This window comes from Papaver somniferum, chromosome 1, assembly GCF_003573695.1.
Source record: "Papaver somniferum cultivar HN1 chromosome 1, ASM357369v1, whole genome shotgun sequence".
In the NCBI taxonomy this organism is placed as follows: domain Eukaryota; kingdom Viridiplantae; phylum Streptophyta; class Magnoliopsida; order Ranunculales; family Papaveraceae; genus Papaver; species Papaver somniferum.
In genome coordinates, this window is record NC_039358.1 from 246,946,907 (window position 1) to 247,007,854 (window position 60,948).

The window sequence follows — 60,948 nt, forward strand, 5'->3', positions numbered from 1 at the left end:
TATGAATCCTGCTTCCAGCAGCTTGCGCAACTCTGTCTCGACGGCTTTGTGGTACTCAGTTGCTACTTTCCGCACTTTTTGCCTTACAGGTGGGGTGCCTGGTTTTATACGAATCTCAAGATGGATAGTCTTCGGAACTATTTCGGGCATGTCAGTTATTTTCCACGCGAAGACGTCTGCGTACTCCTTGAGAAGCTTTATCAAAGATGCTTCCCTTTCTTTGTATATCAGAGTTCTTATATTGATCATCTTTGGATTTCTTCAGTCCCTGTGTTAACTTCTTTTACTGCTTCCAAAGGCGTGAACATGGACTTTGGTTCCCCTAAGTGAGGAACGTTCTTTAATTGTTATTTGGTAGGTTCGCCCCCTTCTTTTGTAGTCGAGGTACTAGCTTCCGCATTTCCAACTGTGTTCTATTTTGAAAGGCTTCTTCCAGAGATTTTCTCCAAGTAGTCGTCAATCACTTTCTCTTTAGATGCTGCCTTGTTTCGAGATCTCCGGGATCTTCTTTGTTCGTCTTGCTCGTTGTTGAGATGGTTCTGCAGATCTTGGCATTCTCGCGCAGTAACTTGGTCTCCTTTTATTTCCATCACCCCTTGGGGGGTTGGAAATCTTAGGTATTGGTGGTAGGTAGCATCCACTCTTTTGAGCTTATGTACCCATGTGCATCCAATTATGGCATTATATAGTGACGGTGCATCCACCACGCTAAAAAGGGTATCAACCTTCATTGGTCTTGCGTCTACTTTCAAGACGATGTCTCCCAATAGCTTCATGGCTGCTCCATTGAAGCCATAGATTGTGTAGTACGAAGTCAGGAGCTGCTCATCGTTTGGCTCCATCCGTTTGAATGTATCGTAGAACAAAACATTGACTGAGCTTCCCCCATTGATGAGGATTTTCCTAATGTTGCACCCTGCCACAGGTAAAGTAAGGACCAACGGGTCGTTATGGTCCTCCGTATCTTCTTCGACATATTTAGCATCGAAGACCATGGGTGTGTCCATCCACTGCTCATGTTCGTCCACTTCTTTCACATCGATTTTGTATAGCTCACAATAATCTTCGAATTGTTTTCTCAACCTCTTCCCTATTTGAGCAGTGAGAGATGGCTCCATGGTCTCGGAGCACGATATGGTGTTAATAGTATGGTTTGCTTCGGGTAGCTTAACTTGCTTTCTTCGTTTGGCTTTGTCTACGGTTTCAGCTCTTTCCACGTACTGCTTAAGATCTTCTGCATCAATCAATTTTTGAATCATTATCTTGAGATTTTTGCACTTTATCGTCTGGTGGCCATTGAAGCAGTGATACTCGCAGTATTCTTTGGATTTTTATGATCTAGGGGGTTGTTCCCCTTGGACCAGAGCCAGTCAATATTTTCTCCATCCTTGCTTTCTTTCAAGATGCGCGAATAGCTAGTATTTAGATTCATGTAGACCTGGTCTTCGAATTTCCGATCATCCTTCCTCCGATCATCCCTTTTTTCTCTTCTATCTCCGTTGGGTCGTTCCGGTGAGTTCCTTTTTTTAGATCCGCTGGTTTTTTCTGCGGAATTGGTCAGCGGAGGTCGCTGAGCATGGGATCTGGGGTTTTCACGATAGATTTCTTCCAGTATTGCATACTCCTCTATGATTATCCGGAGGTATCCTTCTGTGGCTGGGATGGAACCGTGGATCTCTACGAATAAAGAAATCATCTTGTCTAGTCCCCACTTGTAACAATTGATGCTAACCACTGGATCCACATTCCCTATGGCTTGACAAATCTTGTGCCATATGTCAGTGTATTCTCTAATGGTCTCCTTGTACTTGATTGCGAGTGAAAAAAGCTTGCCCATCCCTGTATTGACAACATTGTTGTACATGTAAGTGGCCATGAACTTTTTGGTGAGCTGGTCATAAGAGTCAATAAAATTAGGCTTTAGATTGTCGAACCAGGACAATGCGGACCCTTTCAGGCTTGAAGGGAGATATCTGCAGGGTATGGCTTCGTCATAATTCCATCGTGCCATCATTCGGTTATAATACCGCAGATGTGTTACGGGGTCACTGGATCCGTCGTAACATTCAAAGGATGAGACATAACATTTTTGTGGAATGACATCCTTGGCTAGATGATGCGTCAACGGAGTAATATTTGCTTCCTTCACAACTTGTTCTAATCTTCCGCCCCCTTGTCGGGCTTTGAGCTAATTGATTTCTACCAACATTTCAGCACGAAGACTCTCCATTTCTAGGAAGTGTTCATCCTGAATGGAGGGTTGTTCTAGCTTCGACCGCTGGGGTATTGAAGTGTCCTCATCGAAATAGTCTGACGTGTCACGGTTATAGTATGGGTCGGATATTCGACTCCCCCGCACACCTCTTCGATTGGGTGGTGTTTGATGAGTGCCAAATATTGTATATATTTTATCCCTTTTTGTTGGCATTTACTCATCTTTTGTGCATTAATTCTACATTTTATCCCATATTCTGTATTTTCATTGTTTTCAAGAATAAATATTTTTCTTACTTAATTTTGCATTTTTAGGTAATAAATAAAGTCTGGATGACTTGCATAGCGGAAAAGAGCTGAAGAGTGGTGAAAAGCCGGAAGAAATTACGCAAGGAAGCCGCAAAGAATGGTGCGCACAAGTCCAAAAAGCTAGGAATGGGCTCAAGAAGGAAGAATTGTTCTTAAAGAAGATATGGGCTTGGCATACCCAAGGTCCAAAACCCTTACCCAAACCCATCTTCTATATCCATACCCGCCTCCATTCTCAGCCGTTAGATTGGATCCATCTCAACATCCAATGGTCGCTTCTTTATCGTGCATCAAAATCTGAAGTCCCTACCAAACACCATAGTGCCTAAATTCCAAGCCTTCAGATTAGATCACATTTAGATCCTACGGTCGCTTATTTTCCTGCTCATCAAATCCCGATACTTCCGCTTAACACTACAACACCTAACCCCATCTAGAGCCGTTAACTTCGTTGTATCAAAAAAATCTGACGGTCGCTACCAGCCTCTTCAGGAGGAACCATCCGATCCACCTACCAGCTTCACATCCCACGGCCCATCTCACGAAACATCACCTCTTGATGGACCCGCCTCACACCAGAACATCCCATACCCTAAAACTATCGAACCAACCTCATTCTTCCTCTTCCCTTCTCTTTCTTTTCCTTCTCCTTCACCCGACAGTTGCAGAGCTCTGCAACTCTAGCTCCTGCCTCTCTTCCTTGTCGCAACAGCCACCACACCACACCGTACATCACCACCCCATCCCAAGTTTCTCCCTTGTCTCATTTTTAACATCAAACTAGGTGCTACAAGCTAGAACAGTGAGAAGCTAGGGTTACACAATCGAAAGAGGGGACAAAACTTGAAGAGACAGGAGCAGAAGAAGAAGATAAAGCGTGGGTTAGACGCAAATCAACAGAAATCAGTGAGTAATTTTGGGAATTTGAGAAAACCCTAATTTCAATTTAGGGTTTCGAAAATTTAGGGTTTGTTGTAAACTATAAATATGGATGTTGTTGCTACTGTTAGGGGTGTTCTTGGACTAGCCAAGTTACCAATTAGGTTTAATTTCTTTTTTTTTGGTTCCAATTTTAATTGCACTGTTAATTTTTAGGGTTCTTGTTTGGAAATTTTAATTCTCTGTTTAGTAGTTCAAATGTTTGTTATGTTCTTGTTAATTTCATGTTTTAATTTCATGTTTAATGTGTTCCTGTTTAATTTTAATTTGTCATGTTAGTTCACTGTTGTTGCTCACTGTTAGTTAAATGTTCATTTGTTGTTTCAATTCGCTGTCATGTAATGTTAGTTTGATGGAATGCTAGGCTAGAAGCCTTTGAAGCACTGTTTTGATTGAGCAGTGGGGAGAAATTAGTGCTCATAGCAAGCTAATTTTCTTCCCACTCCATGTATTTGCTTAACTCTATTGCATTGTTGTGATTGAGCAATGGGAGGAATTAGTGCTCATAGCAAGCTAATTCTCCTCCCATTCCATTGGTATGCCTAGAGCCACTGCTACTACTTGCATTGTTATCACTGTTAGTTTCACCATCTTCCCTGCCTTAGGCGAATTGCCTTTGTGTCACTTTCACTTTGTTCCATTTTGTTCACTGTTTTGTTACTCATTACCTTGTTTACACTGTTTTCTTCCTTGCTTGTGCTATTGCTGCTACTTCTTTTCTTGTTACTTCCCTTGGCTTGCTGCAACTCTGTTGCTGCTGTTGTTTCCTTGGCCTTGCTGTGCACTTGCCTCTGCCTTGTTGTTCCCACTGCTACTACTTGCATTGCCTTGTGCTGCAGCTGCCTTTTCCTCCCTTGCAGCTGCCCTGCTACTGCTGTTGTTGCTGCTTCCTCCCCAAGCCCACAGTTCACTAAGCCCAGCCACAGTTCACTAAGCCACAGATCCTCAAATCCAGCCACAGTCCACTTTTAGCTCAATCCCATTGAGCCCAAAAGCCCAGAGCACAACTTGAGCTCACCAGAAGACCAAAACAAAAGCCCATTGTAAATTGTTGAAAGACCACAGGCCCAGCTCAAACCAAAACCCAAACCATTCAAATGTGGGCTTAACCCAAAATCCTAACTCAAAAGACTAAGGCCAGTTCATTCTTAGGAATAAGGCGAAAGCCAACTTCAATCACAAGCCCATTTACACTTCAAAGAGCAACTGATCCCAAGCTCAGTTCAACCCATTTCAAAAATATTCAAAGCCCAACAGCAATTTAGGAACCCAATTAGCTAGAAACTACAAAACACACCCGATCTCTGTGGATCGACCCGTACTTGCACGAGCTACAACCGAAGACCGTGCACTTGCGGTATTACTGTAGGCCCGCGTTTTTATTGCGCTTAATTTTATACATATCTCCGGACCCACCAAGTTTTTGGCCGGGGATAATTTTTAGGACCTTTTAGAAGCCTACCAAGTTTTTGGCGCCGCTGCCGGGGATTGGTGCTGTGTTTTTCTTGTTGTTTTATTAGCTAATTTTGCATTTCACTGCATAGCATTTGCATCTGCATCTGCTTCATTTCATTTGTTGTTGGACCTGCTGTTCTGAACCTGTTTTTTTTTCTCTGCTGGGACGCCACCAAGGAAAAGAACCAAAACCCAACTGGGTTTTTGCAACAATATCAGAGCAGCTGGGCTGTGCTAAAAAGGTAAGCCTAAACCCATTCCATTGAGAGAACCCAACCTGTGGGCTTCCAAATTTCTTTAATTGTGGGCTTGTAATAATTAACCCAATTTTTTGGGCTTTTTATTTTTTTTATTTTGGGTTTGTAATTAATTATTTTTGGGCTTGTTGTTTAATTTGTGGGCTTGTATTTATTTTGTGTGGGCTTGTTTAAATTCTTCCATTGGACTTGTATTTTGTATTCTGGGTTTAAACCCAGCTGAGCTTGTAACCGATCACGCTAGTTGAACTCGTTAGTGGGCCGAGTACCCAAATTCTAGGCCGAGATTTTGGACTCAGTTCCACCAAAAGTTTTCAACCAAGCGGAGCCAAAGCAAACGCAAAACAAACAGTGGGCTTGCTCCCATTCAAAAACCAAATTTTATTTTCTTTTTTTTCTAAAAAAAAAAAAAAAAATTAACTTTACTTTTTCCTTTTTAAAAAAAAAAAAAAAAAAAAAAAAAAAAAAAAAAAAAAAAAAAAAAAAAAAAAAAAAAAAAAAAAAAAAAAAAACCAAATTTTCTTTTGCTCCCAATTTTAAACCAAATTTCTTTTATTCACCAAAACCAAATTTTTCCCAAAAATCCAAACCCATAAAAACCAAATTTTTGAAAACCCATTAAAACCAAATAGTGGGCTTTGTGTCTTTTCAAAATGGGCCAACCTCATGCTCTCCATGAATACATGTATCCGTCAATAAAAATTCCATTATCATGTATTGTATTACCTCAAACCAATAACCCTTTTAAAATAAATGCAAGCATGATACAAATACTTCCTATATTTCGAGGGTTCGATTCTGAGAACCCCTATACTCATGTAAGAGAGTTTGAACAAATTTGTCGGACTATGCAACCTGATCATATGTCCGAAGACTCTCTGAAATTGCGTTTGTTTACATTTTCTTTAAAGGAAAGGGCCAAAACATGGTTTTACGGTTTGAGACCACAATCAATCACACTTGGGACCAACTCACAGATCTTTTTCAAAAATTCTTTCCACATCATAGGACCATCGCTATTCGTCAAAGTATCAATTGTTTTGTCCAATTGGATGAGGAAACTGTTTTTCACTATTTTGAACGTTTTAATGATTTGTTGAGTGAATGTCCGCACCATGGAATTGAGAAGTGGAGACTTGTCGTCATCCTCTATGAGGGACTAGACTTTAAATCTCGAACCATGGTTGAGTCTATGTGTAATGGTGAGTTTATTGATAAATCTGTGGATGATGCATGGAATTTTTTAGCCGAGATTGCAGAGAAAACCCATCAATGGGAATCCGTTAGGGAAACAGGAACAACACCACATGATATGAGTCACCCCCATGAATTAGAGTTTTATTCTTGTAATAGCTCCGACCTTAGGATTGAAAATTATCCTAGATTGCAAAATCCTATCATGATGATGATGATGATTATGATGTTATGTTAGAAGAACATGTCTATACTGAAAATGTTATGGAACCTTTGGGTTCAAATACATTAGGCTTCTCTGCCCCGACCTTAATGCATGATATTTCTTCTAGTATTCCATGTGATGTTTCCCCTGATGTGCCGATACGAATAAATCTGTTGATGATGTTGATAATTCTGATTGTGATCTTGCCAATTTGATTGATGATTGTGAGCATGATGTGACATGTGTAGATGAGTTAGGAGATTTTGATTTGATTGATAATGATATGCCTATTCTTCTACCTAAGTCACAATCTGATGGCCTTCCACCCAACCTAGATTTGGTTTGTACCATATTGTAAACCAATTTTTCTGAAAATTCCTAATCTAGGATTGGAACTGTGTGCTTCCCAAGTCCTCTTGGACTATTTTGCTTCAAAATATAACACTTTTAAAGAGCCACAGTTGGAATGCATTTCTTTGCCCATCCCGAAAACAGTCCATTATGAGTTAGACCTTTTGAATCCTGAACCCCTAAAATTAGATTTTGTGCTTAAAAGTAAACCTGTTGAAATTTGGTTTAGGGGTGATTCATTCGGTTTTTCACTCTCACTCCCATTTAAGTCCAATTTTAGTGTTTTGAAACTTTCTATGTCTCTACACTTTTTCTTTTGGGTTGATCCTCAACTCTTTAGATTGTTAGTGTATGGTGAATTTTTTGTATATAATCCAGTAGATAAAATTTCTTAAAAACCCTTTTGTTCCTTTTGTATTATTTTGCTAATCCAATATGATCTCGGCTGAAATATGTTGGATTTTTGCCTTGAATAACGGAGTTTTAATTCTGCTTTCGCCGAAATCGGGTATTCTCTCTCCTTTTACTCTACTCAGCATGTCCCTTTCCATATGTTGCATTTTAATTCTTTCCATATTTTGAAACATTGAGGACAATGTTTAGTTTAGGTTTGGGGGTATAGAGTAGATACCATGATAATATGCCATAATTGAAAACGAACTCCTTCTTCTTTTTGAAAAAATTGAAAAATTCCAAAAAAATTAAAAAATCAAAATTAAAAAAATTAAAAAAATCATAAAAAAAAATGGAGCTCATTTACCTTGAAATGTTGACTCTTGTGCAAATATGTATTTTTATTAGGAGTCTTAGTCTAGATATTTAGGCACCCTGATTCTAGCACAATTCACATAGTGATAAGAAATTTGCACGCGCACGATCTACCAATACATGTATGGCCTCGATCTTCAAGGTGTTTGATAGGAAGTTACGATTGCCAATCACTTTAGAATACTGAACGAAACTTGACTAGCTTGTTCTTTGGTTGGTTGGGATAGAAGGTGGAGGTTACATTAAGAAAGACAACCATCGAATTTAACTGGGTGCATCAAAAAGGGCTACCTCTTGCAAAGTGTCATGTAATCTTTTGTTTCCTTTTGTATATGTATCAAAAGTGTTTCCTTCAAAAAAAAAAAAAAAAAAAAAAAAAAAACGATGTATATTCAAAAAAAAAAAAAAAAAAAAAAAAAAAAATATCAGAAAATACAAAAAAAAATCAAGTATTTATCAATTCCATCATCTCTTGTTCCAAAAATAAAAAGAGAGTAGTCAATGTAAATAAGAGTCATGTAAATAGTCATCTTTTGTTGTTTCATTGTAATAAGCAAGGAGGGTGTATGCCATTGATGTACAACGCGAGCAATTGTGAAATACCTCCAACTCATTCACAATTCTCGTAAAGTCCGGACAGCTAGCTAGATTTCGACCTTGGTTCTTAGCCTGAGAAACTATCTCTTGGTCATTAGTAGTCATAACTTCAGATCTTTCTTTACACATGTGTAGATACACTTTACACTCTTATCACATGTCTTTATTTGTTATCAGTGCTAGGATTGTGCCTTTGATAGCTAGATTGACATCTCCATTTTGCTGTGAGCTTAAACTGTTTTGCACATGTCACATTTGATGGAATCTGAGCTCATATTTTGTCCTTAGGTTTTGTAGGCACACCTCTGGTAAACCTTCACGAGACTTCAACTCGTCCACTAGGGACACTTAGTGGTTTAAAAGGCTTAGTGCATACGCTAAATGCATTCGAGAGACCAGCGACAGTGGTATAGGTAGGATTTCCTTAGTTTTGTTTTACTTGAGGACAAGTAAAATTCAGGTTTGGGGGTATTTGATGAGTACCAAATATTGTATATATTTTATCCCTTTTTGTTGGCATTTACTCATCTTTTGTGCATTAATTCTACATTTTATCCCATATTCTGTATTTTCATTGTTTTCAAGAATAAATATTTTTCTTACTTAATTTTGCATTTTTAGGTAATAAATAAAGTCTGGATGACTTGCGGAGCGGAAAAGAGCTGAAGAGTGGTGAAAAGCCGGAAGAAATTACGCAAGGAAGCCGCAAAGAATGGTGCGCACAAGTCCAAAAACCTAGGAATGGGCTCAAGAAGGAAGAATTGTTCTTAAAGAAGATATGGGCTTGGCATACCCTAGGTCCAAAACCCTTACCCAAACCCATTTTCTATATCCATACCCGCCTCCATTCTCAGCCGTTAGATTGGATCCATCTCAACATCCAATGGTCGCTTCTTTATCGTGCATCAAAATCTGAAGTCCCTACCAAACACCATAGTGCCTAAATTCCAAGCCTTCAGATTAGATCACATTTAGATCCTACGGTCGCTTATTTTCCTGCTCATCAAATCCCGATACTTCCGCTTAACACTACAACACCTAACCCCATCTAGAGCCGTTAACTTCGTTGTATCAAAAAAATCTGACGGTCGCTACCAGCCTCTTCAGGAGGAACCATCCGATCCACCTACCAGCTTCACATCCCACGGCCCATCTCACGAAACATCACCTCTTGATGGACCCGCCTCACACCAGAACATCCCATACCCTAAAACTATCGAACCAACCTCATTCTTCCTCTTCCCTTCTCTTTCTTTTCCTTCTCCTTCACCCGACAGTTGCAGAGCTCTGCAACTCTAGCTCCTGCCTCTCTTCCTTGTCGCAACAGCCACCACACCACACCGTACATCACCACCCCATCCCAAGTTTCTCCCTTGTCTCGTTTTTAGCATCAAACTAGGTGCTACAAGCTAGAACAGTGAGAAGCTAGGGTTACACAATCGAAAGAGGGGACAAAACTTGAAGAGACAGGAGCAGAAGAAGAAGATAAAGCGTGGGTTAGACGCAAATCAACAGAAATCAGTGAGTAATTTTGGGAATTTGAGAAAACCCTAATTTCAATTTAGGGTTTCGAAAATTTAGGGTTTGTTGTAAACTATAAATATGGATGTTGTTGCTACTGTTAGGGGTGTTCTTGGACTAGCCAAGTTACCAATTAGGTTTAATTTCTTTTTTTTGGTTCCAATTTTAATTGCACTGTTAATTTTTAGGGTTCTTGTTTGGCAATTTTAATTCTCTGTTTAGTAGTTCAAATGTTTGTTATGTTCTTGTTAATTTCATGTTTTAATTTCCTGTTTAATGTGTTCCTGTTTAATTTTAATTTGTCATGTTAGTTCACTGTTGTTGCTCACTGTTAGTTAAATGTTCATTTGTTGTTTCAATTCACTGTCATGTAATGTTAGTTTGATGGAATGCTAGGCTAGAAGCCTTTGAAGCACTGTTTTGATTGAGCAGTGGGGAGAAATTAGTGCTCATAGCAAGCTAATTTTCTTCCCACTCCATGTATTTGCTTAACTCTATTGCATTGTTGTGATTGAGCAATGAGAGGAATTAGTGCTCATAGCAAGCTAATTCTCCTCCCATTCCATTGGTATGCCTAGAGCCACTGCTACTACTTGCATTATTATCACTGTTAGTTTCACCATCTTCCCTGCCTTAGGCGAATTGCCTTTGTGTCACTTTCACTTTGTTCCATTTTGTTCACTGTTTTGTTACTCATTACCTTGTTTACACTGTTTTCTTCCTTGCTTGTGCTATTGCTGCTACTTCTTTTCTTGTTACTTCCCTTGGCTTGCTGCAACTCTGTTGCTGCTGTTGTTTCCTTGGCCTTGCTGTGCACTTGCCTCTGCCTTGTTGTTCCCACTGCTACTACTTGCATTGCCTTGTGCTGCAGCTGCCTTTTCCTCCCTTGCAGCTGCCCTGCTACTGCTGCTGTTGCTGCTTCCTCCCCAAGCCCACAGTTCACTAAGCCCAGCCACAGTTCACTAAGCCACAGATCCTCAAATCCAGCCACAGTCCACTTTTAGCTCAATCCCATTGAGCCCAAAAGCCCAGAGCACAACTTGAGCTCACCAGAAGACCAAAACAAAAGCCCATTGTAAATTGTTGAAAGACCACAGGCCCAGCTCAAACCAAAACCCAAACCATTCAACTGTGGGCTTAACCCAAAAGCCTAACTCAAAAGACTAAGGCCAGTTCATTCTTAGGAATAAGGCCAAAGCCAACTTCAATCACAAGCCCATTTACACTTCAAAGAGCAACTGAGCCCAAGCTCAGTTCAACCCATTTCAAAAATATTCAAAGCCCAACAGCAATTTAGGAACCCAATTAGCTAGAAACTACAAAACACACCCGATCTCTGTGGATCGACCCGTACTTGCACGAGCTACAACCGACGACCGTGCACTTGCGGTATTACTGTAGGCCCGCGTTTTTATTGCGCTTAATTTTATACATATCTCCGGACCCACCAAGTTTTTGGCCGGGGATAATTTTTAGGACCTTTTAGAAGCCTACCAGTGTTGAGCTGTCAGCAACTATCATCCTTCGATCCCGGTTCTGCACTGGTGCCCTAGAATTGGCTTCGCTGTGTTGGTTTTAGACCTCTACGCTATGGATGATCTTCTCTTTGATTTGTTGGTTCTATTGAGATAACAGAGCTATGACATCTGCGTATGTCTTTTGGTTCTTTCTAAACTCTTCGAGTTCCTCCATCATCCGAGCAGAAAGGTTTGATCCTTGATTTGGAGGCCCCACTCGCATTTGTCCAACAGGTGCTTTCGTAAGGTCTTCGTCGATAACTTGTATCACTGGTTCTGACGGGTTTGGAAGTTCTACCTGTTGTTGCGCGGGTATACTTACTACTACAAGTGGTTGTTCAACTTGTAGGGGAACGTTCTTTTCATTGGTGAGTGGCATCCCGTAGGGAGTCTGCTCTATCACTGACTCTGTCATCCCTTCACGCTTTTCGTGCGGTCGGGTGGAAGCGGTCACTTTGGAAGCTATTACTTTATATGCCGCTGTCTTTGATGCTCCGGCCTTGGCAGCTGCTGCATTTAGTGCTTCCGCTGCAATAGCGCTGGCGTCTAAAGGCATCGTGCTTTCAGCTTTGTTCCGTGTCTTGTCACCTGTCACAAGTTTTTCACCCTTCTGTTTGATCCTCGTCATAACCGGTGTTGTCCTCGGTGTCTCTTTTGATGAGGCCTTCGTTTTTTTCTATATTTTTGTTCTTTTCCATTGCCGATGTATTTTGCAGAATATAGAGGACAAACTAAAATGATAGATCCACGGGGGATTCATTAGCATGGTTATATAAATTCGATCCCAAAGGCGAAAAAGGTGTTATTCTTCCTCGTAAGGTTTTCAAAAAGAGGTTGTGAGAAAATTCGAAGATTTAAATCTGCCGAAGACACTGCAATCTAAAGTTATTTTCGACAATACAGATCTAATAAGTGTATGAGCCAGTAAAAGTGCTCTAAAGATAATTTCGGAGATGCAAATCCACTGAGAAAGTCACAGATCTGTTCATAGATCTTATTTTTATTTTATTTTTGAAGGAAAAAACTTGAAAACGCTTATAAAAGCACAGATCTGTCGAGAAATGCATGGATCTGTTCATAGATTTTATTTTCTCAAAGGAAAAAACTTGAAAACGCTTATAAAAGCACAGATATGCCAGGAAGTCATCGGGTAAAGAGTTAAAAATGGAAAAAGGTACCCGAAGAATTGCTATTTTCAAAGAATGATGCTTGGAACCAAGGACATGTGTTTAAATCACAGGATAAGATAAATCTTTTACCGGGACAAAGTCCCTGTTTCTAGCGCAAGATTGTGAAAACGGAAATCACGATGGCATCTTCGTGTCCACAAACGATGTTCTCATATAATTTTTATATACGATGTAAGTAGAAAATGCAATAGATGTGGTTGTATTGATTCATTGACTCAAAGCCTCCGGGCTTATCATTGCCTAATCATAACTACCACAGATAAGACTCATTTATCCTTAGAACATGTAAATATCGAAGTTCATAAGAAGAACATGTAACACATATATCGAATATAAAGTGATGAAAGAAAAGAGACGAAGATTTACGTGGTTCAGCACTAAGGCCTACATCTAAGGGGTTGGTGTTTCACTATGTATTAATGAATTACATGAATAGTCGAGTGGCTTTAAGGTTTACACAAAGTCTGCGGGATCAGGCTCTTAGTTACTCTTCATAACTTTGTCTTTCTTATTCTTTTCTAGTCCTCCTCAATTGGTCGACCCCCTATCTCTTAGTGGAGAGGGGTATTTATAGGTTTATAACATGGGGTCCATCAGTTAAGGCCGTTGGGATCTTATCGTCTTGTGCTTTGTGCCAATAACGCAGATATCCTCATCTTCTACGATGCTCCTGCGTTTTGTGCGATATGCCGAAGGGTGATCCTCGTGTCTTCTACAGGATGAGAGACACTTATGCTGCTCAGAACATTTAATGCGGGTGGTTGGGATGTCCACACGCGCCAGACAAGCGTCCTCTATTCCTGTTACATCCGCGTCAGTTAGATCGACCCTGGCCGTTGATCTTGGATCTTCCTTGAGATGGGTAATGTACTCCTTGGGTGTTCTTTAGTACTTCGCGGGGGTTTGGTATCTCGATACTCCTGGATCCTTAGCCATTGGATCTGTCTGATGATAATCTCATCTTGATGACGGATGCCTCTTGATTGTCCATGCGTGACATCGTTCTTTGATGCCTCAGATTACATGTCTTCCACGTGTATCTTTTGGACATGTGGCGAGAGATGAAACATGTACTTACATTACCCCGAAGCTGTCTAAATCTCCATACACCATTCGCTTCTACCTGCCTGATACATGTACAAATTGGGTTATGCTTGAGCATGTTCGAATATATGATGATGGGATTCAAACAATATGGTTTTAAAATAAGGGGAATTTTAACTCAAGGAAAAATGATTAACAAGATATCTGAAGAGTACAGGAGAACATAATTGAGAAAATGATAGTGATAGAGAAGATGCTAACCTTGTCTCAAGATTGACCTTTCTTTATTTTACCATCCAATACAATTTTATAAATGAGGATAGCTACCATGTAACCACTGTACAAATAACCAAACGATAAAACTATTTAATCTCTAACGAAGATGGGAAAGCACTTTAGCCGCAGATATTACAAGGAATTCAAAAATAAAATTTAAAATCTAGAAGGGGAAATTAGGCTCAGGCCCAACCCATGGATAACCCATAATATGAGGCCCTTAATTAAAAGAAGTTTAAATCTAGGCCCCTAGTTATTAAAAGACCTTGACACTCTTATGCGTCTTGTCAAGCCCATAATTAAATAAAAAATAAATTTAGGCCCAGCAGTATTAAAATAAGCACCTCCGACTACCACAGGCAGCGCCAACCACCTCCGACCACCACCGCCACCAACCACCTCCGACCATAACCACCACCTTCAAACCACCACTGACCACCTCCGACCATAACCACCACTGACCACTACCACCATAACCACCACCTTCTTAGACATGAAGTGGACCTTTTTTATTTCAGGTCATGATTAAACATCATAATGTACTAAGAGACTTCCTCATCAACGCTCTATCCTTCATCAAGTAATTTTTCCCATTCATGTGCAGACCCGGACGAAGAACTTATGTTCGAGTTATTCTCCATGGTAACAGATGTTTGATTCATAATTGAATGACCCTAAACTGGTATTGTGTTTTCAGAGACAGTACTCTTGTCCATAGAGTCAGATCGTTATAAACACTGACAGATAAGGTCTTTAACGTGTTTGCATGCTCTGATACCAATTGAAAAAGCGGGGTCTAACAACACCACCCAACAATTCACTTAGAAATATGTATGGACAAACTTGGATGAACCTTTAAGAGAGTCAACAAGACTCAATCAATTAAAAGTAAATCAACAAGTTAATATCTCAATCCCTCAACTTGATTGTTACTCAAGAAAATGTAAATCTGCGAGTCAAATCAAGGATATATAACTTGGACGGTATCAAAAACCAATATCCAAGTTTTAATCAATGATATCAACAATAACAAGATTAGATCTCTAATTGATTAAGCTTCAACGAACAACCTGTATTATTTCAATTATATAAACAAATATAATGCGGAAAAGAAATAACACAGATACAAGAAATTTTGTTAACGCGGAAACCGCAAATGCAGAAAAACCCCGGGACCTCGTCCAGATTAGATACACACTGTATTAAGCCTCTACAGACACTAGCCTACTACCAATTAACTTCAGACTTATCTATAATTGAACCCGTACCAGTCTCCCACTGATACAAGGTATAGTTGCACCTCTACGCCTCTGATCCCAGTAGGATACTACGTACTCGATTCCCTTTGCTGATCTGACCCACAACAAAGAGTTTCTACGTCCCAAAAACGCAAGCTTGATAATAAACAAATCTGTCTCACACAGAAAAGTCTATCAAAGGATAAATCTTCCTCCCACAGATAAACCCTAGGTTTTGTTTCGTTTTTTGATATAATCAAGGTAGCACAGGAACCAATCAATTTATCCGGTCTTATATTCCCGAAGAACAACCTAGATAAATCGATCACCTCGCAATACTTAATTCCTGAATACACAAGAAGAATACCGAGGATTCACGAACAGTGAGACGAATATGTTCGCGAATACTTTATCTTACCTATCAGAGAAACTAGTTCTCGAACCAATCAAAAACGATTTTATTCTTAACAATAGAAAAGTAAGATCTGATCACACAACTACGACAAAAGTAGTATCGGTTTGGCTTCACAATCCAAATGAAGTCTTTTAGTAGTTAACCCGAATTTGAAGAAGAAACTCAAGGGTTAATGGAGATCGACTTTAACTTAGAGAAAACTAGTATCACACAAGAAAGGCGTGTGGGGATTAGTTTTTCTCTTCACAGACGTCTCCTATTTATAGCCTTCAAATCAGGATTTTTACTTAAAAATTAAGTAAACATTATCCATCGCCCATTTAGATCCAAGCCAATATCTCTCAACCGTTAGATCGGACAATGCTTGTCAAACACACTTATAAACGTTTTCCAGGTTCGTGAAAAACGGCCCAAACGTTCACATACATGTTGGTTCAATATAACAACCAAAAGGAAACCATATGAGCTCCTCATATTAACCAGTTTCCTCATTCATCATAACTAGTTCACTTGACTCAAACGAACTAGTTAGAGAGTCATTCAATTGCTATGAGATCTTATGTAACTACACAAGACAAAATTGAACTCTAGATGATATCGATTCTATTGAATCAGATCAATGAACATTATAGCTACGGTTTGCATTATGCATTCCTTAGTAATTTAATGTTTATGTCCAGAGCTCATAATCTTTGATTACAACCACTTAAGTTCACAAACAAGTTCGCGGACTTAAGCTTTCGGTTTGAGTTTTCCAAAACTCAGCAGAAATTCTCGGGTCGAGAACTTCCGCCAGTTCGCGGACTTGCGCCACACCAATGATCTTCGGAAATCCCAGCAGAAATTATCGGGTTTGAAAACTTCCGGCAGTTCGCGGACTTGGAAAGCAAATTCCCTAATCCTACCAAATACACTTGCTATACAAAGTTCAAATAACTTCGGATCAAGGGTTATGTAATCTACTCTCATTTCAATCATTGAGGATTTTTCTTAGAACGCTATCCCAACCGTTATTCACAGATTGTCTTCATGTCGGAGAAATTTTCAATTACGCGATTGAAAGATAAATATAAACTTGGTTAAAGCGAAAAGCTTTACCAACATACGTATTTCGAGAAATATATAAGCATTGAATAGTCAGCTCAAAATATTAGTGTGTTTGATCTAGTCTATAAAGCATACGACTTTGTCTCATAAGAAGTAGGAGATATAATAGATAGACTTTTTAGTGACAGATAAGTTCAAGTCTTCACATACCTTTTTGTTGATGAAGTTCCACGGTTCCTTGGTGTAGATCTTCTTCGTTGTCGTTGAATTCCCATGAAGTCCTTGAGCTCACCTCCACTTTTCCTATCCTAGTCCGAGACTTGCTAATAGGCTAGATATCGAGATTATATAGTTTTGATCTCTAACATTGAAAAACATGCTTGATATAGCAACGCATGTGAGTTCGACCGAGATATGCTCTAACAGATATTATAACTGAAAGATCAACCTCCTGCTATGGTCTCCAATTGTTTATGGTTGAGAATCGTTTCTGCTATTATGGTAATTTCGGTGAGTGAGTGAGAAACAAATGTAAACCCTAAAAAAATGTACTGCACGGGTGTACTTTAGATTTGAGATATGAATCTATACAAATCTGGCCTAAACTAAGAAATAACAATTCCTGATTTGCTTCGGTCACAAAAAGGAGGAGAATGGCTGTATAAGACCTATTTATACAAGTCTAAGTGAAACTTACTCTGGCCTCGTAAGAAAATAAACGGATGAGTTAAATGGGAAGAGGTGGTAAAGCCTGGTATCGATGGAATTTGATGGAATTGATGTTCCATAATGAAAGAGTGTTTCACCATTACTTCCTGCGTTTACTAACCGTTTTATTCTTAATGCACTGTATTGAAATGGGAATTTGTGTATGTCGCACGCTGTAAACCGCCAAACTAAAACCCTAAAAAGCATCCCCCAGTTTGTGACATGTGTTGATGTCTCGAGTTTTTTCGTGTAAAACGTGTAACAGGTCGCTGGTGTTTAATAAGTCGAGCTTGAGAGACTTGCCGGCTCAGTGGCGGCCTTCGTCGGTCGAGATTTTGCATAATAGGAATCGTGTCCTTTGATGTAGGCGTTGCATGCCAAATTTCAAGCTTTGAATGGCATGTTCCAATGAATCGTGTGACGGCTTTGGCCTTAGGTTGCACGGGTTGGTATGCCAAGTTGCAAGTGTTGCATGGCATGTGCCAATTGAGCGATGTGGCGTCTTTGGCCTTAGGTTGCATGGCTTGGTATTCCAAGTTGCAAGCGTTGCATGACATGTGCCAATGGCGCATATGGCGGCTTTGACACTAGGTTTCACGACTTGGTATGCCAAGTTGCCAGCGTTGCATGCATGTGCCAATGATGCGTGTGGCAGCGTTGGCTCTAGGTTGCACGACTTGGTATGCTAAGTTGCAAGCGTTGCATGCAAATGGCGCGTATGACGGCTTTGTTTTTAGGTTTCACTACTTGGTATTCCAAGTTATAAGCGTTGCATGGCATTTTCCAATGGCGCGTGTGGTGGCTTTGGTCCTAGGTTGCACGACTTGGTATGAAAAGTTGCAAGCGTTGAATGGCATGTACCAATGGCGCGTTTGGCGGCTTTGGACCTAGGTTGCACAGATTGGTATGCTAAGTTGCAAGCGTTGCATGGCATGTGCCAATGGCGCGTGTGGCGGCTTTAGCTCTAGGTTGCACGGCTTGGTATGCCAAGTTGCAAGCATTGCATGGCATGTGCCAATGGAGCGTGTGGAGGCTTTGGCCCTAGGATGTACGGCTTGGTATTCCAAGTTGCAAGTGTTGCATGGCATGTGCCAATGGCGCGTGTGCCGGCTTTGGACCTAGGTTGCGCGGCTTGGTATGCCAAGTTACAATCGTTGCATGGCATGTGCCAATGGCGTGTGTGGCGGCTTTTCCCCTAGGTTGCACGACTTGGTATGCCAAGTTGCAAGCGTTGCATGGCATGTGCCAATGGCGCGTGTGCCGGCTTTGGACCTAGGTTGCACGGCTTGGTATGCCAAGTTGCAAGTGTTGCATGGCATGTGCCAACAACGCGTGTGGAGGCTTGGCCCTAGGTTTGCACGGTTTGGCATGCTAGATTGCAAGCGTCACTTGGCATGTGTCAATGGAGCGTGTGGCGGCTTGGCCCTAAGTTTGCACGGTTTGGCATGCTAGGTAGCAAGCGTTACTTGGCATGTGCAATTGGCGCGTGTGGCGGACTGTCCCTAGGTTTGCACGGCTTGGCATGCTAGGTTGCAAGCGTCACTTGGCATGTGCCAACGGTGCGCGTGGAGGCTTGGCCCTAAGTTTGCACGGTTTGTCAGGCTCGGTTGCAAGCGTCACTTGGCATGTGCCAATGGCGCGTATGGAGACATTGTCCCTAGATTACATGGTTTGGTATGCCAAGTTGCAAATGTTGCATTGCATGCACAAATGACGCGCGTGGTGGCTTGGCCCTAGGTTTGCACGTATTGGCATGCTAGGTTGCAAGCGTCACTTGGAATGTACCAATGGCGCGTGTGGTGGCTTGGCCCTAGGTTTCCATGGTTTGGCATGCTAGGTTGCAAGGGTCACTTGGCATGTGCCTATGGCGCGTGTGGCGGCTTTGGCTCTAGGTTGCACGACTTGGTATGCCAAGTTGAAAGCGTTGCATGGCATGTTTCAGCGACACGTGTGGCGGCTTGGCCTAGGTTTGCACAGTTTGGCATGCTAGGTTGCAAGAGTCACTTGTCATGTACCAATGGCGCGTGTGGCAGCTTGGCCCTAGGTTTGCACGGTTTAACACGCTAGGTTGTAAGCGTCACTTGGCATGTGCCAACGGAGCGTGTGGCGGCTTGGCTCTAGGTTTGCACGGCTTGGCATGCTAGGTTGCAAGCCTCACTTGGCATGTGCGAACGACGCGTGTGGCGGCTTGTCCCTAGGTTTGCACGGTTTGGCATGCTAGGTTGCAAGCGTCACTTGGCATGTGCCAACGGCGCGTGTGGCCGCTTGTCCCTAGGTTTGCATGGTTTTGCACGCTAGGTTGCAAGCGTCACTTGGCATGTTCCAATGGCACGTGTGGCGGCTTGGCCCTAGGTTTGCACGGTTTGACATGCTAGGTTGCAAGCGTCACTTGGCATGTGCCGATGGCACGTGTGGCGGTTTGGCTCTAGGTTTACACGGCTTGTCATATTAGGTTGCAAGCGTCACTTGGCATGTGCCAACGACGCGTGTGGGGGCTTGGCCCTAGGTTTGCATGGTTTGGCATGCTAAGTTGCAAGCGTCACTTGGCATGTGCCCATGGCGCGTGTTGCGGCTTTGGACCTAGGTTTCATGGCTTGATATGCCAAGTTGCAAGCGTTGCATGACATGTGCCAACGGCGCGTGTGGCGTCTTGGCCCTAGGTTTGCACGGTTTGGCATGCTAGGTTGAAATCTTCACTTTGCATGTGGAAATGGCGCGTGTGGTGGCTTGGGCCTAGGTTTGCACGGTTTGGCATGCTAGGTTGAAAGCGTCACTTGGCATGTGCCAATGACGCGTGTGGCTGCTTCGCCCTAGGTTTGCACGGATTAGCATGCTAGGTTGCAAGCGTCACTTGACATGTGCCAACGGCGCGTGTGGCGGCTTGGCCCTAGGTTTGCACGATTTTGCATGCTAGGTTGCAAGGGTCACTTAGCATGTGCCAATGGCGCGTGTGGCGGCTTGGCCCTTGGTTTTCACGGTTTGGCATGGTAGGTTGCAAGCGTCACTTGGCATGGTTGCCATGATGCGCAATGGTTGTGCGACTTGGTTTTGGCATGGTTGCCATGGTGCTAAACGGTTGTGCGGCTTGGTTTTGGCATGGTTTCCATGATGCACAATGGTTGTTCGACTTGAATAGACGCAAGGTTTTAGCTGTCGAAACCCTAATTAGCATTTGAAAAAGGATACCCTGGTAATTTTTACATAATTGCACTAAATTTTCTAATAAATGTGTTTAGTTTCACCGGTGACGTCACGCTATACGTAAGGTTTTACGGTTTTACCCCTTGTCTAAAAAACACCATCAACAACGACAAAAATCGATCCCCATGCCCTATCCGACGCGAAATAGACAATTTCAATATCAAAATTGATATTATCTAACATCCCATTTCAATAGACAACTTTGTTAACTTCTTCGAACTTTTTTGTGACATCGTCGACCGCAGGTAACTCTTGATTAACTTCAACTTATAAAAACTTCATTCAGCTGCGGAAACTGTTACTTTAATTGTCAATAAAATTCAGTATGATATGAACGCATTGGGATAGCAGCCTTATATATCTTTTAAGAGATTCGACACTTCAGTTGTTTTGGGGGTTTCAATAGTATATAAATTTTTTTATAAGTCCTTCCCGTTAATATAGGAACCTATACCATGCTTAAGAATTAGTATAACTTTTAAGGTTGATACAGAAGTCGGTAGAATATCATCATTAAAAGAGGGCAACTGATCAATATCATATAAGAATCAAAAATTTTATGTGAACTCTTAAAATTGTTTAAATTTACAAGTGACTGAAGATATAGCTTGAACAACTTGAAAGGAACAGGCATTTGGCAATACATGAAATCAATTGTTCCCCAAAATTGCAACATATATAATGAGCGCTCTCTATATGCAACAACTAACGAATTGTTAAATCAAAATTTTAGAAGCAGAAAAATTGATCGACGGAAGGAAACCCAATCTTATAAAAGAGAAGTTAAAATGATGAATCAAAATTCAATTTTTTGTTTTAATGTACAGTTAAAAGAAAAGAACTTTTATTAAATTTTCGATGGATTTCGTAATCACTGCTAGCTCACATGTTTTTTCAATGTACCATACAATAACAGAATACACAATTTGGGCCCCATTAATTGGGGGTCCGAGGCCGTTGCCTAGCTGGCATATAGCCAGCGACGACCTTGCTTAAGTGTATGGTCTAGGCTATGGCCACACAAAGTTGATTTTTTTCTATGGTTGGTGTTTCACAAAAGGCTAATTACTATGGATATTCTGTACCAGAGGCGTAAGATTCTCGTTAACGGCTGTCTCTTGTGTTGTTTCGTGGGAGAATCGGTCTCGCATATTCTCTTTCACAGTGAGATTTCTAGCCAAGCTTGGAATCATTTTCTGGGAGGAGTTGGTCTTCTTTTGGTTTTACCGGACTGCATAGACTCGATAATTAAAAGTTGAAGATGTAGAATAATACCATCGGAAAGAAGCTTTATCCTTTTTAACCTGCTGCCATTTGCTGGACCATTAGGAAGTTCAAGAATGTTTTAGTTTTCGAAAACATTAACTTTAATGTGACTTAGGTCATTAAGCAGGTGAAGATTCTAACTTACTGTTTGGTCCGAAATGATGAAGTTATGAAAGGGTATTAATCTTGATTCAATCATCACCAATTGGTTCTTAATATAGCTGTTGTGCCTGTGTTTTTCGGGGGTTTTGGGTTTTGTCGGGAGCTTGTTCCTCTTGCCATTGTTGGGTTGTCAATTTGTAGCTCTTGAACTTGTTTTCCTACTCCTTGTAGGTCTTTAATTTATTCTTAACCTTTACCGACAAAAAAAAAAAATAGAAAAAAAATAACGATTACCATGATATTTGAATATGTTCCTTCATCACCATATATCATCATTATTTCTATCATGAATAACAAGAACACTTGTTCTTTCTTTTCCCTCTAACTCATTTTTCTAATAGGTGATAAACTCAAACCTCCCTGTATATCTAGGTTTTGTAGCTCTACTAATTTCTCCTTTACAAAACCATCTTACCGTTATCATCTTATTCTCCTTCTCATTTTATCTCTAAGTTCTATCTTTAATTCTAGTTCGTCTTATTTCATGTCCTAACAACTCATATTCTTATAATCTCTTTCTCTTGCACGCACCAAGTCTCTCTGTTCTGTTACTTAACCAACACCTCCTGCTCCTAGGTGAAACTGGTTAGAAAAATGAAGAGATAACTCTTCATCCAAATAAGTATCGAATTTAAATTCTAAGTAGGTATTTATAATTTAATACCTACAATACTGCTAAGGGCAACCTTTTTACTGACCATAAGTTCCAATTAAATTTAAAGATCTGGTCAACTGCCAAGTGTTGTAAAGTCAATGGTAAATACATAGTCAACTCGAGTCATTGGTCATTGCAAGGTCAAAAGTCGAGTCTAGTTTGATTAAAGATGATTTTATCTTCGGAGTCTCATATCTTATTTGTGTGATGTCCGATTGACGCCTTCTAATAATCCATTTTACATAACATTTCGATATCTATCTAGTGATACTAATTCCATCATAAAACTATTTTTATTAATTATTATAATTTTTTTTGATCGGTATTAATTATAATAAAAGCGTTAAAATTTTACTAATTGAGTCATTTAAATTGTCTCTTGACCGGTATAATTGTGTTGACGTGCTTGCAGGTGTTTACAACTGGTATGCATGCTTTCATATATCCAGATTAATGATATTTCTATATCTCTCTAATAATTCATTTGAAACATTCCCGAATAACATCAACAACACATAAACTATTCCATGTTATTTTCAAATAATTTAATTTTGAATCATAATATAGGTTGTAAAAAATAAATCTTTCTAAACCGAATTCATCTAGTATGAACAAATGATCCTAAGCTTAGTCATATTTTTAGAACTTAATTCAAGAAATATTTGACTCGAAACTTCTGTTATGCATGTACTGTCTAATTTATTGATGCGACAATGCCTCAAACATAGAAAGGTGAAAATTTGATAAATATGTGGCTCAGATGCGAGGATGTTGCATCTACGACTCTGGATACCTAACGGAGCAGGCAGAAGTGGAAAGTCTGCTGCAAGCTATACGATGGGCAGAGGGACTCAAACTTCAACAAGTCTGTTTTGAGATTGATGCAAAAAAATAAAAATAAAAATAAAAGACTTTAAAAAAAGTCAGATGGGAATCACAAGATCTAATTCTTGATGTTACTGGTTTTTTAAGCAAGCATCCATTATGGACTTGTAATTTTATTAGTAGGAAATTAAATAAACCAGTAGATAAGCTGGCTAAACAATCTATCAATTTCATATCAGTAGAAACTGGATACAATATCCACCAAAATTTATTGTCTAAGCATTTCATGCTGACATACATTTTGTAACAAGTTCTAATATCCAATTAATTCTTTTCTTGCATCCAATAAAAAAAAAAGGTGATTCAGTCTTCACTTATCTTTTTTGTTGAAGTTTTCCAAAGCGTTGATCTTCGCCTTCAAATGCTAGAATACAGTGATATCTGATAATCAACTAAACACTTCTATCCTAGTCCGAGACTTGACTAAACGTAGAGTAGAAATCACAATATAGTTTTGATAACTAAGTTTGACAATCAACTTGAAATAGAAACACTTGTAAGTTCGACCGAGCAATGCTCTAATATGCACATCCTCGTTGCTCGACACTCGTAACCCATCCTTTTTTGGTGAAATAGAAGGAATTAAAGGTATGCCATCGATTTTCTGCTTCAATAATATTCCATTCAAGTGTTCTTCATTGTTTTTACTTTCAATTGTTGAGTGGTTCTTTGTTTTTAATCGTCGGGAAAAAGAATACCCAACCAGGTCTTGAATTGAAAAATGGTTTGGTTTTGTGTGGGAATGCGATGGAGACTTGAAATCTCTGATTCAAGACGCATCCCAGCATCATGATATTTTCTCCCAACACATTAGGGGGTTGCAGTAGGTAGGTTTTATTAGCTGGACTACGTGTACCCTCACTCCAAATTTGTTTAATTAGATACCGGGCGGGTGTTATTTTACAAAACATAATGAAAGCCATTTCAGTTGTTATTACTCTATTTAAATAGTGGTAATTGAATTTTTGTCTCTATTTTTGATGGTCTATACAAATATCATTATCACATAATAATTTTGTCCATCTTTATCTATAAGCCCATCAGGGGCCCATCAAAAAATTAGGGACTTCCAAATTTACCCCAACCTTTATACCTTATTGAAAGTAGAGACTTCTTCTTATCTTTTTTATTTCTCATCCAGAGAAAAACTAACGAGCTCACCACCATTTTCATCTCCGTCGCCACCATCATCTTCATCTTCGTCGCCACCATAACGAACGCAACCAACACCAGCAACATCTCCATTGTCACCATCTTCGTTTCAAAAAAATACGATAGATCAAAGCTAAAATGCAATTCCAACTCTTTAATGCTACTTTGGTCAATAGTACCACTTGCTAGGCTGCATTTTCGAAATAGCTTAATGTGGAACGTAAACCATTAAGATCGGTCCATGTCAGAATATATAGGGGTCGACAACTATTTATAGAATAATTTAACAACATATATGGGAATATCTTAATGTGGAACCTAAATCATTAAGGTCGGTCGATTTCAGAATATATAGGAGTCTACAACTATTTATAGAATAATTTAACAACATATATCATATATGGGTATAATACGGCCAAAAAAAAAGAGAAGAAATTATTCGTATACAAAGAGTAAACACAAACCCTAACACAGCAGCAGCAATGTCGATATCAAGCCTTCCCGAAGAGATTCAAGAAAAGGTAATCCTCAAATTGCCAGTGAAATCCATCTCTACTTGTAAGTGTGTGTGCAAACTGTGGTGTAATCTAATTTCTAGCCCCGAATTTATTAAATATCACCTTAAGCTTCCATTGTGCTTGAATATAAACCAGCTTATTAGTTTTCTTGTTGTAAATAAATCATCTCTGTGCTATGTCGAGTATGATTTTGAGAATGATGAACAAATTAGCCAGAAACCTACAAAAGAGTTATTCAACCTTGGCCGCCTTGGTTATTTCGAGGACGTAGGAGGACAGGATATCGTGATTGTTGGTTCATGTAACGGTTTGGTTTGTTTAGCAACAAAAATTGACAAGTTTCTATGTGGTCATGTCTACATCTGTAATCCGATCACCCGAGAATGTTTAGAACTTCCTAGCCTCGTCCCGACTAACAAGGACTATAAAGATCATGGATATGCCTTTATGTTATACGGATTTGGTTACCTTTCATCAAGTAACGAGTATAAGGTTGTTCGAATCAGCTATTCAGGAAATAAAATATATTCAGGAAAAGTAGACGTATACACAATTGGGGACGGCAGGGGGTGGAGATATAGAGGAGAAATCACAACTGAGCTATTACATAGGTCATCTACCCAAGGTATCCTTGTCGACGGAGCACTTTTCTGGATTGATGAGTGTAGTGCAGGTCCCTTAATATCAGTCTTTGATTTAACGGATGAGAAATTATACATGCTTTCTGTACCACCTGCTTCGCCTTCCTGGGGAAATTATAAATTGGGGGTTTTGACAGGACAATTATGTTTTTTCCAGGCAACCACATATGATAGTTCGATAATATGGTTATTGGGAAAGAATATACATGATTCTGACGTGAAAGAACAAGGTGGTAAAGACAGGCACTCCCCATGGATATGGAGCAAAGAGTCCGGTAAAGACGAGCACTCCCCGTGGATTTGGAGGAAAGGGCCAACAGTGACACTGGAAGGGATAGTAAGATACCGACCCTTAACCACAGCTAAAAATGGGGATATATTATTCTTATATAGAGAAAAGTGGAACCAAGCAGAAACGAAAAATGTCATCATTCGCTTTGACCCGAAAACCTCAGATTCAAATGAACTAGGAGATCTGGGCTTGCCTTTGCCTGGTTTTGGTAAAGCCACAATACACGTCAACAGCTACATTTCCTTGAAATTACTTGGAGAAGAAAATGTCTTTGCCCGGTTATGATCACAGGCATACGGATTTATTTTCTAGGTTTTGCTATGTTGGAATGAAAGTTTAGAGGTTTGATAAATTTCTTTAGAGTTAAGAAGAATATTTTACTAAAAAAAAAAACACTTATTTCATTAACCTTTTTGGTAAAAATATTTGTTTCGATATATTTATTGTTGGAAAGTATAATTTGTAATCTAGACTAGTTTTGCTTAGTGTGAATGTAGTTTGTTCTTGTGGTAAAATTATATAGTTTACGAAGTTGTAAATAAGTAATAGAACTTGGAAGAAAAATCTGGTGAAGTCGGTTGTACCAAGTCCTGTAAGTGTGAACTAGATAGTTAGTGATAAGAAGAGAAAATGTCTAGAAAAAACTAGAGTGGATATAGTGAGTTTTGATTGTTAGTCTTGTTCCAAACCTAGGAGCTCTATATGAGCAACACTAAATCATGCTCATATGTCTCCATCATGATCATCAAAACATCAAAAATTTAACATTTATCATGTTGACAACAATCTATTAGATTAGCTAGTGAAATTATCCATTCTACACCATTAGTTGTTATACCCAACCATATGTGCTCTAGTGATGCAATTTATTCTTTGAAAGATGGTCCTTGTAGTCTAATGAGTATGGACATCATCTCTCTTTATATGTTCAGTTGGTCTGTGTTATGCTGTTGTGTGCTTGCCCAAAAGCTATAGGGTAAAAATTGAAAATCATCTCGTATGATTGAAAAGGGTTCATAAGGTCACAAGAACTAATTAAGCTGCAGTGTTAACCACCTAAAGTATACTTGACTGACACCAACACGGCAACACACATACTAAACTCCAGAAGAAGTAAAGTGATTGAAAACTTGAACAACAATTAGTCCCCAACAACTTGGGGTAGGCCAAGCTTTTAGTCCCAAACAAGTTGGGGTAGGCTAGAAATAAAAAGTTAGCAAACTGGAAAAATAAATCGATGAAAATAATGCAAAGAATTCGTTGTCCGCAGGGTGGTAACTGCAACTGGGCGCCCGTCTTGAAATAAGTCAGCTGTCAACAAAACCAATTCAACCCCTTTACTGACTTTTGGAAAAGGATAACGGGGAGGCCTTGCTTGGTAAATTCACCAAGAGACCGGGTCAGTTCTTTGGTTTCTAACCTCTGTTCGACATTTGTGGAAAACCTTTTTTGCCTGTTCGGAAGAAGCTGCAACACCATGGTGCTCACCCTCCTCCACAAAAGTGACCAAGCTTTTATTCTTCATTCTTCATTTAGTTATTTGTGTTTTCCTAGTGATATCTTCTATAACACCCTGAAATTTGGATCATGGTTTTACCCGAATCCTATATCGATCTTGAAACTTGAATCAATCTTTTAGACTTTGTAAAGTTTAATAGCTACTAGCTTCTCTATCCGACTAGTGGGATCCCAGAAAGCGTAAACGAAATTTGCATTATGCAAGAACATCCAATGGCCACATATCAAGTGACTTTCAAGCAATATGGCCATGCTTGGCATACTGGACTAGGAAAAGAAAAATCGAAAAGAGCAGCATTTGCTCTTAGCCACATATGGGGGAACTATACCATTATAAGAATAGTCTCTTAGATATACTTATGTCTCAAGACTCTTTACCAAGACATCCCCAGTATTTATTCAGCATATGATCTTCGAATTTTACTAGATCCACTTCCATGTGCATAATATGGCATATGCGTCAACAGCATACCTATTTCCGCCAAAAAAATGGGACCTGTGAAACAAGAAATGCATTAAAACATGTTATGAAGTAGGAAAAAAATCGTTTTCTTCAAAAGAAAAGGTTGGTTCAGCCTTCAGAGAATGTAAAGTCAACATAAGTTACTTGCCAACACCATTGGTTATGCCAGGAATCCGCTAAATAATCAAAAAAGAAGCGCTGAATCGTTGGTGATCTTTCTTTATGCAGTCCCAGTACCCAAGTAACGTTCTCTATGTTTTCTTCTGCAAACTCTAAGTGAGGACAATGTTTGGAGAGAGATATAACCTTTTTTGCCTGCAGATTGTTAAGATATATTAGTTACTTCATTCATTGTTATCAGATCCAGCTAACAAAGACAAAATGATGAATACTTCATCGACTAAAGTCACTAAAGTTTTGATGATGATTGTTCAGCTAATGAGTTTAAATTAATCCAAAATCTTAGACGTACAGTTTGCTACAGAATTCTAAAGTCAGATGTGCATGTGGGAATTGGATATTAATACACTCGGTGTTAGTGTTCTATGTCGTATCCAATGTGGCCAAAGTTGCCAAAGATCATTTATGCCCACAAAATCATTTATGCCAACAAAATGAAATCATTTATGCCCACAAAATCATTCAAGATAGTTCTAGTCACTTCTTTTTTATTTCCTGCTGAATATTGAAACCTGAACAGATGGTTTTGGCTTGATCTTCCATAGCGTTAGTCAAGGTTTGAGAAGTATATTTTCTTATTAAATGTAGGATAGTTACTTACCATGTTCAAACGGACAAAATTCTATGCATACGTACTAAACCTCAAGCTCCCTGTACCATGTTCTGTAAGGATTTGCTCTAAAAATTACTAGCAAAAGAAGGTGGCCGACTTAACTGATTTTTGATTTATTTAAAAAAGTATTGATGTATCCATGTCAGTTGGGTTATAGCGAGCCCGAAATTTGAAACCAATCTAAATCATAGCACCTCTGAATTAAGAGAATTATCACCAGAGAGCCCCATCTGATACAATAAAGTAAGTAAATAACAAATTGGTATGCATTTACACTAGCACAACACAGTGAATTGCAAGCCTGTTTAGCTGCAAAGAACCCCTGTTCCCTACTTATAAAGCTAGGTATGACAATAAACCATGTTCCCACCTAATATTCAAGTTAAAAGAAGCCTGGCAGGGAACAGATCCACACACTACAGAACATTGTGGGAATACAACATATTTTGTTGTTCAATAAAATTATAAACTAAATCAATAGATTGACAAAAAACCTTAGAAACAACGAGGATAAGAAGAAGTAGAGCAAACCTATTTCCCAGGAGCACGATTTAGGAGCATAATGTTCCTCTTGAATAAATTTATGTTCCATATCTAATGGTCTCCATGTGTTATCAGGTGTTTTTCTTTTGAAACCTGCAAACGTAAATATGAACCTAAAAATCTTGAGTACGGTGAAAGGAAAATAGAGAGCTAACATGCTCCAGAATCATTGCAGTGAGAGTCTCATAATTGCGTTGAATCTCAATTACCCGGATCGCCATTGAATATCCAAACTATTGCTACCTTTGATTTCCTCAATTTGACTTATTCCATTTACTCCAAAATCTCATAACCAAACTCGAATTATCTCATAATGGAAAGGTAAAGCTCAATTGATGAGATTATTGGAAACTAAATCCTGCACAACCAAAAAAAACGAATAAAAATTCTAATTTATTAAATTGTTTCAGGTGAAGCAAGTAAGACTAATTGATATGCAAGCTAATAAGTAATATTCATACTGACCAGCACGAAACAGTAGATCCTCCGCTGCTGTGGTATTATCATCCACAATTTATGTTGTAGGATTCTCATGGCAATGGCGTAATAAAGCACTTAGTTTTGAGATGAAATATCATCATGCTGCTGAGATTGTCTTTGTGTTATTCTTCACTCCATAAGAATCCCATGCAGTTACAAAATCATCAACACTCCATCTCGAAGAACCCATTACTTGGATTTTGATTTAAAGGGAAAATAAGAAATGATAATTGGGGTTTTGATTTGGGGGAGAAAAAAAAAAGAGAAATAGGGAATTCGGACTTAGGGGAAATTGAACATAGATGGAGCTGCAGATTTCATCGGGAATGACATGTATGGTGATGAGAGTCGAAATGGGATCTGAAATTGAAGACGGACTTACTAGTGTTTTTTTAGAAACTCATCCGAAACGGTATTACGTCATTGGGGACTCGAACCCGGGGCCGTCATTGGTTTTTATCATCACTTTTTTATTTATTTTTGAATGGTAAAATGAGAACGATGTATTAATAAGGTGAAAACGAGGGAGAGATTCCCCTGCTTACAAACGACCAAGGAAAGATCCAGAGAGGACCCGGAAAACCAACCAACTAGCAACAAAAATAGCGAACTAAAAAAGTTACAAAAAAGATCAAATAACCCTAATCAATGTTGATCAAGAACAACCCTCCCACGTCTGCTTATGAAGTTTTCAAGAGATACACCATTGAACAACTCTTTGTGACTCAATCATAGGCCTAAGAACACTTCGATACTGGATATAACTTGAGCTTCAGTTGAGCTTGTGTTTTGAAAAGCTCTCAAATTTCATTCCCCCAAATAACCCAAATTATTGTTGCTGGAAGAACTTTCCAAACTAGAGATGTTCTTCCTCTACCCATTTTGCTCCAAGAGTTGATTAAACTACATATCTTTTGAGGAGTTACCCATTTCATCCTAAACTCACTAATGAAATGATTCCAAATGTGCCAACTGAAGTCACAATGTACTAGAAGATGGTAGTTTGTTTCTTCCTCCTTGAAACATAAGTAACATCTATTATCTCACGACCAACCTCATCTCATAAGATTATCTTGTGTTAATGCCTTCTCTTGGATATCAGTCCACAAAAAGAAACTAACTTTTGTTGGCCATAAGGTTGACCATAAACGATTAGATGGAGAGGAAAGCCTGTTATGTGTTTCACCTGAAGATAACCACTGGTAACAGCTTTTAACTAAAAACTTTTCAAGCTTGTCTTTGTTCTTCCATAGTCTTCCATCGTTGTAGTCTTCTCTTACTTCGCAAAACTGATCAAGAATGGGGAGAAGCCTCGATATCTCTTCTATAACATTATCATGAACCCTCCTTGATATGTTAAGGTTCCATTCCCATTTCCCATTGGTTAGAACTCTCATATTTGACACTGCAACATCCTTATTATTACAAACATAAAATAGAGCTTGAAAGAGGTCTTTCAAAGAAGAATTAGCAGCCCATATGTCTTCCCAAAAGCGAGTTGACAAACCATTAAAGACCTCGAGTTTGCAGTTAGAAAAAAAGTGAAGTAAGAAGTTACAAATACCTCGCCATATGTTGCAGCCATAAGGAGTTTTTGGAATTTTTGAAGTCCATCCTAGCGAGTCTGTGCCATAGTTTTCTGCAATCAGACGTCTCCATAAAGCATCTTGTTCTTCACCAAATCTCCACAACCATTTCATAAGGAAAGACTTGTTTAAGAGGTGAAGATTTTTAATCCCAAGTTTCCCTTTATCTTTATCCTTACCAACATTCTCCCATTTAATCAAATGATAGGAATGAGATGAGTTATCATTATCATTCCACAAGAATTTTTTAAGAATTCTGTCTAGCTTATAAATGACTGCTTTAGGTGCTAAAAATAATGAGAATAAGTAGATTGGAAAAGCACATAAAACCACCCGGATCATGATTAATTTACCACCTTTCGTCAGATAAATCAACCTCCAAGAACCTAATCTTGCTTCAAACCGCTCAATTATGATGTCCCACCTGATTTTGGTATTATACTTATCACCAAGCGGAAGACCCAAGTGAGTGAGATAATGTTATGCAGCCACTTTTTTTATAGCACTGAAATAGGAAAATGAGTGCATTACTTGTTATGCACCCGAGAAAGTAGATGTAGATGCATAAGCTATTATGCATCAGAAAAGATGGCCGCATGATTCATTAATGCTAGTTAACACTTAAATCTACAAAAGAAAAATAGTTGCATAACTTATTATGCAGCTATAAAAATTACTGCATAACCTGTTACGCAATCGAAAAAATGAACGCATAGTTTGTTAATCATTTATTTTTTGTAAAAATGTTAATTTTTAGATTTATACATGTTTTTAATGGTGCATAATTAAATTAGTGTATGCATGAACCAAGATATGGTTGCACAATGTGTTATACTCTTTTGTTGTCACCGCATAATATGTCATGCATCATTTAGAATGTTACTTTTTAGGCGTATACATCGTTTTAGTGGTTGCATAACCTAGTTAGTGGATGCATAATCCAAAATATGGTTGCATAATTTGTTATGCATCTTTCGTGGTATCTGCAAAATATGGTTGCATAATTTGTTATGCATCTTTCGTGGTGTCTGCATAATGTGTTATGCGTCCTTTATGATGGCTGTTGCATAAGGGTAGTGTATCTAGTTTTCGAAATTTCTCCCTTAAAATGAAAATCACCTATGATTTTTTTTTGTAAGAAATTCAAATTTGATATTGTTGTTTGTACTCATTTTGTATAGCTCTTTAAAATCTTTACAACGAGATAAAATTTGTTAAATTCGAAGGCACAATTTTTAGATGTGTTATATATTCAAGTTTGCATACCAATTATATCCCTGAAAAAATAGGATGCGTAACAGAGTTATATAGACTCTTATCAGAGCAGATGGAAAATCCAATTTTTTTTCCTTTTACAAGTAAATATATTAAGGGTAATTATCTCTTAATACTCTCTTTCTATAATTTGGAATAATCATGGGTGTCACGGTTTCTAATACATACTTCGGTTCTGCGAATATGAATAATATTTTTTCTGGGCCTTAAATCAAATCTGGATGGCAAGTTGGCAACATGAAATCAAGCCCACCAGATTGAGCCCAATGGGAGGAAGAGACTATCCGGCACATCCTCCTATTTACGGGTAATTACATGTGTGATTGGTATATACCTGAACCATTGTTATTCTTCCCCTAGACATTTCCCGTGGTCCCCTGGTCAGTGTCGCCGTTCGATGCAAGAATGCGGAGTGACTACCGGAAGATCATATTAAGGCAGTGAAGTTTTTTTAAAAATGCATATTAAGTCGGCGAAGTTTCCTGATAAATCATAGTACAAATTTTTGTGTCAAAATGAGCTTGCATTTTCCTGTTGTTTGGATCCCTCTTATAATTGACATCCAGTGCATGAGCATCCCAAGATCATATGCAACATGGCTAGACTGGGAACCGTAAGTAAATTCGAGGCTGAAGTGAAATTTTTATAAAACTATCTTTACTACCACATTGCAAAGACGTATTCCTGAGATACGCATGCACCAGTTGAATTCCGAAGATACCAAGGAGGTCTATCACAATTCTGATTATCCTGGTTACATTTGCCAAACGGTCGGACAGACACCAAAAGCTACAAAAACTTGTTTTGATTGAGACCATAACAGGATGTAATTGTAAATGTAATTCTATTTCGGGATTGAAGCAAAGGTTTTATTTTATTCATTTCATTCCCTGCTTTTCCAAATCACTATTCTTCGGTTGTATTAGAATTATTTGAAGCTGAATTAATAAAGGAAATGAGATTCTGTACGGGTTGTAGAGAACTGGAGTTTCACTTGTGAAATTAAAGGTTGAATGATGGCGAGGGGCTTATCTCTATTAGCGACTGAAAGTACGGTTATCACCAAGACTTGGGAAATTCAGACAAACCCAGTAATTCAGTCAATATTTGTGGTTTATGCATATATCTCTGGTAGATAAAAGATTGAACTCAACAATTCAGTGAAGACCCAATCCCATCCATCTATGCACAAGCAAAGTTGTTGATTAATTCTGATGGGAAGTGATATTAATATTGCTTACATTACTAATTAAGATCACCATAAATGGACATTCTGAGAGTCAGGGTTTAGAAATGAAACAGTATCTCTGAAAATGACAAAATTTCTGTCATATCCAGATCACGTCTACTGAATACAGGAACTGATCTTGAATCGGCATCTTCACACACTTCTTCATCTCAATTTGTTAGATCCACCACCAAGGCTTAAAGATCATCTAAATCCTGCTCAAAGAAAAACAACGAATAATAATTCTAATTTATTAAATTGTTCCAAGGTGAAGCAAGTAGAACTGATGGATTTCCAGGCTAATATCCATACTGATCAGCACGATCCAGTAGATTTTTTGTTGCTGGAAGATCATCATCGACACCCAATGTTGTGGGATTCTCAAGGCAATGGGGTTGGATCCCATCATGGATGCATCACTTAGTTTTGAGAGGAAATATCACCATGGTGCTAAGGTTTTCATGACATTATTCTTCATTCCCATACAACAAAACCAATAGTCCATATTGAAAAATTCATCACTATCTTCTGTTTACTGATTACTTAGGATTTTGATTTTGAGGGGAAAACAAGAAATGAGAATTAGGATTTTGATTTGGTGGAATAAAAATAGAAAAGAGAAATTTGAATCGAAAAGTGAGAGAGCCGAAATGGGATCTGAAATTGAAGATGGATTTACTAGGGTTTTACAACTATATATATTCTTCCTTGTGAAATGACTTAGATTGCCCTCGTAAGTTCCTAGAATTACTATAAAGTCTACGGATTTATAAAGGCGCCTTATGGTCCAGAGCACATCATAGTCCATTTAACTGCATCCACCTGTTACTTTAGGGGGAAAACAAAAACACAATTTGACAGTAGCTAGTCTCCTACTATAAATGCCCCAATGCCGATTCAATTTCAAATCAAATAATTTGTGTTGTCGCCGATAGATGTGTGTATGGTATGTGGTAGTGGTATGAGAAAAAACAACTTCATGTGAGTAGTGTTAGGCCCATTTTAATTATGCGAGTATAAACAATATCATGATAAGTTACTCATTTATGATTATTGCAAGCTCTGCAAACTCGATCCTTCTTTAATGTTATTAGACTCACAAAATACACTTGATTTGAAAGTGTTAAAACTTTACAAAGTATTATTACTTTTATGGGCACCCTGTGAAAATTTTCTTTCCCTCTGAAAATAACAAAAGCTAGCCATCTTCCATCAGCAGTGGTTCTTATCTAGGTCCATGATGACATTTCTTTATCATCCTGCAACTCTACTTCTCACTTCTTCATTGGCATCTGGTACAGACACATGTTCTACCAGACGACAATGCAAAGAGAATGGCAAATTAACACCTGGATTGGAGACGCAGAGCCAGGTCCATCAGTCCTGGTGCAGATTTGTTCTTGATATACTGAATCAATATTAATTTCCCTCCTCTCATTGTTATCGGGTTGAATAGTGCGTTGAAAGCTTAATTAAATGTGAACTGCCTATGGATGACAACCTGCATAGCGTGATCATAGAGGTCTATGGATGACAACCAGCTTGCGATGAAACTTTCCAAAATATCGTTGCCAAAATTGAGATTTCTTGGCACTCTTTTTGTTACCTACTAATTTTGAGAAAATACGAAAATTATTCTAACATTTTGGTCAAAAAAAAGTTCAATAACAAGAAACCGTTCAGTTGGGAGACACTGCTTGGATATATTAAATGGCTTTATTTGTATTTAGCCAGGTATAGAAAACACATTTCATCCTGATGCATACATGAAGATATCAACAGTGTATAAACAAAGCAATTTATTTCATAATTTTACAAACAAAATATTCTGAACTAGAAGTGAAATAATCATAAATTTAAACAGTACATGAAAACCTAGAACTAAAACTACAAAAATGATCTTATAGGAAACATAAATTGGTCAACACTAAGTTGTAACATTCTAACATTTCCCTAAAGCCTAAATTATGTGTAGTTGAACATAATTACTTTATCAGAGACTACAACAATTACTTTATCTAATAATGCTACTGAAGTGCACACACGCTTTAGTAACTGAAAATGCATGGTAAGGATCTTAAAATATAGCACAACACAGTGAACACCGAGCCAGTTTAGCTGCATATAACCCCGCTGGGCATGACAAGAAATCATGTTTCCACCTAATGCTCAAGATAAAGAAAATTCGGCAAGGAACATATCCACAAACTGCATAACATTGCAGGAATCTAACACATTGTTTAATAAAATCAAAACCTAAATTGTTGGACTAAAATTCAATAGATATCGAATAAGCCGTAGAAACAATATCACGATTTAGGAGGATACAAAAAAATTATTAATCTCCAAGGATTTTCAACAAGCTCACCCACTTCAAGCAATTCAACTCCCATAGTGTGCGCTTCTTAACAAGATGATAAATTCCCTATTTGTACATAATTCCCGTCTGGAAAGGAAACAATTTCTCCGTTATCGGAACGACGTCTATCGAATTCAGGAACTGATTTTGTCTCACTTCTTCATCTCCATTTGCCGGGTCCAGCAAGACGGCCTAACTCATCCCAGTTGATGAGATCAATCAAATGCAATCCCATTTTACGTTGTTGCAGTGGGCGTTAAACCTTATCCAAGTAATACCGCTTATCAAAAAGAAGCAGGAAATGAAAGCCAAGATCCAAAAGATGTTCTGGCACACTGTCTGACATTAAGAAAAAATAAAAAAAAGATTGAAATTATAAAAAAACATGAGCAATTAGAATTTATGGACAACTTTTAAACAATCATCCTCTTTCTATGTGGATTCCTTCCTGTATACGAACATACGACTCTGAAAAGTTGTTGTTGCGCACCATCTGGGAAAAAAGGTCTGACCAACCGGAAAGATTGATTTTGAGAGGAAATATCATAATGATGTTGAGGTCATCTTTGTGTTGTTCGATATTTCACCGGAATCCCGCACAACAAAACCATTACTCCATCTTGAATCCATCACTACCTTAATCTATGTCTTGGTACTTACTGGTTACCTAGGGTTTTGATTTGGGAGATAAAAGGAAAGAAAATTAAGGTATTGATTTGGATAGAGCAGTGATATTCTCAGATTTCGATACAGCTTAGAGCCGAAATGGGATCTGAAATTGACGAAGACTGACTGACTAGGGTGTTACAAACTCGCTATCTAATGTGTTCAATGAAATTACTTACACCATGTTTGTTTACTCCTGACTCATCTGAGTAGTATGGATTTGAGTGAAATCACCCGACTCATCTGAATCTGACTCAAAAAACGTGAGTCAGTGGTTATGAAGTCTAAGGGATCAGACTCTGCTAGTGTTATGAAGTCAGGTCCAAAGGAGGTTTTGGTTCTAGCCCTTTTACTTCTCATAGGATCAAATTCTACTTCATCTTCCTCTAAAGGTAAAGTCTGACTGGTTGAAGGGACATCTAAGGGATCAACACTCTCTTACGAGAGTCAGATTTTAAAGGAAAAACATTTTTAAGAAACACGACATCCCTAGACTCCATAATAGTATTCACACCAATTTCAGAAATATCAGAACTCACAACCATAAATCTATATGCAGGTGTATGCTCGGGATACCCTATGAAGACACAATCAACAGTTTTGGGTCATATCTTGGTTGCTTTAGGTTTAGGGATCTGAACCTTAGCCAAACACCCCCACACTTTGAAGTATGCAAAAGAAGGTTGTCTACCTTTCCACAATTCGTATGGAGTTTTATCTGATCCTTTAAAAGGTACTCTGCTCAGCATATAGTAGGCTGAGAGGACAGCTTACCCCACAAGTTCGAAGGTAATCCTGAAGTAATTAACATGGCATTCATCATCTCCTTAAGGGTGCGGTTCTTACGTTCAGCTACACCATTCCACTGAGGTGAATAAGGAGGGGTAACCTCGTGTATTATGCCATGTTCTACACAGAAATCTTATATAGGAGTTATGTACTCACCACCATGGTCAGACCTAATGGTTTTAATGGTAGTATTCATTTGGTTTTCAACTTCAATTTTATACATCTTAAAGGCTTCTAAGGCATCATCCTTACCTCTAAGCAAATATATATGACAATACCTAGTATAGTCGTCTATAAAAGTAATAAACCATTTCTTACCACCTCTAGTTTGAACCGGTTTCCTGTCAACTAGGTCCGAGTGAATTAATTATAAGGGTTTAGAATTTCTATGAACATTTTTCTAAAAGGTTTTCTTTCATATTTTGATTCTACGCGAATTTAACTTTTGTGTTCAATATCCAAATTAAATTTGGGTACGTAGCCTATGCTATCCAGTTTATGCATTGACTTATAATTTACATGTCAAAGTCACACAAAAGAAAGCACAAGAATCAATTATGTTCATTTGATCGGATTTTCCTTTAAGCTTATAAAGACCCTAAGTCTTATAACCGTTGCCTAAAAAATCACTCCCCTTAGTTACAACAATTTTTCTAAATTCACTTAAGATCTTCAATCTTTTACCATCTACAACATAAAAAGATACAAGATTCTTGCATATGCCCGGAACATGAAAACTTCATTCAATGTGAGAATATTAAAGATATGAGCTTCTGCTCGACCTTTTCCTTTTATGTAACCTCTGTCGCTAATGAGTTACTCATACAGAGTTTCCCAACATCCCTTATTCTCAGATAAGCGGGGAACAGGTCTTTGTTTTTACAAACATGCTTAGTGGCTCCAGAGTCCACTCGAGTCTCTCACATAGGTTATCATGCCACTAAACTCATTCTAGTTTGTTTCAACTAAATTAGCATTATCTTTATGCTTATTAAGGTTTTATGTTGTCTACACTTTAATGTCATATGACTAAGAATTTTACAAACATAACAATCTCCCTTAATTAAAGTAATGCTAGATTTATATATGCAAAACATACCTTTCTTACGAGAGCTATGCATTGTGATGCATTTGACGTTCGCACCTTTGCCGTCTTTGGAAGTGTCTACACTTTTTAGCCACATGCGCCTATTAGCCATGTCCCTTGTAGATGGAACTCTCCTTTATACACAAACCACAATTCCGAATCAGAAACTAAAATATGAATTTTGAATATAACATCTAGATTTACAAACTTCGTTTGAATCACAATTTCAAAAAACTCATGGTTACCCCATAAATAATAATTTTGTCAATAACAAATTTCTGCTCGTCAGAATTTTTCAGAAACGTTTCTCTGTTTTGTAAAATATCAAAAAAATATTCTCACAACTCCAAAAATTCTAAAATTTTACGAGGGTAACTATCAGGATGTATACTACATTCGTTCAAAATGGCTCTCCAAAATTCCTTCTAGGTTAAGAGATATACTGGAAACTCTACAGCTGACCAAAAAATCATTTTTGTTTTTCACTCCACAATTAACATCCATGGTTCACAAAACCAACCATTTTCGATTATTACAAATTGCTAATGTCTTAAGGTTGTTGGGTGCAATAATCAAAAACAAAGAAAAATCAAATAAGCAAAAAGTTATTGATACTTAGCTCCTTTATAGTGGAAGTGATTGCTTTGACGAAATGAACAAGCTCCCCAAATCTCCGCAACAGCAACAGGATACAACTTTGGAAAACAGAGTGAGTCGCGTGTTCAACACGCTGTCTTTAAGACATTAGCGCCCGGCTACACTCAAGAGTGATGCTATAGCCCTCACAGGACGGATATCTCCAGGATAAAACACCCTAATACAACTACTACTAGCATATGTAGTACATGCTCAACTTGAGCTTGACAACTCCGAAAAAAAATTAAGGAAAATCGCGAATGCTAAAGAAAGCAATACAAAATATTTTCCCTTGGGGGTCTCTCTAAAATATAGAGAATCCCCTTGGGGGTCCCTCTAAAATAGAGAGAAACCCGTTTCCCATGTTTACCATATAGGGGTCCCTCTAGAATATAGAGCAACCCCTTTTTTTCCATGCTTTTACAAAAGAAGTGAATTTGTTTATATAATTGACAAATTCAAGTTAAGAAAAAGCTACTCCACTACGTGGGACTAAAAATCTTATATAGTCTCTTAAAAACAACTAAAGAGCGGAAACTCCACTATGTGGGACTAATAAGTTTTCATTCACAAAAGAAACACTAAATTAAAATATTTAAAAAGTATTTTTATTAATCGTTTTTCCAACAATCCCCCACATGAATGAAAACTCAATAAAACGTGAAAACCACAGATAGATCTTGGTAAATCAACAACCCAATCTCACGACCCGAACTGACTGAACAGACAGATCGTGCATGTTGAAGACATACTAGCCATTTCAACGTTCTCTCCTTCACACAGTAGTGTGTTGATCCCAGGGTCATACTATGGATTGTATAAATCATAATAGTATAGAGAGCTTTCATCTTTAGTTTCTCACAAGTGAGACTAAAGGTTTCTTTCACCAAAGTGAAAAATCATGAACTAGTGAACCCTTAGATCCTAAGAACTAGTAAAGGAGCTAAGTATCAATAACTTTTTGCTTATTTGATAATTAACAATCTCCCTTAATTAAAGTAATGCTAGATTTATATATGCAAAACATACCTTTCTTACGAGAGCTATGAATTGCGTTGCATTTGACGTTCTCACCTTTGCCGTCTTTGGAAGTGTCTACACTTTTCAGCCACATGCGCCTATTAGTCATGTCCCTTGTAGATGGAACTCTCCTTTATACACAAACCACAATTCCGAATCAGAAACTAAAATATGAATTTTGAAGATAACATCTAGATTTACAAATTTCGTTTGAATCACCATTTCAAAAAATTCATGGTTACCCCATAAATAATAATTTTGTCAATAACAAATTTCTGCTCATCAGAATTTTTCAGAAACGTTTCTCTGTTTTGTAAAATATTAAAAAAATATTTTTACAACTCCAAAAATTCTAAATTTTACGTGGGTAACTATCAGGATGTATACTACATTCGGTCAAAATGGCTCTCCGAAATTCCTTCTAGGTTAAGAGATATACTGGAAACTCTACAGCTGACCAAAAAATCATTTTTGTTTTTCACTCCACAATTAACATCGATGGTTCACAAAACCAACCATTTTCGATTATTACAAATTGCTAATGTCTTAAGGTTGTTGGGTGCAATAATCAAAAACAAAGAAAAATCAAATAAGCAAAATTTATTGATACTTAGCTCCTTTATAGTGGAAGTGATTGCTTTGATGAAATGAACAAGCTCCCCAAATCTCCGCAACAGCAACATGATAAAACTTTGGAAAACAGAGTGAGTCGCGTGTTCAACACACTGTCTTTAAGACATTAGCGCCCGGCTACACTCAAGAGTGATGCTATAGCCATCACAGGACGGATATCTCCAGGATAAAACACCCTAATACAACTACTACTAGCATATGTAGTAGATGCTCAACTTGAGCTTGACAACTCCGAAAAAAATTAAGGAAAATCGCGAATGCTAAAGAAAGCAATACAAAATATTTTCCCTTGGAGGTCTCTCTAAAATATAGAGAATCCCCTTGGGGGTCCCTCTAAAATAGAGAGAAACCCGTTTCCCATGTTTTCCCTTAGGGGTCCCTCTAGAATATAAAGCAACCCCTTTACCATATAGGGGTCCCTCTAGAATATAGAGCAACCCCTTTAACCATTTTCGATTATTACAAATTGCTAATGTCTTAAAGTTGTTGGGTGCAATAATCAAAATCAAAGAAAAATCAAATAAGCAAAAAGTTATTGATACTTAGCACCTTTATAGTGGAAGTGATTGCTTTGACGAAATGAACAAGCTCCCCAAATCTCCGCTACAACAACAGGATAAAACTTTGGAAAACAGAGTGAGTCGCGTGTTCAACACGCTGTCTTTAAGACATTAGCGCCCGGCTACACTCAAGAGTGATGCTATAGCCCTCACAGGACGGATATCTCCAGGATAAAACACCCTAATACAACTACTACTAGCATATGTAGTACATGCTCAACTTGAGCTTGACAACTCCGAAAAAAAATTAAGGAAAATCGCGAATGCTAAAGAAAGCAATACAAAATATTTTCCCTTGGGGGTCTCTCTAAAATATAGAGAATCCCCTTGGGGGTCCCTCTAAAATAGAGAGAAACCCGTTTCCCATGTTTACCATATAGGGGTCCCTCTAGAATATAGAGCAACCCCTTTTTTTCCATGCTTTTACAAAAGAAGTGAATTTGTTTATATAATTGACAAATTCAAGTTAAGAAAAGCTACTCCACTACGTGGGACTAAAAATCTTATATAGTCTCTTAAAAACAACTAAAGAGCGGAAACTCCACTATGTGGGACTAATAAGTTTTCATTCACAAAAGAAACACTAAATTAAAATATTTAAAAAGTATTTTTATTAATCGTTTTTCCAACAATCCCCCACATGAATGAAAACTCAATAAAACGTGAAAACCACAGATAGATCTTGGTAAATCAACAACCCAATCTCACGACCCGAACTGACTGAACAGACAGACAGATCGTGCATGTTGAAGTCATACTAGCCATTTCAACGTTCTCTCCTTCACACAGTAGTGTGTTGATCCCAGGGTCATACTATGGATTGCATAAATCATAATAGTATAGAGAGCTTTCATCTTTAGTTTCTCACAAGTGAGACTAAAGGTTTCTTTCACCAAAGTGAAAAATCATGAACTAGTGAACCCTTAGATCCTAAGAACTAGTAAAGGAGCTAAGTATCAATAACTTTTTGCTTATTTGATAATTAACAATCTCCCTTAATTAAAGTAATGCTAGATTTATATATGCAAAACATACCTTTCTTACGAGAGCTATGCATTGTGTTGCATTTGACGTTCTCACCTTTGCCGTCTTTGGAAGTGTCTACCCTTTTCAGCCACATGCGCCTATTAGCCATGTCCCTTGTAGATGGAACTCTCCTTTATACACAAACCACAATTCCGAATCAGAAACTAAAATATGAATTTTGAAGATAACATCTAGATTTACAAACTTCGTTTGAATCACCATTTCAAAAAACTCATGGTTACCCCATAAATAATAATTTTGTCAATAACAAATTTCTGCTCGTCAGAATTTTTCAGAAACGTTTCTCTGTTTTTTAAAATATCAAAAAAATATTTTTACAACTCCAAAAATTCTAAAATTTTACATGGTTAACTATCAGGATGTATACTACATTCGGTCAAAATGGCTCTCCGAAATTCCTTCTAGGTTAAGAGATATACTGGAAACTCTACAGCCGACCAAAAAATCATTTTTGTTTTTCACTCCACAATTAACATCCATGGTTCACAAAACCAACCATTTTCGACTATTACAAATTGCTAATGTCTTAAGGTTGTTGGGTGCAATAATCAAAAACAAAGAAAAATCAAATAAGCAAAAAGTTATTGATACTTAGCTCCTTTATAGTGGAAGTGATTGCTTTGACGAAATGAACAAGCTCCCCAAATCTCCGCAACAGCAATAGGACAAAACTTTGGAAAACAGAGTGAGTCGCGTGTTCAACACGCTGTCCTTAAGACATTAGCGCCCGGCTACACTCAAGAGTGATGCTATAGCCCTCACAGGACGAAGAACGCAATCTACAAAAGAAATCCGACCAACTCGAGAAAAGGTTGGAAAAGGAATTAAACATGTTATACGAAATGGAGAAAAAAATCTAAAAGCAACTCCACCACAGATGCAGATCCCAGCTTGAGTCCTGGCCACCCATTAGTAGTCAAGCGCGCGAGAATTGAAGCTTTTAGGAAGAAAGTGGATGATGAGAAGGCTAAATATCTTCACTCAGTCCAGGTAAGCCGAGCAATGACACTTAACAACCTACAAACAAGTCTTCCAAATGTGTTTCAAGCTTTAACAGGATTCGCCAGTGTGTGTATACAAACATTAGAAGCCATTCACAAGCCAACACAATCAGTTGTTACAACTTCTCATGATGTGAATCTCGTAACATAGAAGTTGGAATGCCAAGAGCTGTGGTCAGAGATGTTTAAATGGTAAATTTTTAATTTCATCCTTTTCCTATACTTCTACGGCGTTTGTTCCAAGTTCTAACTACTGTTTTTAGAGTACAAACAAAATTATGCCTCGAGGATTTTGCCAATAGAAACTAAGGCTCATAATCAATATCAACTCGTGTATCTGATTAGGAAATACGAACACTACTTGCAAAAAGAGAATTCAACTACGATATATACTATTCACTCAATAGCTTTTGACACACAACTCATGCAAGAGCTCATTCAATATACATAATCTTGTCATTCCGAGTTATGTACATTGTTCTGATTGCAGTCTTGTTTTAGTAACTCGGTTAATTTATTCTCTCAGTACAGTCAGAGATAGCTAGGCAACGTTAGCTGTAATTTTGAAATGGCCTCTTGTCTAACTTCCCGTCTTCTCGGTTTCCCGGTTGATGTCAGAGGAAATGGCTTCCTCCAGAATAGAAAAACCTTTGGTATTTTAAACCTGCAAACAAATAGGAAATCCCAATTGAAATTACATGCTCAACTTCATTTCCTTGCAGTATTTTTGGAGGATATCAGTCGATATTCTGGAGCTGAAATCCCACCTACAGATGAAATTGCTAGTAGCCATTCCAAATACAAATCACTGAAACAAGAGTTTAAAATGAAAATCTCTATAGGAAACAGGAACTTGGAAATGAGAGTTGATGAATAAGGAAGTAAGTTGAAGGTAATGGTATAACCTGTTAAGAGCGGCAATGGCAACTACATCTCCCTTTTGAATGCCAAGTTCAGATAACCCATTCGCGAGTTCACAGACGCTCTGAACGAATTCAAGACCTGTCTTCCTTGGGTCTCCAAAAACTGTGAAAACACGGTCATTTCTTGCTGTTGATATTCGACTTAGGCACTGGAAATTTCTTGTGTGCAATTTTCATGGAAAGAATATTACCGAAGTCAAGGTGTTCATACCGAAAAACATTTTGCGCTATAATGCATCACTGTAGGTTGAAGGAGGGAAATAATCGAAACAATTAGTAGAAGAAAATACAGACAAGAGCAAATTGAACATTCAGTTTTAATATGTTTAAAAGAAAAAAAAAATCAGTTTTAATAGAAAAATGTTGTCGACTAGAGGAAACTCGAAATGAAGTACATGCCCAATCCTTACTTGCCACTAGAATATCCAGTGTTGGGAGATTCTTAAGAGCTTCTCATTAGTGCATGACTGGTTGCTAATTTACTTCAAAAATGTAGTTGAAGAAGTAATTCATAAATAAAAAATAGAGTTGAAGGTATGTTTCATCAAAGCAGGGAGAAAAGGAAAAGGGACCTGTTTTCGTTCATTAATTTACTTCTTCTTCTCCATCAAGTTCATTAATTCATATCCATAATATACATCCGGACCACCCTCATCTCTTTGAATGAAATCAACTTTCAGTTCTACAAGAAACGTGAGGGACTTCTTAAGATCATAAGGTATTGACTTCTTATTCAGTTTATCACACTTGTGGATAGTCAATCTCCGGAGAGAGGTGCATAATCGTAAATCTGGTAGAGACGTCAAACCAGGACAATCTTGCAAATACAATGACTGAATACAAGTGAATAATCGTAAATCCGGTAGCGACGTTAAAACAGGGCAATCGGATAAGAACAACGAGCGAAGAGAATTGATGTTGTTGCTGTTGTTTCTCAGATCCTCATCACGAAAACCTTGAAAACTTGAGCATTTAGCAATATCTATGCATTGAAGATTCGGAGTATTGTGTTGGAGTAGTACGCCTAGTGGTGGTAGATATATTACATCTGGAGAATCCTTTATGATAATCTCTGTGAGAGAGGTCAGACCACCTCCTCCTCTATTAAAGAACGAGTTTACTGCATTATCATTAGTACCCCATAATTCCAATTTCTTAATAGATGAAAAACAAGTTATCGGTGCGGTTCTCAATCTTTTACAACCACTGATCTCCAGACTCTCAAGTGAAGGGAAACAAGAAGTCGTAGAAGAAAGAGGAGGAGCAACCCATTCTTCTAAGTTTTCCAATTCAATCTCCAATTTAATTAACGATGGGAATAATGATGAGGATATCTTTGTACTACTAATGCTTTCTTCTTCTTCGTCTTGGTTTTCTTGTTGATAATAAATTTCTTCTCCCAGACACTTGATTGATTTCATTCCCCAAATCAAAAGAACCCTAAGAAATGGGAGCATACCCAGCGCGGGAAGCTGATCACAATTTCTTAAAATTAATTCCACCAAATTCAATGAACAACCCATCATCCACTTTGGAAAATTGAAACCTGAGAATCCGTCTAGCCTCAACTTCTTCAAATTTGAGTGAGGCTGGAGACCCTCAAACACCACATTAACACTTCTGCTATTTCGCACTTCATCATCATCATCATCATCATTAATTCCCCAATACAGATTCAGTTCTCGAAGGTGTTGCTTGTCCTTTAACTTCGCTGTTTCGGCGCCTTCTTTTCCACCTTTCACATTCTCCAGATTTGTTATACCCAACACCTTAAGGGAGTTTAAGCCTCCCAACTCTTCAATACCACTTCTACTGGCCACGTAATCTAATTCTTCGAGGCTGGTGAGATTTTCCATACCTCTAGGCATTACATCATTCCATCCATCATATGTAAAAATTCTCAATTTCGTCCAATTCTTAATTTCTTTGGGAAGCTCACACTTCCTACCAAGTCTCACTATCTCCAAATTGCAAAGGTTCGTAATGCATGATTCGGGCAATACTTTGATGGAAGTACCCCTCAAATCAATACATGTTAATCTTGTGAGTGCTCCTAGCTTTCTAGGTAAGGCATCTAAATTATAACACCGATCAAACTTCAAAATCTTTAAACTGCTGATACGAGTGATTGAATCAGGTAATTTTGAGATTGGTGTACATGAAAGATCAAGGCAACTTAGATGTTCTAAGGAACCGATATTTTCGGGTATGAATCTAATATCCGAGCTCGAGATATCAAGATGCCTCAAACTCTTCAATGACCCAATTTTACTAAGAAACCAGCTGGGAACGTTTTTACACCAACGCAGTATGAGTGTTTGCAGATTGTAAGAATGACTTAAAGACACCTCACGAGATAAATCAATGTATGAGAGGTCAAGGTACCTTAGATGCTTCATATGGCGAAACTCGAAGCCACGAGAGAGTGGGTATTCACGCCAACCACCTAGCGGACATAATATTCGTAAACGCTTATGACGAAAGAAAGAATTAACAGGTGAAAAAATCTCCGGGTTAAGAGCAATAATAGTTCGCAACTTCATCGCATTCAATAACACATTTGGAGATGTCATTCTTCGTCCTCCATCAAATTGCACCTGTAAACGACGAACATCTTAAACTTCTTCCTTCCCATATGTTACCTTTGCAATTCCAAATTCATTACTATCTAGGACACTCAATGCAAGATCATGCACCAAATCATGCATCTTACATGTTACAATATCGTCCCCCCATATTCGATCCTTCTGCTGCACATCTTGAAAAAACGAACTCCACACCAGATACTCAAAATATTCATTTCCTATATCTTCAAGACATTCATCATCTCCTCCACTGGATGGAAAAAGGAATCCTTCCGCCATCCATAATCGAATTAGCATTTCTCTACTTATTTCCCAGTCTTTCGGAAAAATACAGCAGTATGAAAAACATTGTTTCAAAGGAGAAGATAAATTATCATAGCTCAACTTTAAAATTGATATGACACTTTTATGTTCAGATGTACCTCCCAAACGATCAATGTCGTCTACGATTGACAGCCAATAGTTTTTTTCTCTTTTTGAGCACATTGAACTTCCAAGTAAGTTCGCCGCAAGGGGTAGACCATCACATTTTTCCGCTATATGCTTGCCAATATCCATCATTTCTGGATCAGTCAATACTGCTCCACCCAGGGACAATATTTTCTTCTCGATAATGGACCAGCAATCATCATCGGATAACTTTTCAAGATGATGAATTAGACCGCCAACAATAGATGCAACTTTTCGACTGCGTGTAGTGACTAATATCTTGCTGCCGCTGCCGCCATAGCTTAGGTAACTCTTCAGTTTTTCCCAATTTGTAACATTGTCATTCCACAGATCGTCTAGCACTAGCAAATATTTCTTACCGATCAATTTTTCCTTGACCTGTTTTGTCATTGCATCGACATTTGATAGATCCTCACATTTATTTCCAGTAATGGACTCGATGACATCTTTTAGAATCTTAAAGATATCAAAAGGATCAGAGACACAAACCCAAGCTCTTAGATCAAAGTTTCTCTCAATGGAGTAATCATTGTAGACCATTTGGGCTACTGTAGTTTTACCCAGTCCACCCATACCCACGATGGATAAACTGGATACGTTCTCTGGTTGAGAAGAAATACCAGATGCTGATGACGGCTTGTCGATCAATATATTCATTATGTCTGATTTTGTAGCCTTCCTCCCTAAAAACATTGAATCATTACCACCGTCGGATGAGGTTAATCGGTTACTTCGGAAAACCGTAGTCCGATTGTCTTTGTGGATCTGATCTAACCTTTCATAAATGGCTCGAATTTTATGGGCCATCTTGAAATGAAATATAAGTGGGTTGGAAGATGAAACAAGAGCTCGAACTTTCTGTTTAAGTTGGCCTCCCGCTGCATCACGTCGCATGGTTTCATAAGCGAACTCATCCATTACGTCGTCTGCATCATAGACAACGTCTTTAAGCCTTCTCAACCAAAGTCCGACAGGAGCATCATTTAGTTGTTTTTCCTCGGCAGAAGTAATCAGAGCTTGAATTGACTCCAAGGTATTCTTGAGCTTTGTTAAGTCATCCTTAACACCCCATGCCGAAGAAATCTGTTGACCGATAACAGGTAGCACCTTCTTAATGATCTCAGTGACCCCGTTAACAAGAATTTGTTCTCCGGCCATTATGAAAAATTTCAAGCAGATGGAAGAACAATGAAGAAGAAATGAATGAAGAACTATGAATGTGGAATAAAATGAGTCTTCAAATAATTATGAAATGAAGATAATAGTGATTTCTACAACATCATTGGCTAGCCGGTGCCAGTATAATAATTATTGAACTCAAAGTGATTTAATATTTAATTATCATCCAACGTAGGTTCCTTGAAACCAACAAATTAAATAAAAAACAATACTCCTTGAAAAATTTAATAAGTAACCCACAAACAAATTTAACAAGTAGCAATTAACGCGTCTCATTGATAATTAAATGTAGTTGGATAACACCAAACAATCACAATAATGCAGTTGTTGAGTGCTTTCTTTATTCATTTTCATTCAATTAGAAGCAACCAAGAAGTTTAATTGTGATGATGACCGGTTCAACTAGGCAGAAGAATATATATCTTGGCGTTTTTAGGGGCCATCCCAAAGGATTTAGGGGGCCCATCAATAAAACAAAAAAGGTCACCCAAAGGGAAAATGTAGCCAGTCTTTATCTCGCGTAATTCGTAATGGCGAAATTACCCTTATATATTCGGAGGATATGATAACATTGTTAACCTCCGAATGCAATCGGAAGCCAAAATATTTCCCATACTTCCGATTGTAGTCGGTGCAGTATTAGAATGATTTGTGTTTCATTTTTTCCATTTTTTTTTCATTTTTGAGTTGTTAGAGTTATAGAGAAGAAGGTGAAGGAAAAACAGAGAAAACCCATTTTATCACTACACAAATGGATGGATATGAAGAAGAAGGTGAGAATCATGACGAAGAACAAAATGTTGAGGGTTCACGACCGTTTAGAGAAGACGATTTGGGGTATATGTTGAATGATCCAAACTTTTGTGGAGAGGAAAACATAGACGACCCTTTCATGGAAGAAAATGGAGAATCGCATGATATTGAAGCTAACGATGCATGTAAAACACAGGTATTGTGTTAAGAAACTAAAATACTCGATTTGCATGGTTTGTGTGCTTTTGTAAACAAGAAAAACCGATTATTGCATGCATTGAATGCCATGAACTACCCAGATTCGGTAGATAATTTCTAGATTAAACTTACGAATATAACACACTGAGTACCAAATATGTATATTCGGTAGTTACAAGATACTAGTTTACTGCCGAATATGAGAAAAACCCCAAACTGGTTTTCCAAAAATATCTACATTCGGTAGTTATGTAGAGTTATTTACCTCCGAATGGCCCCAAAAACGAATTCCTCATAAAATTTCAAAACTCAGTATTCTTATCCTTTACAATCGGTAATAGTTTAACATTATTTGACTGCCGAATATAACAGTGGCCTCAAAATAAAATTTCCGAAAACTTGAAAATCGGATGTTTATCGATTAAAGTTATCTCCCGGTTATTTATATTCGGCTGGTTTACTATGTATTTTAGCTTCCGATTATATCATTTTTTTCACTCAGTAAACTGTGTACATTCATTTGCATAGATCGGGTGTTTTGGATAACCGATAGGATTCCGAATATAGAATATTCGGAAGTTTGACTTATTTAATTACCTCCGATTATATCATTTTTTTCACTCAGTAAACTGTGTACATTCATTTGCATAGATCGGGTGTTTTGGGTAACCGATAGGATTCCGAATATAGAATATTCGGAAGTTTGACTTATTTAATAACCTCCGATTATTGTATAATAATTTGTTGCTTTCATATGCAGGCCGTTGAAGAGTTTGTTGATGACTTCTATTTGAGGCCCGACACTTCCCTATACTATGCAAGCGATTTGGTATACTCATTACTACTTTTTTCTTTTTTTCAAAATTTATATGTTAAATGGTTATGATTATTAGATTTGTTTTGTTTTATGCACGTTTAGACATTTGGAAGTAAGAAGGAGGCAAAGGAATGGCTTATGAACAAGTCAAAAGATAACATGTGCGTGGTAGTTCAAAATAATCATGTTAGTGACACTCAATTTGAAATGATTTGTGAGCGAGGTGGGACGCGAAAGAGTCACGATGGAAAGAATAGTAAGTACATACGGAAGACGAATAGGAAATACCGAAGCAATACCAAGAAGATAGGATGCCCACTTAAGATTGTCTTCTATAAGCCCGATGGTATTAAAGGTAAAGAGTATAAAATGTATAAAGTTGATAACGGTTGTCACAACCATGATAATCCGTTGGATTTAATTGGACATGTAATGGTTGCCAAGTTAAAACCACATCAAATGCAGACGGTGAGGTCTATGCGGATCCAAAAAGCGAGTGCGATCTTAGGTAAAATAAAGGCGGACGATCCCGACAACTTGTCTTCTTTGTCTACAATTAAGTCGGCTCTAGATACGATCAAAAAGACTAATTGGGATGGTAGAACGGTCATGCAACAATCGGAGTGGTTAGCGGAGTTACACGGCTACACCTTGAGAAGGGAAGAAAAGGATGGTATAGTGGTTCGTATTTTCTTGGCACATCCCGAAATGATCCAATTGGCTCAATGCTTTCATCAAATTTTGTTGATAGATGCTACTTATAAGACAAACAAGTATAACATGCCGTTGTTGAACATTGCTTGCCATACTTCGGACAAAAACACGTTTACGATTGCATGGGGTTTAATGGATCATGAGAACAATGTGAGTTTCATTTGGATGTTGGAGACGTTGAGGTCCATTTATAACGGTGATAATTTTCCAAGGGTTATTGTAACGGATAACGATCAAGCCTTAATGCATGCAATAGCGGTAGTGTTTCCGGAAGCCCAAAACTTGCAATGTACGTGGCACATTCAATGCAATCTCAAAACCAATTTTCATCATCATTTCCAAGCTAAAAGACCAAGGAAGGGTACCAAGAGATCAAAGGAAGAGGATGAGCGCATTAGTAAATTAACCTTGGAAGAACGTAAGGAAGAGGATAGGCTATTTGAATAAAAGTGGAAGGAGGATGGAATAATTTGGAAAATGTTCATGAAAGCATGGGAAAAAATCGTTTGGTCGATGACCGAGGAAATTTACGAATGTAACTTAAAGAAATTTGAGGATGAATACGGCACGGACTACCCAAAACCGGTTGAGTATTGTAAAACACAATGGTTAACGATTAAGGAGAGGTTTGTGTTTGCATGGACATATAAATATCGTAACTTCAAGAACGAGGCGACAAGCATTGCGGAGGGGTCTCATGGTCGACTAAAGAAAATACTAATTGGTAGTCAAAATGGAGTTGTGTCGATCCAAGAAGCAATCCATGAATTCACCAATCGTGATCTCGTAAATATTAGGAAATGTATGCAATTTAGTGTACACCAATTCCGATGGAACATATTAAGGAAAAATTGCTTCTAAGGGGAGTTGTTCATAAAGTTTCAAGATGGGCAATAAATCGCATGATGAAACAATTGAAGTTATATAAAACTTATGATGACGAGAATACGGTTTGTGTTTGCAAGGATATGATAGGTATTGGACTCCCATGTCGTCATAAGTTAGGTAGGTATGTTGAAGTGATTGACATCGATGATATTCACCCATTTTGGAAGCAATTAAATTTCACTCCGAACACCCCGGTAGTTGATGGTCCGACTTTCTTCGAGTCGGAATTGTATGCACGAATAGCCGAGCGTTACGCTACATCAAACGGCACCAAAAAGAAAATATTGATGCATAATTTGGAGGAAGCCCTTCACCCTTGTTTAAGGGAGGTTGATGAACCTATTAAGCAAAAGAACACCGGTAGGCCGAACACCGAAGTCTCGAGGACCATCCAAAGAAAAGAGTTGAAGGATTATTTGTCTAATAAAAGAATATTGTCTAGGCACGAGTGTTCGGAAGCCGAATTTGAAGATGAGCCGGAACCTAAGAAAAGAGGTCGTCCAAGAAATGATCAAAGTGGACCAACCACCCGAAAAGTAAGGCCAAAGATCTCTACAGAGCCTTCTCAAGTAAGTCAACCCAATGTTGTCGAATAATTTGTTGAGCAAATGAACGCCTCGCAACAAACCCAACCAATGGAAATTCTTACTATAAAAGAGGACAAAGGTACTCTTCGTTGCCCTAGAGATCTTAATGGAAGACCTGTAACAACCCAAATTTCGGGCCTGTATTTCAACCCAAATCCAAAACCCAAAATCCAAAATGCTACCTTAAATATCAGTCCCTGACTTCCATACTGGCCCAAGTCCAAACGACTAATTCTTTGTTTAATCTTTATTTATGTTTAATTCAGAAATTCTGTTGCAGCGGATACATAAAAATTCTTTTCGGAACATCTAACCGTTAATTTGACGTGATATTTAATTTACATGAACCCTAAAGAAATATACTTTATCAGAAAAATTAATTTCACCGTTAAAAGTTTCAGATTAAATCCAAAATAATTACGTTTTTAAGAAAGATTCATAAAACAGAAACTGACGCCAGGTCACTCAAATAATTTTACTGAGTCCAATACGTATCCATAAATTATTATAATTATATATTCTGAATCCTAACTTATCTCCTTTCCAGTAATAAAATTTCTAGGATTTTTAGTTTATCTTAAATACCTTTTGACCATAGTCAAACGAGTAGTTGACCAGTACTGAAGAAACGTACAACAGTGACGATTCGTTTTAGAAAAATCATATCAATTCACTCACAACTTCAAATTTTCTTTGGTCGATCATTATGAAAACATAAAAGAACCATCTTTGAGTTTTCAGTAGACTATAAAGGCTAAAACATGATATAGAATATTTAAAAAAAATAGACAACTTCAGTAAAATTGAATCTGACAGAAAACGTCTGATCCTTGTACAGTGAAAACAATTGATTTAAAAATACTTCTGGAACTCAGAAAATTATGAAATTTTTATATGTACATATTGAGAGATTTTTACATGTAAAATAAAAAAAATGAGACAAAAATGTATTACATAATAATTATGATAGACAGTCAAACTGACATGATCCAGAAATTTCCATTATTCAATCAAATAGAGTAGTCTAAACAAAGCATTGTTTTCTTTGGTTATACATTAACCCAATAATCTTTAAAGATTTAATAACCAATAAATAACTAATTAAATCATCTAAAAGAGTTGATGATATTTTATTACAATCCCAATCATAAATCCTATGCAAACTACTAATAATAGCACCAAAACCGATCTCTACGCTTTTCCGCCATTAACTCCTTGTGGTGCCATAAAATCTGGAATTTTTTTGTCATTAAACGACGTGAGTTGTGACACCCAGTAGGAAAAGAAGCAACAAAACATTTTATCAAACATTTTCAATTCTTTTTAAAACAACTAGCATGGTTAATAGCATCACAAATACATGGAAACACCACATCCATAAGAACAATCAAATCAATCACATCAAATCCGCTCGCCCCAGGGAGCCCCACGTGGGTTTAGGAAACAAAAACGTTCCCAAGGATATCTCGTATCCCATCATAGTTGTTTTTAAGAATCACAATCTATGGACCGCAGCTCAACATACATAATCATACTCACAACATGGATTATCATTCATATATGAATCAAAACTTACAAAATAAAATTAATTAAAAGAAACTTAAATAAAAAGAAGGTTTTTGATTGTGTTGCGCGTACCTCAAACGCTAGCAATAATCCTTAGGAAGAACAGTAATGAGATCAATAACCAACTAATATCAAGGCCGCTCCAATTCTACGAACTAATCACCGCCGTATTTTTTTTTTGTTTTCTTCTGTGTTATATATTTATAGTATACTAAACCTAAAAGGATTACTAATGACATAAACTTTGTGGTCGACACTATATGCTAAACTACAAGACCTTCTTGAATCTTAGGCCCAAAAAAAACGAATGAAAATTATAACTTTTGTAAGGCCCATTAACAAAAGAAATGACTAATACTTATTAGGCCCATTAGAAAAATCCAAAGCCGTACAACTACAACAACAAAAAAAAACAAAGAGGATAAAACCACATGTTACTGCAATATCATTTCAGGAAAAGACTATACTACCCTTATTTCATGAAATGACAAAACTACCCTTATATACTAAATGACAAAAATGCCCTTGAAATTTGGGACGGGCTTTACAAGACCAAATCGATCCACATATACAATATACAAAGAGTATTTGGAACAACTCCCTTCACTTATCATTCCATTTGTTTTGTCGACCGACGAGGTTGATGGGGATGGAAATTGTGGGTTTCACGTTGCTACGGAACAAATGGGTTACTTTAGAGAGGCGGATATCGAAGATGTCACCCATGCCAATATTTAAGAAATGAGATGGCGGTACAACTAGTGAAGGAAAAGGGTTTTTATATGGAGATGATGAGGCGAGGAGATAGATACGACAAGGAACAAGAGTTCAAAGACTTAGTTGCGCGTGTGAAGTGTCGAAAGGGATTGAAGACAATCGGATCCAAGTATTGGATGACAATGCCTAAATTTGGATATCTCCTAGCGGGTGTTTTGAATTGCGTGGTACATTTCTTCGTTCCTCCTATGTATGGACTTAGCATGACGTTTGCACCGACAAGAACGGCTTGCGACGAGTCGGTTAAAGATAGAAGAATCGTAATGGCATTTGTGAATGAAATGCATTTTATCGGTTTAAGAGTAAAGAAATATTGTCCGTTACCTCCGTTGAGTAAGTGGCACGATTACTTCCCGATGAACCATTGCAAGGATTGGGTGATACAATATGAGTCCAACATGGTTGATTGGGATCGTGTTATGGACAACAACTTTCCCGCTGAGTTACTCGAATTGATCCCCTCGGATGATGACGATGTTTTATCGTTTTTTTTCGAGGCACGATTATAATTTTTTATGAAACTATGTAATCGGAACAACAGTATTATAACACTTCAATACGATTAATCATATTCGGGAATTCCATATTTTATCAAACCGCCGATTAATATTAAAAATTTGAATTTACAGCACTCAAACATCACATGTTATTCTTTTTTCCCAGTCCGAGATGCAACAATCAACGCGGCTTCGAAATGTAGAAACGACTCTCCTCTCCACTTGGAATAAGCATCTTGTGCCGCAAACCTGTCGTCTCTGTGCCTAGCAAGAATACGGTTGTACTCGGTGCACAATTTTATAACATGGTGCACCCTTGAAGAAACATGGGATGGTTCATAATTGTGGCGTGGCTTCTTGTACTTACCAACAAAAGGACCCAATGAAACGTTAATCCAAAATATACGATCGTTCTGCTGTTCTTTGGGTAGATCTTTCACAATGTAATAATTTTTTATCCATTCGGTCTCTTCCTCAACTTGTTTTAATCTTTCTCTATGATGGAATTGTTCTTGACCTCGCTTCTTAGCCTTGATTTCCTCTTCCTCCTCCTCCGTTGCCACTAACGATGGTTTAATTTTTTTGGGTTGTTTGTTCCTTTTTTGTATTTCTTCTTCCCTTGCTGCAATTGATGTAGTTGTTCGCTTGCATCTTCGAAGTATGTTGTCGATTGATGATGGACTTTCCATTGAAAAGGTTTTTCATTCAGATTTGTTACTCAATAATAACTGAGAGGGGTTACCCTCCTTATATAGATTAGAGTTCCAACGGATCTAATTTTTGAAAATATGGCCGTTGAGGTTTCTGAAAAATATGGCCGTTGAGGTTTCGTATCATTGGTGCACTACAATCGGTTGTTAACGATACACATATTCCCTCCGAATAAGACATTCCGTGGCAAACTTAAATTCTTATCTACCTATTAAGTTGGTATTTCTAAACACGACTATATTATTCGGAGGATAATTGTTTTGTAAAGTCCCGAATGTACGATGTCCCAAAAATCGGAATTTGGGAAAAACTTAATACTTTTCACATTTTGAAATTGAAATAATCGGAAGTATAATTAGTTACCCAAACTTCCGAATATGGGCTTTCTAACATTCTATATTGGCCCTTGGAAACACCTAGAGCCAAGGCGTGGTTTGTTTTGAACTTGCTATATTCGGAGGATAATTGTTTTGTAAAGTCCCGAATGTGCGATGGCCCAAAAATCGGAATTTGGGAAAAACTAATACTTTTCACATTTTGAAATTGAAATAATCGGAAGTATAATTAGTTACCCAAACTTCCGAATATGGGCTGTCTAACATTCTATATTGCCCCTTGGAACCACCTAGAGCCAAGGCGTGGTTTGTTTTGAACTTGCTATATTCAGAGGATAATTGTTTTGTAAAGTCCCGAATGTACGATGGCCCAAAAATCGGAATTTGGGAAAAACTTATACTTTTCACATTTTGAAATTGAAATAATCGGAAGTATAATTAGTTACCCAAACTTCCGAATATGGGCTGTCTAACATTCTATATTGGCCCTTGGAACCACCTAGAGCCAAGGCGTGGTTTGTTTTGAACTTTCTATATTCGGAGGATAATTGTTTTGTAACGTCCCGAATGTGCGATGGCCCAAAAATCGGAATTTGGGAAAAACTTATACTTTTCACATTTTGAAATTGAAATAATCGGAAGTATAATTAGTTACCCAAACTTCCGAATATGGGTTGTCTAACATTTTATATTGGCCCTGATAGACACATTTTTGTGTCTAATTTGTCCTCAATGTCAGTATTGTTGGAACTCTATTTTTGTACTAATATTGTGTTTTTATGTATTTTTAGGAAATAAACATTTTTGGAAAATTTGGCTCGAAAAGTTGATTTTGGCACCCGGAGGACAAGTGTTATTCGGACTCTCGCTTTTGGATAAGGGGTAACCTAATTACTAAGGGGCACCACCAGGACACCTTCTTCTCAAATTCAAATAAACTTTTTGGCGGGAAAATTGGTTCATCAACTGTCAGAATTTCAATCGACAAAATGAAGGTGTTGTGGTGCGATTCAATGGCTCAAACTTGGTAGGAAGATGTGATATAGCTTAAGGAACACATTTTGGGCATCGAATTCGATCGGAATTGGCTGGAAAATTCGTGATGATTCACACACCCAAAACAGAGCACGTGTACTGTAACACGAGCAAAATTGAAGTTCTTGTGTGCATGGAGGAGTTCTACTAGCGTTGAAAGAGTGTTGAGACGTGGAGAAGGCTAACTAGAGCGTGCAGGATCAAATCTAACGTGTGTGGAAGCCAAAAATGGAAATTATTGTTAAATATGGGCAGCAAAGAATAATCGAATTAAATAGAAAATATACGCAATCAATGGTCGGATTTCTTGCTCCAAAACACTATAAATACAAGTATCGGTCATTGGAAGAGGCTGTCGAGAGTTGGGAGTCGAAAGGAGGGCCAGAGGAGCAGAAATCAGAGTTTTCAGAACTCTGTTGCTGCTGCTGCTGCTGCCCGTGAAGAACAAGGAATCGGCCACGGTTCCTTCATCCATTTGCAACTGTTTCTTCAACTGCTCTGCAACGTTTATCTTCATCGCAACAGTTTCTTCAACTGCTGTGCAACGTTTATCTTCATCGCAACAGTTTCTTCATCATATTTTGCAACAGAGAAGTAAACCACAGCATTTAATTTTCCGTCACCACTTGTTTCTCTGTAACAGTCCAACATCGTCTTCGCAACAGGAACTGCTGTTGCGATTTCTCTGTTGCATTGTTTACTCAATTGTAATCAACTTTGGAGCAATAATAAAACATTTTGAGATTATGATTAATATGAGGAGCTAAACCCAACATTGGGACGACGGAGGGAGTCTATTTTCGTCATTGTGGTAAATTTAATTTATTCTTTTTATGACTTTTGCACTGATTAAAAATTGAAAAATGATTTTAATTAATTAGTTATCATTTTATTTGATGCGGCATGCTTGCTTAAATGTTTGATGTCCCATGCTTACGATTTATAACTAATATTCTGAGAATCTATTTTGGCAAAATAAGAGTCCATATATTTATGTTTTGAGAAGTAATTGTTAAGAATAAATAAAATATACCACATGCATGAAGAATTGGCCAAGTCCTTAGTCCCAATACCTCTCGAACATCTTGTGACAAATTTGTACATATATTTTCATTTTAAAATCTATTCAAGTCCGAGCAACGAACTTTTACTTACCTCTTGAAAAATACTACAACAAAATGGCGCCGCCGACGCGGACTTGTATATAGATTGATTTATTTTTTTAGGTTTATTATTATTATTTTTAGAATTGTTTGTTCCTTTTTACGTTTCTTTTTGTCTTTATTTTGCAGGTTCAAAGTGAAAACTAAGGACTTGGAGAGGAAAAATCTTAAAGCGAAAAGCGAAAAGAGAAGAAAAAAAGGACAATTTTAGGATTTAATTTTTAATTTTTTTTTTAGAGTGTGTGAGGAAAACTGTAATTTTTTTTTATTTATTTATTTTGGACTTTGGACTTTATTTTTTTTTAACCCTACGGAAGGGTATTATTATTAAAAAAAAAAAATTATATAAACTGTGTGCAGGGAAGGACGACGATTACTATATCGTCTCGGCCCCTCGGGTTCGCACACGGCATAGGAGTCGTGGCCCGAGTCGACGACAACGGTTCATCGCCCGTCTGGTACGGGAGGTAAGTCCAATCGAAACACCCGCGAATCTCCTGCAAGCGGGTTACTGTCTGCCTTAAGGTGATAATTGTTTGAGGACGAACCGGACTGTCTTTAAATTCCTAGTAAAGGGCAAGGCCTGGCCAAATCAAGATAAGGACTCGGATTTCATCACCGTTCCTTCTTGCCCGCCTTAGGAAAACAAAACCGAACGCGAACCTAAGCTTTAAAATTTGGAATAGAACGAGACCGATAGGGTAACGAGCTTAATAGGAAACTCGTTCGAAAAATATTGGTTGCTCTTTAAGCACACTCCAAAGTTCATGATGGTTTCTGTGAGTTGAATGCGTGACTGCGCCGCCTTGTGATAGCGGTGAGGCCTTGGGTATCAAAGCTCCACTGAGCTTCCCTCGCCTCAATTCAACTTACTTTGACTCGGATTGATTCCAGAGGGGTTTGCTCAAATTGCAACGAATTCCCTTTCGAAAGATAGAAGCTGGTCTAGAAACAATCTAAGTGGAGCCATCATGCTTTTTGTTTGCTAGAAATCTTTAGGTTTGCTTTGGTGGAGTCGAGTCGGCCTTGTTTGTGATTGTATAGAATCCCTCTGTAGTTTATATTTCTTCGGTGATGAATCCTTTTGAGGAGACGCCACCTGCGATGACGTTGCGAGAATATATGTCTAGAAATTCTCGTTATCAAGAGACGTCTTCGGAAATGACTCTTGGTGAATATATGCGTGGGCAGCGATATATGGATACTCCAACTTTTATTGAGGAATCACCTCTAACGATCTATGAGAAATATTATAAACATAGACCATGTAGTTTGGAACAAAGATTGAGAATTCTTGAATTTCAAAAATTGTATCATGATGATGAGGATAGTGATGATGAAGAATCTGAAATATGTGGGAATAGTGATCAGGAATTTGTTACCCCAGTTGAGCCTTATAATGATTATATTATTTCTGATTCAGATCCTAATAATTTTAAAAATTATTCACCTATTCAAAAGGACGAGGATTTGACTAGAGATACCCCCGTTTCAGACGATGTAGTATGTCCTGTTTACGAAACCGATGATGGTTTAGAGGAACCAGTTTATCTTGAGATCGTGTCAAACGATTTAGAAACAATAGTCTTAGATGAACTTGTAGAGATTAGCGAGGATGAACCTGACTTAGAAAAATCAATTGCCGACCAAGAAATTAGGGAGGTTATGACTAGTCTATCTAGAGACGCCGAAAACTCTAAGTTTGGGGGTGAGTATCATTCTCCATGTGCTTTAACTCTTAGTAAGGTCCCTCACTTGGGACTTGACATCAATGCCTCAACCATTTTACAAGATTATCTTCATAATCGTTTTCCAGAACCTAATGATATCCAACAAGAGTCTCAAATGTTAGAAACCCATCCTCTGGTTGATGTGGTTAACCCATGCAATAATACCAAGATTGATTTTGTTTTCCCACCAAATAGTTTTCTTCCAATTGTGGGAACGTTTATATTCCAAATGTGTCGAATATTAAGTTGTGAGACTAAACCTGAATGCCTTAGGAAATTAGAATCGATACATTTGCTTAAGAATGACCACTATTCTCACTGTGGTCAATTTTGTAAGTC

General features: G+C 37.9%; 4 protein-coding genes across 6 annotated transcripts; 1 reads left to right on the top strand and 3 right to left on the bottom strand.

The window, feature by feature from the left end:
- Positions 1-413: 413 nt before the first annotated feature.
- On the bottom strand, positions 414-1,259 carry LOC113276118. The gene has a single exon (XM_026525700.1). The coding sequence runs from the start codon at positions 1,257-1,259 to the stop codon at positions 414-416; it is 846 nt and encodes a 281-aa protein (XP_026381485.1).
- Positions 1,260-25,048: 23,789 nt separating this feature from the next.
- Positions 25,049-26,302, top strand: LOC113276122 (F-box/kelch-repeat protein At3g06240-like). Its single transcript, XM_026525707.1, has one exon. It carries the CDS (start codon positions 25,049-25,051, stop codon positions 26,300-26,302), a length of 1,254 nt encoding a protein of 417 aa, XP_026381492.1.
- Positions 26,303-44,198: 17,896 nt separating this feature from the next.
- LOC113324103 (putative disease resistance protein RGA3) lies at positions 44,199-47,236 on the bottom strand. 3 transcript variants are annotated; one of them, XR_003347917.1, is made up of 3 exons: positions 45,035-47,236; positions 44,816-44,864; positions 44,199-44,727 (listed from the first exon to the last, which is right to left on the bottom strand). XR_003347917.1 is itself a non-coding variant. In XM_026572448.1 (2 exons), the coding sequence occupies exon 1, from the start codon at positions 47,195-47,197 to the stop codon at positions 45,215-45,217; it is 1,983 nt and encodes a 660-aa protein (XP_026428233.1). In that variant the 5' UTR covers positions 47,198-47,236; the 3' UTR covers positions 44,199-44,864; positions 45,197-45,214. The 3 variants fall into 3 exon arrangements, 1 of the variants encoding a protein (XP_026428233.1); XR_003347916.1 differs by having other exon boundaries at positions 44,199-44,365; positions 44,607-47,236; XM_026572448.1 differs by having other exon boundaries at positions 44,199-44,864; positions 45,197-47,236.
- Positions 47,237-47,239: 3 nt separating this feature from the next.
- On the bottom strand, positions 47,240-48,817 carry LOC113276134 (putative disease resistance protein RGA3). Its single transcript, XM_026525715.1, has one exon. It carries the CDS (start codon positions 48,815-48,817, stop codon positions 47,240-47,242), a length of 1,578 nt encoding a protein of 525 aa, XP_026381500.1.
- Positions 48,818-60,948: the final 12,131 nt, after the last annotated feature.

Coding starts and splice junctions, on each gene's coding strand:
- LOC113276118 (XM_026525700.1), bottom strand. CDS start 1,259: ATGATTCAAAAATTGATTGATGCAGAAGATCTTAAGCAGTACGTGGAA.
- LOC113324103 (XM_026572448.1), bottom strand. CDS start 47,197: ATGACATCTCCAAATGTGTTATTGAATGCGATGAAGTTGCGAACTATT.
- LOC113276134 (XM_026525715.1), bottom strand. CDS start 48,817: ATGGCCGGAGAACAAATTCTTGTTAACGGGGTCACTGAGATCATTAAG.
- LOC113276122 (XM_026525707.1), top strand. CDS start 25,049: ATGTCGATATCAAGCCTTCCCGAAGAGATTCAAGAAAAGGTAATCCTC.